The sequence below is a fragment of the Rutilus rutilus genome (assembly GCF_951802725.1).
Source record: "Rutilus rutilus genome assembly, chromosome: 8".
NCBI lineage: Eukaryota > Metazoa > Chordata > Actinopteri > Cypriniformes > Leuciscidae > Rutilus > Rutilus rutilus.
In genome coordinates, this window is record NC_140222.1 from 12,187,595 (window position 1) to 12,238,140 (window position 50,546).

At 36.8% G+C, this 50,546-nt stretch overlaps 4 protein-coding genes across 7 annotated transcripts; 2 read left to right on the forward strand and 2 right to left on the reverse strand.

Moving 5' to 3' along the window:
• Nucleotides 1-6,853: 6,853 nt before the first annotated feature.
• Nucleotides 6,854-12,598, forward strand: LOC311295123 (SLAM family member 5-like). 4 transcript variants are annotated; one of them, XM_084416335.1, is made up of 6 exons: nt 6,854-6,961; nt 7,313-7,633; nt 7,805-8,101; nt 8,199-8,315; nt 8,709-8,782; nt 10,333-12,597. In XM_084416335.1, exons 1-6 carry the CDS (start codon nt 6,913-6,915, stop codon nt 10,378-10,380), a joined length of 906 nt encoding a protein of 301 aa, XP_084272461.1. In that variant the 5' UTR covers nt 6,854-6,912; the 3' UTR covers nt 10,381-12,597. The 4 variants fall into 4 exon arrangements, with proteins under 4 accessions (XP_084272461.1, XP_084272464.1, XP_084272463.1 ...); XM_084416336.1 differs by having other exon boundaries at nt 6,894-6,961; nt 8,199-8,311; XM_084416338.1 differs by lacking the exon at nt 8,709-8,782 and having other exon boundaries at nt 6,856-6,961.
• Nucleotides 12,599-16,208: 3,610 nt separating this feature from the next.
• On the reverse strand, nt 16,209-28,213 carry LOC311295111 (uncharacterized protein). The gene is made up of 7 exons (XM_084416316.1): nt 28,051-28,213; nt 22,563-22,889; nt 19,485-19,814; nt 18,490-18,819; nt 17,724-17,858; nt 17,556-17,587; nt 16,209-16,684 (listed from the first exon to the last, which is right to left on the reverse strand). Exons 1-7 carry the CDS (start codon nt 28,100-28,102, stop codon nt 16,547-16,549), a joined length of 1,344 nt encoding a protein of 447 aa, XP_084272442.1. The 5' UTR covers nt 28,103-28,213; the 3' UTR covers nt 16,209-16,546.
• A 2,585-nt stretch (nt 28,214-30,798) lies between these two features.
• Nucleotides 30,799-34,356, forward strand: LOC311296194 (uncharacterized protein). The gene is made up of 6 exons (XM_084417871.1): nt 30,799-30,863; nt 32,267-32,596; nt 32,783-33,082; nt 33,201-33,314; nt 33,424-33,485; nt 34,147-34,356. Exons 1-6 carry the CDS (start codon nt 30,815-30,817, stop codon nt 34,192-34,194), a joined length of 903 nt encoding a protein of 300 aa, XP_084273997.1. The 5' UTR covers nt 30,799-30,814; the 3' UTR covers nt 34,195-34,356.
• Nucleotides 34,357-39,336: 4,980 nt separating this feature from the next.
• LOC311295112 (uncharacterized protein) lies at nt 39,337-48,279 on the reverse strand. Its single transcript, XM_084416317.1, has 7 exons — nt 47,609-48,279; nt 46,192-46,506; nt 44,285-44,605; nt 43,310-43,639; nt 42,304-42,441; nt 42,139-42,170; nt 39,337-41,467 (listed from the first exon to the last, which is right to left on the reverse strand). The coding sequence occupies exons 1-7, from the start codon at nt 47,655-47,657 to the stop codon at nt 41,345-41,347; spliced, it is 1,308 nt and encodes a 435-aa protein (XP_084272443.1). The 5' UTR covers nt 47,658-48,279; the 3' UTR covers nt 39,337-41,344.
• Nucleotides 48,280-50,546: the final 2,267 nt, after the last annotated feature.

Here is a 50,546-nt window from a genome sequence, read left to right on the forward strand (position 1 = left end):
GTTGTTTCAAACCTGTATGAATTTCTTTCTTCTGCTGAATAGAAAGGAAGATATTTAGAAGAATGTCAGTAACCAGACAGTTTCTGGTCTCATTGACTTCCATAGTAGGACAAAATATACTATGGAAGTCAATGAGACCAGAAACTGCCTGGTTACTGACATTCTTCTAAATATCTTCCTTTCTGTTCAGCAGAAGAAAGAAATTCATACAGGTTTGAAACAACATGAGGGTGAGTATATGATGACAGATTTTTCATTTTAAAGTGAACTATTCCTTTAAGATGCTATTATATATAGTTTATACTCTTTATTATTTACATAAATGGACTATGGTGAACATATTTAGACAGTTTCTGAACCCTGTTTTGTTTTCAGACAGTTTATTAACTCTCAAAAAAGTCCAAGACACACGTTACTGACACTCATCAACGTCAGCTGTCACAGTTGCTAGGAGACAAGAACTAGACCATCCAATTTAACAACGGAGATATTATAAACCGGTGTTACAAAACTTTCGGTTTCTAAGATTTTCGAGAAGGGTCTTTCTGCGTCCTTAAGAACAAACCAAGCCCCTGCAAGTTACACCTACTACAACATACGCCTCCCATGAAGAAACAAACTGTGGATATCATTGTCTAAAATAATCTTTTAAAAATAAGAAAATTATTTTATGTTTTATGTATGAAATGTTTGTAAGACTAGCTTGTATTGCTTTCGAAACTCATGAAGTATGAAATAACAACTAGTTGTAAAGCATAAAATTAATTAAACTACCCAATTAATACAGACTCATGGTCCTTATCCAGACAACAACATAGTGTCGGCCCAGGTCCGGCCCACATCTGGTGCGTGTACCAGATGTGGGCCGGATCTGGGCTGCAATGTTGCAGTCTGGTTATAGCTAAAAACCTACCACCAACTCTAAACCTATCCCTTCCATACAGTTTAAATTTACTTTAGAATTTCATAATTAAAATACTTTAAAAACTGATGAAAGCAAACTGAATTAAAGCGTCTGGTGATCTATGACAGTCTCACACACATTAAGCTCTGCTGAATATTTCAGCAAATTCAGTAGAAGCATGGTGTCCGAAGCAGAAATCACATCTCAGAATAGTGTGACTTTCCGATAGAGTGCGTTATAAATAGATGCTGCTGCACTCAGAGGAACCAGAACCAATAATAAAAGCAAAATAACACACAAGCCTGATTATTTCACCTCCTGTTTGAGCAAATATACTAAGCTCAGTATTATTATTCAGGTTCTATGGTTAATTAGAATAAATATACATATTTGAACTTCTTTTAAATATATTTATATATTTAAATATAAGGATATAGCTTTTTCACAAACTAAATCTTATTAAATAATCACTTTTTTTTATCATGTTGAGTTTAATATAGTCTAATAGCTGCTGATGGTGATAGCTGTTAGAAGTCTTTGGTTTATTTATGATTCCACATCTGTCCAAGCAATGAAAACACCTGGAAAAAGAAATTAACATTTAATTATAAATTACTTTTTGAATAGTGGAACAAATATAGGCTATACACAACATGCAGGAAAGTACTGTGACATTTTTTTTTCTTCTTCTACAGATCATAAAGATAACATAGAAATATGTCTGGATTCATAATGTAATACAGCAGAACATCATTGATTTATATATTCACTCATCAGGAAAACATACATGAGTCTCATGAATGACTTTAAGTTAATGAACATGTACACACCACATCCTGATTCATATATGTGACCCTGGACCACAAAACCAGTCACATGTTGCACGGGTATATTTGTAGCAATAGCCAACAATACATTGTATGGGTCAAAATTATCGATTTTGCTTTTATGCCAAAAATCATTAGAATAGCAAGTAAAGATCATGTTCCATGAAGATATTTTGTACATTTCCTACTGTAAATATATAAAACATTTATTTTTGTGAGTGAATGCAGCAGCATCGCAAATATATATGGACAACTTTAAAGGCGATTTTTTTAAATGTTTCGATTTTTTTGCACTGTCAGATTCCAGATTTTCAAATAGTTGTATATCGGCCAAATATTGTCCTAGCAAACCATACATCAATAAAACACTTATTTATTCAGCTTTCAGGTGATGTATAAATCTTAAAAAAAAAAAAAAAAAAAAACCTATGTGACTGGTTTTGTGGTCCAGGGTCACATATTGCCCCCTCCTTTTACATAGGCTATATTACCAAATAATGATCATCATATATTTTCATACAGTAGATCCCTGATCAAATGGGTGAGAAATAATTTAATTATATTGAGTTTTCATTAAAAATGTTGCATTTATTTTAAAATTTGCAGTTTTATTCTCCTCTACATTAAGTGAAACATCAGTGACAAACACAGAACGTAGATATTTGGTTCCCGTTTGGTAATTTTTTTTGGTTTTGGGAACCAACTAACCAACGTTCATTTTAGTTTACATTTTTAACAACCATAAAATAATGTTCTAAGAACATTGCAGTGAGGTTATTTTTAAATAACCTACAAATAATATATACAGAACATTCCCTAATGCTGAAACGACTGATATACTATCGTCTTGGTCTGGAGCGAGATTTGGCCTAAGTGAGGTAACGTCACGTGAAAATAAGCGGGACAGTCTGATATCTGCCCCAATATTTCTCAATGAGACCACGCTGCAGTTCCATTTTTCACCACATATTTACATTGGAAATTTGTGGGGCGCTGTAGAGACTCATGAATAATAGAATCATGAATACATGCCTGCCGAATCCATGTGCTACATTTTAACATATCCTGCTTACATTACGACTTAAAATAGTTAAGAAAATCCCAAAAATATTTGTTGCAGAATGCTGAACAAATTTATAATTTACTATTAATTCACTGTATGTAGAGGTCTATGTTTGGATGAATATTTTGGTGGGGCTCCATCAAAGTCAGCTGCCTCTGTAATAATCTTTAGATACATGCAGCACAATCAAGTGAAAATTACTGCGCAGCATAAATGATAAATCTGTTCATCAGTTTGTAAGCGAAAGCACTTTTCTTCCGGTTTTCTTCATCGCACAGTCACATCGTAAACGGCAGAAGCGTGCTCCGGCCCAGAATATTAAAGGTTTAGTTCACCCATAAATGAAAATCCTGTCATTAATTACTCACCTTCATGTCGTTCCAAACCCGTAAGATCTTCGTTTATCTTCGGAACACAATTAAGATATTTTTGATGAAATCTGAGAGCTTTCTGAATCTGATCCCCTTAGACTGCAATGTTACCACTTTCAAGGCCCACACTGGTTGGTCACATGACAGTAACAACATGGCGGATGTAGTAGCCTATGTCCGAATTTCATTCATACTACCCATATTCATATAGAGTGTACTTTTTTAACAACTTTTTTTTGAAACGCAGATAGGTCCAGATATTAACATGCCAAATATCTCACGGACGTCGACAACACATCGTTGATTCTCTCAGATCGCGTCTTTGATCGTTCACACTGCGTGATTGTCACTCGCTAGCCTGGGTTTCCCCATACTGCCTTGCTCGCAGCGTGATTTTATTCACCATGGACCAGATTTTCCCCTGAAAAAGGGAACCAATCACAGAACGGGGAGGGAGCAGCAAGACGATGACGACACTGAAGCAGTTTGTTTATATCTATGGATCCAACATGGCATCAGACTCGACGTTACCTTCTACCCTCATGTTTATCTTGCACAAACGGTAATATTCGCTAAACGCCATCGTGTATCTTTGACCCATCATCTTTTTCCTCGTCGAATTTCTGTTACTCTACATACGTCATCTGGTATAATTGAAGCGATTGGCTATGAGCTACGTACAGGTGCATTTGATAGACATTCATAGTGCCCAATAAACGGCTCTGGGCATTCGTAAACCACGCCTCAAATACGAGAAAATGAACATGTGGTTCCCAGACCAAGTCTCAAATGAGACTTGGTCTGACGTTAGCCAGGCTAGTCACTCGCGTGAACAAGCACAAATTTGCCTCCGATTTCTGCCATTTGACGGCGATTTCGCAAAATCTGTCGGCGAGTGAAAATCTGAGCTAAAATCATCCAGTGTGAACATTTTAAATTCAAATGTACTACCTACTCAGACAGTAAATTATGTTCATTAGTTGTCCAGCGATGTATGATTATGCTGAAATATAATTAAATAATAGTTTTTAAAAACATCTATCGCGTGTGGTTATGTGTAGTGAGTTGGCTCACGTGATTCATGTTTCGCGCTTCAGAACTTCCGTTAAGGGAACATAGTGAGAATCGATGCTTCCTGGTTTTCACGGTGCATTGTGGGACTTTTTAGGGAGCGAATATTTCAGTGCACTGGAAGGATTTTGCAGTTCAGACAGCCCTTAAAATAGCAGACTCCCTGATCAGTGACTACTGAACTAGGAAGCTGATTGAGGCGCATCAATTATCAGTTGTACATTGCAGTGCATCGTGGGATTGCACTCGATAACATCCACTATGATTTCGGACACCACTACAAAGGGTTGTCCCCTCAAATAGTGCCCTATATGTTATGTCTGTAAATACGACTTGACCTTGAGCTTACTTCACTTCTTTATTGTTTCTGTTTTCTCGTTCACATCACCGAACTGTGTGCAAAAAAACATTCAAGCCTTCACGTCACTTCCGTTCCCAACCCTTAGAGGAGAACTCCGGTCAATTTTAACATTGAGCTCATTTTTTTGTACATTTGGAGTGCTGTCAGTACAGAGAACAACGACAAAAATCGGTGTTGCCTACAACGTGTTATCCTCTTTTTAAAATTTGCACCCTGTTGACTTCAATGGGGCAAGTTTTAAACCTGATTTTAGCCTCTTAACATCCTTGATGTGTCATTACAAGTGCACAGCTAATGTGAATGATTCCTTCGGAGTGAACGCGGGTGAATCTGACTGCAGTATATGTGAAAGAAATATATAAAAAATTATGTTTATTCAGCCAGCGCACATACCTGTATTTACATCCTGTTTTCGGTCGAAGTCCACAGTAGTCGATTGTCGAGTTCACGCGCGTGATCATAGGTACTAAACCTATGCGTGTGAACTCGACAATCGATTACTGTGGACTTCGTGGAATCACTCACATGACCTGTGCACTTGTAATGACACATCAAAGATGTTAAGAGCCTAAAAGCAGGTTTAAAACTTGCCCCATTGAAGTCAACAGGGTGCAAATTTTAAAAAGAGGATAACACGTTGTAGGCAACACCGATTTTTGAAGTTGTTCTCTGTACTGACAGCACTCCAAATGTACAAAAAAATGAGCTCAATGTTAAAATTGACCGGAGTTCTCCTTTAAAGTAACAAGCATTCGTTCTATCTTATTAATGTAACAAACATTTTACTTTAACTAAACATCAGATTATTATACTAACTAAGCATGCAACACTATATAAGGGAATAGGCAGCGATTTTGGACACAGCCACAGTTTCTTATCTTAAAAAAGATAGATAGATTAAAAAGACTTAAAGTTCCCCTGCACTCAATTTTATCCCCTTATCCCTCAACAGCCAATTTTTTATCATATTACACATTTAAGTTAACAATTTACACACTTCCGGTGTACACTACAGTCTCCATGCTCGCAACGGCCAAGACACGAATATTTTAACGATTTATAAAAGATGAATCACTGTAGTATTGCATCGTTGTGAGTGTATATAAGCCACCGTTTGTTGTTGAGGCAGAGCATTTGGACCTGGACATAACAAGCGGATAGGCCCATAGTGTTTCTTTACAAAGTGACAGCGCCATCTATTGGCTTGGCAGCAGAATATAGCATTTTAGCCGATTTTGTGGATTGATGTGAATGAGGATTGTTTTGACAACATTGCTGCCTGTAGGTAAAAAATGCAAAGAAAAAACTTTTCGGTGTTTAGTAGATCGTTGTCGTGTAAATGTACCCTAAAGGTCCTTGAAGATAAAACAGAAAACATCACAAAATATAACTACACCCTTTATTTATTTCAGAGTCAGAGAGCTGTCTTCTAAATATCGGCATCCTTAGAAACATATAGAAAGTCGGTGGAGAAAGGCATAGTTCATCATAGTATATATCATATACATAATTCACCCACTATATTTTTCCTTTCCCTTGTTAAAGGTATATTTGTGCTCACTGTGTTGAAAAGCCCACAGAGCAGGATAGGAGTGATAGGAAAACCCCTGACCACCCACGTTGACAGGACTGGTCACATGGTGTTGACCTATGAATTTGCACATGGTTTGTCTTGAAGCATGTTAAAAACACCACATATAAACAACACACAAAACTTGCTATTCACCACAGGGGGTCTTTCAAAAGCTGTTCATAGTAGAAGGAAGGAAGGACCCTGACCTACAAACTATACACACTTGCACCGAATGCCCACACACAAGATGTTTGTAGACCCACCAGATCAAACCACGACTCTGAAGAACACCGGCCGCAGCAGGTTTCACTTTCACTCAGAAGATGAATGTCAGTAAAACTCGTAATGTGAGACCATACATGGTTTTAACTTTTTACTTTGGTTTTTCCCTTCACTAAAATTGAGAATTGAATAAATATACACAACCATCAACCATTTTAAAATCACTAGAGATGCACTATTTCATCATGACATGTAGATTATACACAATTCACACAACATTTTTCTATTTAGCCATTTAACAAAGTCAGGCAACAATCTTACAAAAAGTTTGTTGATCGATAAAAATAAAGAATATTTTCACCCATTAAAACAGTCTTAAGGGCCAGGTAAACTATAACATATCATGTGCAAATACAACGTGTGAAACTAGGAGGGTCAAACTGTGTCGTGGGAGGATTCACACATATAGACTAAGTGTTTATAGCAGATAGTTTCATCACACACTGAACTACTGGAGAAAATGTTTCACACGTTTGTTTTATTCTGTTTGAGCTGGTGGAGTCTGACTGGTGAGTTATACAAATATGTTTATGGTTTAATTTCTTTCTGGAGTAATAAAGCTGCTGCTTACTTGACTATTTTCATCTTTGCTGTCTCAAACGAATCTTGAATATTGTGAGATCTACTCACTTTGAATTCAGGTCTCTATTCAGGATTGGTCTTGAAAAATAATGGATATGTGACTTTACGCACTAACTCTAGATCAAAGGTTCACTTATATCTCACCTTTCATGTTGTGTTTCTGCTGCTGTTGTGAATATTCTTCAGTTCACATGTAAATTATAAAAACTAAAGTTGATTTCAGGATTCAGTAAAACCATCAAAAAACATTAATCTGTGTAAATCTGTTTGTTCATCAGGTGTGTTTGGTGATTCAGTGTCAGTGATGGAGGGAGATTCTGTCACTCTAAACACTGATGTTACTGAAATACCTGAAGAGGAAGACATACTGTGGAAATATGGAGCTGAAAACTCTCTGATAGCTAAAATCAGCATTGAGACCCGAATCTCCTCCACATATGATGATGTTCCTGATGGGAGATTCAGAGACAGACTGAAGCTGGACAATCAAACTGGATCTCTGACCATCACAAACACCAGAACTGAACATACTGGAGTTTATAAACTAGAGATAAGGGGAGCGAAACGATCGTCAAAAACATTCAGTGTTTCTGTCTATGGTGAGTAGAGATCATTTGTCCTGTCCTTCAAATATTTGTTTATTTTTACATATTGAATTGGATCATTTGAAATTATGGACCGTATAAATACCCATTTAACACACTTAACTGAAAATAATATTGTTGAGTAGATTTACCCAGGTTTCTCTTTATTCTCTTAATGTTTCTCAGCTCGTCTGCCTGTTCCTGTCATCATCAGCAACTCTTCACAATGTTCTTCATCATCATCATCATCATCAAATTGTTCACTGCTGTGTTCTGTGTTGAATGTGTGTGATGCGACTCTCTCCTGGTACAAAGGAATCAGTGTATTGTCCAGCATCAGTGTGTGTGATCTCAGCATCAGTCTCTCTCTACCTCTGGAGGTGGAATATCAGGATAAAAACACCTACAGCTGTGTGCTGAACAATCCCATCATCAACCAGACCACACATCTGGACATCAACACACTCTGTCACACATGTGCAGGTACCACAGCACTGATAATATATGTGTGTGTTTACTGACCTGATCTCTGTCTTCTGTTGAAGATCAGACACATTCACTTCCATTTTGTCCATTACAGATCAAGGCCTACCCTTATTTTACATCGTCCTGATCTCTGCTGGATCTCTGGTGATTGTTGCTGCAGTCGTTGGGATCTTCTGCATCTGCAAGAAATGTAGAACAACTGATCAAGTAGGCAAGTGTTACTTACAACTAGTGAGAAATGACATGCAGGGTTTTCAGTTGAAAAATATATTATCGAAAAGTAAATTGCGGGGCAACGGTGTAAAGTTTGTGTGCATGTGTATGTTTCAGTACAGTATGTGTCAAAGAGAGAGATTTCCATAAAAGGTCATTTAGTGGGGGAAAAGATGGAAATAGTTAAAAAAAAATTTATCCTATTATGTATTGGCTTGGTCAATGTGTTGGTGGGTTTTGGCTATTTTGCTGTTAGGACCTTTAAAAATAATATTTGCCGATCAAAACCTTCCTGGAAGTACTTTAGCTGACAGCTCTAATAATGTTTCAAAGAATCAGATAGAGCTAAGTCTGTGTTTTGTGGTTTTAATGCATATTATTGTTGTTGTAGAAACAGTTCAGACTCTTAACAGAAAGATCACTTACGCTCATCCGACATTCCACAAAAGAAACGCACATATATTGGTAAGATTATGTGTTTAATTTATGTCATGAGTCTGTATCATTTAAGTATCTGTATCATTTCTGAGCTATCACTCACACAGCAGAACTATATCAGATATTTATGAATAATGTATCATTATTCAGTACCAGAAATGCACATAATATCTGCTCTGACCAAGAACGTAGTTCCAAAAAAAGCCAAAGTCATTTATTTTTGAAGTAAATAAGAAAGACTGAAAGAGTGCAGGATATGTAAACCTTACTATCAACACTATAGACTTCAACTTTCAGTCAGTGAATATGATATTTAACATAGAACATGCTGTTTGGTCATTTTTTATATATATATCAAATTATATATATATATATATATTTTTTTTTTTTACTTCATCAGAATGGTACGAAAGATTTTGGCACTTGCTATGTGATTTGTTTTATTTTTTATGAATAATAGACATGTTTTGAAAAATGTTAAATGGTCCTGAAAAAAATGTTCACACTAGTACTTTTCCTGTGTTAAAAATGAGCGCATTGGAAACTAATGGGAAGTGGATTTCATCTAGTGGGAAACTTTTGGTACTGTGCCCAAATAAAAGCTCATTGATAAAAGCTGAAAGCTCATTTTCAAGATATCAACTGCAAATTTGGAACACAACTTGTTTAGATTTAAGGCTTTGATTTTCTCACAATTTTACAGTAAAACATGTTAAAATATAAAATATATGTTTCATATAAAATTAAAAAATCTTTATTTTTTCATAACAATAAACTTTTTTTAGTTCCACTTTTTTAACTTGTTTCACTTTAGCAATATTCTGCCAAGTGACCAAACTTAAGCCTGTGCTCTAAAGAATTATGCTCAAAAAGTGATTAACAGGTAATAAATTATCATAACTATTCCATAAATATAATTTAATACCTTAAAATTCCCCCCCAAAAAAAACAAAATATTACATAAATTTAAACAATTAAGTTCTATTTTACAAATTTAAGGGGACTGTGAAGACTTTGCCTCTTCATTGCAGAAAAGACTTGTGCGGTCACGCAAAATTAGAACTTAAATGCAATTAAATATAAATTGAAATCTTGCAAAAAGGGCACTTGTTTAGTCAGAAAGCCAACATGGCACTGGAGGTATTGTTCATGTGCCTGGATTGAACATTGTCTTTGATTTGAGCAGTGGACAGAGTTTGTTTGTTTTACCAGAAACTCACAAAGTTAAACCGTCTGACAGGAAACTGAAGCATTCAGGAAATGAAAGTCATAAGAATGCATCTTTTTTGATGGTTTGCACAACAGTTAACAAGAAAATGCGCTTTTTACATCATATGATGATAGTCAAATCCGCTTTATAACACAACGGCTGCATCTTTTTTTGCAGACATCTAGATTAAATCTTGTAATAGCAAAATCAGGTTTAGTGTCCAATTTGGCATTACTTACTAATTGTATATTCATATAAAGTCATAAAAATCAGCTGCTTACAACAAGGAATCTGTCTGACTATGAGGTCTTTGGACACATTTCTTTGTTTTTCATTATTATCATCTCTTGTTTGTGTTTTTCTACAGAATGTTGAAGAGGAGGATCATGTGGAGTATGCAGCTATTGCCGTATGATCATCAATCATCATTATTTTTCCATCAGATCAGCTGCCGTGTCACCGCTTTCACTGTGAATCTCCTGCAACGACCTCAGACTCTGAGTCAGTGCTGAGTTTTGGGATTGTGAGAATCATCATGTTTCATGAGGAAATCCAACCCGGACATGCAGCAGGATCATCCTGAAGGGTTTGATAGTGCGATACGTAAAAACTAAAGATTGATCAATTAAATGCTCTCCTATAAAAGAATATGCCTTGCAATACAAATTATCTAAATCATATGGACCATTGGAGCTTTTTCATGTTTAACTCTTAAAAGCTTAAGAGACCATGTGTGTATGTGCAAAGTGTAGATGCACATATGCAACAGTTGTAAAAGGAGTGAACCTTGCCGTTATAGGTACAGAAATGTGGTTGTGTAGCCGAACATCTTGTGCATGAGCACGTATCTACTGCCGGACGCTTGTGTTTGATGTCTGTGTGTGTCTCTGAGGTGTGAATAGTGTGTCTGGGTGAACATAATGCGGTTACATTTTTCCATTGCTGCTCACATGAAACCATCTGACATCTGCTATAGACAAAAGTTTTACAACAAAATACTGAATCTGACAGATAAAAGATTCACTCAGATCAAACAGTGATATTATTGCATGATCTTACTATGTATCTGTGAAATTCTAAGATTGATGATAAAGGTCAGGGTATATGTCTCCATGACCTCATAAACTCATGCTGTGATCCTGCAGATAAGCTCTGCTAGTTTCCATACTTATTTTTAGCTCTAGTAAGAGGACTTTTTTTTTTTTTTTTTAAGAAGAACTATCCTTGATCTCTCACACCCTTTTTTATATATAAATATAAACAGGGCTCCAGAATAACATTTGAGACCAGTGGCACCAGCACCTGATTTGGCACCAAAAATAATATATTTATATTTCTTGAAAAATGCACATATGTGATGCTAGACCACAAAACCAGTCAATTGGGACATTTAAAAAAAAAAAAAAATATATATATATATATATAAATAAATAAATATATATATATATATCATATGCTGAATAAATAAGCTTTCCATTGATGTATGGTTTGTTATGATATGAAAATATTTGGCCAAGATACAACTATTTGAAAATCTGGAATCTGAGGGTGCAAAAAATTTAAACATTGAGAAAATAAATGTTTATATATTTACGTTAGGAAATTTACTAAATATCTTCATGGATCATGATCTTTACTTAATATCCTAATGATTATTGGGATACATAAAAGAAAAATCTATAATTTTGACCCATACAATGCATTGTTGGCTATTGCTACAAATATACCTGTGCGACTTATGACGGTTTTTGAGATCCAGGGTCACATATAACATTTATATGTGTGTTTCTTGGAAATGCACATTTAGTAGCAACTTGAGATGACAATAGCAGAAGCTTAAGCTTGAAATGCAGATGTAATTTTTTTTCATTAACAAACACAGAATCGGCAAGACCCAATTTTTCCCTGATAATTCATTTGCTGCGTCAAGCTTGTGACTTGTTGCAGGCAGCGTTTGTGTACACAGGCACCAAACAAAACTGATTTCGGACAGACTTCTGAGGCAGTGTAATAGTTTCATGATCGACAGCAAAATATAGAGAGCTTTGGTGAGAACTAAGCGAATATTTAATTAATACTATAGTAATTTCACGCAAGAAATGACATAAGTGGAAAACATTGGTGAAAAACGTACATTTACACACACACTGACCTCCAACCGCAACTTTGAGATGCCATCTTTAATATTTAGCTCAATGGAAAGCACAGGATTGTGGGATATCAAAGGCAGTGAAGGATATATCTATGCTGCCTTCAAAAATAAAAAGCTTTTGGACACAGCCCCTGTATAGTGAGGAAGTTAACAGTAGATAAGGCTGAAAATAGGCTTTCTATATTCATTGAAAGTTATAATTTACATAATTTAAATTACTTAAAACATGCAGGCTGATTGTAAAGCCAAGTGACGTGAAAATATCCTGAACATCCATTTCAATGATATACTGTACGCCTTCGCCCCCCATGGAATCCTCCACAGTCAGATGATAATTCATAAAACAACATTAACTACCAAACATCACTGTCACTGTGTTCATGAGTATGTGCATTTATGTTTAGTTGAATGAGGACATCCCATTTTGGTACTGATTTGATCGATAATGTATGTTAAGTGCTAAAAAAATTAAACAAAATAATATTTGCTGGTTTAAGCCTCTTCTGTGTTATTTTTCAGGTGTCAAATTTGTAAAATTCTTTTAAAAACAAAAATTCTTATTGACTTTTTGAACTGAGTCTATTTTAGTAGAAATATGGCCACGTTTTGAATAAAATGTAAACTTAAAAAATGCATCAAAAGCATTGATGTTGAGGTTAATATTATTGCTAGTATATATATGTGTATATATATATATATATATATATATATATATATATATATATATATATATATATATATTATTTTTATTATTATTATTATTATTATTATTATTATTATTATTAAAATGACCATGATAAGAGTTACTTGTTTTTGCTATCAACCAAACCAATAAAAAAAGTTTAGGCAATTTTAACAAAGCCCTGTTTCAGGCATGTTTCAGTTATTTCTGTGAATTGCAGCTATCCGTTTTGCTTATATTTTCTGTAGCTTTTGGCTCTCTGTAAAAAGATAGCTCAGATTACTTGTTTTTCATGTTTGCACAGTCACTCACACCACCAGAGCCAGCCCGCAACTCTTATGCATTCAGAGTGAGACTCATGCAATTGAGATTTCTCACGCCACAAGTCCATTTTCTCACACATTGAAAAAACCTGCAGAGAAGAGAGGAAACTGACGACGTGCAGACAGATAACACACATCAGACACATGCACATACAGACCCCAAGACCCCTCTCCGACCCACTTTATCACAATCACCACAGGACTCTGCAGAGCAGCAGTCACGTCTCTCGACCTGCCTTTACGGACAGCATTTAACCAAAAAACACTTGACTTCGGGACGATAGAACCGGAAGTGCTAAAATGCTAACTCGCTTCTGGGTTTTGGCCTACAAAAAATGTGTCATCCCTGCACCCCTCTATAGCCACACTGAGGCAATGCAAATGGCTGCCGAGTACACAGACTTTCCTTGAAAGGGACATTGGTTTAGGTTAGTAACTATGCTGTGTAGCCTGTGAAGAAGTTAGTTAGCATTAGCAAATTGATTTGTTTTGCTCCATTGGTTGCAGCAGTTATTTTACATAGTTTTATGATAAAAACCAGGGCTGCCAACGTATGAGTTCAGCTCGGAGTGAGATTTCACTTGCGTCTATGTGCCACAAATGTACTGCTAATGTCCTAAAGATCGTGGGAGTCCATTTCCACTGAAGCCAAGCATAAATGAGACACATTCTCTCTGCCAGCTGATTTTGTAAGATTGAGTTCATATCAGCAGCGAACTGTGCTGGATCATGAACTGATCACTTCACACGAACTGCACCTTTTTTTATGCTGACTTGGGTACGGTTCACGGGTGTGCAGCCAAGTTCGGAAAAACAGTGTTCACATCATCTAAATGAACCAATCTTGACATTAACTCTGCTAGTGTTAAAGTACCTAAATCTGTACCTAAATTTACTTTCATTCATTCTACCCAGTAGGGCCACTCCCGCCCAACTCCAGTTTTAGAGGCTGTTTACACCATTTTCGACTAAAAACGTTTTGGCCGTTCATGTACACGACAACGGCGTTTTGAGTGCCTGAAAACGCAACTTTTTCAAAAACTTGCAAAAACGGTATTTGTGTAAACAACAAAAACGTGACTCTCTGAAGACGATGACGTCATGCACATGCTTATTATGTGTACAGTCTTTAGTTTTTCATCACCATGTAATGGTCTGGCAGCAGAATACAGCGTTTTTACTATTTTTCGCAGATGCGTGTGAATGAGGATCGTTTTGACAATGGTGTCGTCTGTATGCGGAAAACTCAAAGGATAACCATATCATTGTTGTGTAAACGCACCCTTAGAGTGACTTCAGTTAGTCTACATATGAAAGACTCTAAAGTACATACAAAAATGTCATAAAAACAAATAAAACTTATCAGACATGATTGCATGACTTTTAAGAGAACAAGAACTGCAGAAACAAAGTGACTTTTTTAAAATTCTACATCTCTGGAAGTCAAGATGACAGTGTAGGCTTTAGCTTTAGCTTTAGCAACCATGCTAATGACAGTGAAGGTATGAACATTGCTAGTAAAGTACTGGAGGGAGACAGCCGCAACTATCTGATGAGGGACAGGAACAGCACGGAGTAATTTTACTAGTAGGTGAGGAAATATATCATAATTCCAAATGGCCAGCAGTAATAAAACCTGGACTTAAAGACACTGAGGGCCAGATCAAACCAAAGGCATGATTTTTCCAAAACACAGTGGGAACAGGAGATTTTCAGGGGGTCATTACAGTTGCACATTAGCTAACGGGGACAAACTGGACAGACCATGGCTTGTTTATTTAATTAGCAAGGAAGTTACAGTTACATCTCTCCAGCTTACTGAAGTAACATGAGCAGAATGGAACAGACGACACTTGTGCGATTTGTGACAGCACTGGAAGGTAGTGTGTTGATTAAGGAGCATTCCTTAGAATTTGAGCATTTAACAGATTTTATGGGTGCTGGCATTAAACTGGGCGAGCTGATTGATAAAATGTTTAAGGAGTCAAGGATACGACAACGGGTTCAATATGCGGGAGAAACGCAGTGGTGTCCAAAAGAGAGTGCAGGACATAGGGCCTACAGTAAATCCAAGGGTGTTCAATATCCTATGCAGTGAGTGCTCACTCGCTTCACTTAGTAGTGAATTATGCAGCATTGTACGTGATTCTTTACAGTTCAAGAGTATTTTTGACTGCCCAGTGCAAGTTACCCGATTAGATGGAAACAGATGTAGTCTTTCCTGCAAAGTTTGACAGCGAAAAAGAAAAAGAGATTTTTTTTTTTTTTTTTTTTATATGAAGGGGATGACATATTCATGGACACAAAACTGAACTACAGGGTGAGCTTCTTAAACCAGGTGCTCAACTGTGCCATATTCGTCCTGCTTTTCCCTGCTTGGAGTTCGTGAATACATATTTTCAGTTTGTATTGCATCTTTCAAAGAAAAAGAAAATATGATAGTTCTTCAGGAGTTCTTATGACTGGAAAAGGCCCTGAACCACCACCACACACTTCTAGTGGACAATTAGTAATGATTGACATTATTTTTGTAAAGCCTTTTGTATTTTGAGTCTACTTTATTTTGGGGTTTTGGTTACACTTAGTCTCAGTGGTCCACTTTAGACATTTTACTGTTACTTTTGCAACATGTCAACTAACTCTCAGTAGAGTAGTAGACTTCCTAATATCCGCTAATATCTGTAACACTATATATGACTGTAAGTAACTTTGCAAGTATGTCAACTTATTCTACTAATACCCTAATGAGAGTTGACATCTGGATCTTCTTCAAAGAGTAGACAGTATACTTTACAAGAGCGCCATCTAGTGTCCATTTCTGTAACAGCCTTAGATTAGTGTGTCCATATTGCTAAGGACTGAGTTAAACAGCTAGTTAGGTTAATAACCTAAAATGTTAAAGGTGAAAGTTTAATCCTTTTTAAAACAAACAATTTCACAATTCACAATCTACAAATTATTCCTTGTTAGCTCAGTTACTTCTGATTAACTCAAATTATTTCACAAAAAACACGTTTTAATAGCATTCATCACATGCACAATAACTTGTGTGCATTTAGATTGTAAGAAATTAGGGTTTATATAGATTTAAATGAATATCATTTAATATGAAATATTGTATGAACATCATTTAATATGAATATATTAAATGAATATCATTTAATCAGTAAACACACATCTATGAAATGAGTTTAAAACCATTAATTCCATTAAAAGGCTTTCATAAAAATATCTGTCCTTTTGTAGCAGCTTTATTCCAGTGTCTTTCACTGCAGTTTTTACAGGTTCAGTTCCTGAGATTCAGTGTTTGTTCAAGGATACAAACAATACAAGTATCATGACACTATTTCTCCATGTGCGTAAAATAATAAATAATGCTACTGTGAAATCCCATTAGTTTCAAGTCTCACTAGAAGACAACTCATCAACTCATCTGTGGAGTCTCAGTCTCATTAACAACATCCATCAGTGCGGTCTCATTATGGGACGTCCTATTATCATCATCCATCGGTGGAGTCTCAGTCCTCTGATTAAGGGGCACTGCTTCTATGACATCATTCTCCTGAAATAAAGAAGCACATTCACAGAAGGAAAAACAAATGTTCATGATTGATGATTCAGTCACACAAACACAGAAAGGTTTTTCTCTCTGATGTTTGTTGAATGTAAAGACCCTGTTCTTTATTCTGAAGTAAAACAGCTCAAGATCAGCGCTCTTAAACAAGTCAGTTATTATTAGTGTTTATATGTGATAAATTCTGAATAAAACCACACCACCTAAGGCCCTGATATACTCAAAGAGGGGCAAAAAAAACTTTTAAATACATGATATACTGTTAGTGAACATCCTGAAGCCTTACACACTGCTTAGAGTGACATTGAGATGAATATGAAAATACATGCAGAATATGAAAATACGTTCCTCTCAATAACATAATAAATAAAACAAAAATGACAGCAGTTACACTTGAAGATGTCCCTGTCGACAGCGGTGAGAAAACAGCAGTAAAGAAAGATCTGATCAGTGGAAATGTTTGCACCAGATCTGCACTCCAGTAAACTCACGTCATGTTTATTATATAGCACTTTATACAAAAGTATTGGTTTAAAGCAGAACTTTACGGTTGAAAAACAGTGTCAGTGTGTCTTCCGATTAGAGTTATATTTTAAAGCCGCTCATGTTGTATTTTGCAGACGTCTGACCTTGACGGACTGAACAGAAGAAATAAAAAAGGAGATTTCCACTTTAAAGAAGGCAGAGCCACACCTACATATAACGTAATCGACACGGAGAAGCTGGAAAGTTTCGAACTTCGTTTTGGCCTGATTTTGTTCAAAATCATGTCATTAAGGCCTTAACAGTTCTCTTAGATCTGAATCTGAAGTAAATTCACAATGTTTTGCAGACAGATTCAGTGTTCACAGTATCTCACCTGATCACGATCATTGCGCTGTGTCCTGTTTTCTGTTTGAACAACAACACACTCTTACTTTGGTCAATTAGAATAAAAATACATACTTTAACATTTTTTTAAAGATTCCTTTTGTACAATAAAACTTTTAAATTACATTTTGTACAATCAGCAGTATGTAATACTTGCCTTTTTGTCCTGCTTTCCTTTTCCTAGATTTCCAGAGGAGATAGTAAATCCCAGCAGCAGCTGCAGAAACCAGCAGAAGAACAGCAACACATATTCCTCCAACAGCAGCTGAAGATAAACCTGAATCTGGAACAGCTAAAGACACACAGACATTATTACTAGAGATCACCTGATAATTTCAGTAGAAAGACGTACAATATTGATTTATTCGATAAATAGCTGGCTGATTTGATAAATCTAATGGTGTTTTATAACAACAGCAGTTAAAACAGCATCAGCTCTGTCAGCTCAACAGGAAACAATGTTCACAGGAAAACTGACTGATGTTAAGCATTGTTCTTATTCTTATATAATAGACTTCAGAAATGTAAAATTCATAATGCAACATTAAACTCAATGTGGCTATTGTCAGTCTCTTTTAGAGGTCTAAGGATTGATAAGTTTTGCCGAATAATCGGCACTGATAAGCGGTTGGTGAAAAACTTGGTTATCGACTTAACTCCATACCGATAGTGTTTCCGGGTTGCATCCATTGCTGGAGCGGCTGAGAAGGACCCGCTGTCATTATACACTACTAGACCACTACTAGACCACTACTAGAAGCAAAAAAAAAAAAACAAAAAAAAAAAACTCACTGACGCCGGATTTAAAATATCGACAACCAAAAGGTATGTAAATTGTACAATACAGTGCATGTTTTCATATAATTATAAAGTAATTAATATGTTGACTAGATGCTGCATTAGTAGAGATAAATTACACTCACCAGTGACAGATACACTGAAGCTCCTAATGATGCTGAATCTGCTGTTGTTGATCTGTAGTTTATATTCTCCAGAGTCTGTGTTTCTGGTGTTTGTGATGATCAGAGATCCAGTCTGATGATCCAGCTTCAGTCTGTCTCTGAATATCTCTTTACACTGAACATCTGTACAGATCTTACTCTGATCTCCAGTGATTTCAGCGATAAGAGTGTCCTTAAAATACCATCTAATAAAATCATTTGTGTTGTTTATTACACCAGTGTATAAAGTAACAGATTCTCCCTCCTTCACTGTCTTTCTCTTCATTTTATCTCGTTCAGCAGCAGAAACAGCTGAAACACAAACCAACAGATGCTGAGAATCTTTTTTTGGTGGAAAGACACACAACATGAGAGAACTGTGGATATGAAAGCGAGAAAACATTTTCAGTCTGAAAAGCAAAGTTTATACACATTTACAATTACTATTACTTTATAATTAATTACTAGATTAAAAGTAAAAAAGTATCCAATGAAAAGACTACATGTAGCGAGATACTAATTACTTCAGATCTGATTCAGAACAAGCAAGATGATGATGATGATGATGAAGTCAGTAAAGTTTGTATTACAATAGGGATTTCTTACGATTACGTCCACACATGACAGATGGCGTGTCATCTTGCAGTACCTTTGTAAAATAACAAATTAAAATGCCATCATGACATTATTATTTAGATAGAAATAATAAAACTATATAACTGGTGTAGTACAATTTTAATTAAATTATTGTAATACATGGGATATCTTTGCAACCTGCACATAGTAATTTATATTTAAATCTTAAAACTCCACTTTAACATTAAATGTTTTTGAAGAAATCTATATTTTCAGTACTGCATGTGAATTAATATAAAGGTAAAGAGGACAACACCTCTGGATGTCAGCAAAAATATCCCCAAACACGTTGATGATGTAATTTAAATGTATAAGATTTGCTTTTAAGCATAATGACTCACCATACAAAGCAACACTGAATGTCTTTTCACTGTCGCTGCTGCCGCTGCTGATCTGTAGTGTATAAACTCCAGCATCTGTGTCTGTGATGTTCATGATGGTCAGAGATCCAGTCTGATGATCCAGCTTCAGTCTGTCTCTGAATCTCTCAGTACCTTCATTACACTGAACATCTGTACAGATCTTACTGAGATCTCTATTGATTTGAGCGATGCGAATGTCATTATAATACCATCTAATTCTGTCTTGTTGGTTTGTTAAAACATCAGTGTGTAGAGTGACTGAATCTTCCTCCATCACTGACACTCGGTCTGCATCAACACCTGACAAACCTGAAGAAGAAATTAACAATACTTCATAATAAGCCAAAAATAAAATAAATGAAATTCACAGCACTTTCCTGTTGTATTTTTTATGTTTATGGGTACATAAATACAGTGCATCCGGGAAGTATTCACAGCGCTTCACTTCTTCCACATTTTGTTATGTTACAGTCTTATTCCAAACTGTATTAAATTCATTATTTTCCTCAAAATTCTACAAACAATACCCCGTAATGACAACGTGAAAGACGTTTGTTTGAAATCTTTGCAAATTTAGTAAACATAAAATACAAAAGAAATCACATGTACATGAGTATTCACAGCCTTTGCCATGACAAGCTCAGGTGCAAACTGTTTCCACTGATCATCCTTGAGATGTTTCTACAACTTGATAGGAGTCCACCTGTGGTAAATTCAGTTGATTGGACATGATTTGGAAAGGCACACACCTGTCTATATAAGGTCCCACAGTTAAAAGTGCATGTCAGAGCACAAACCAAGTCATGAAGTCCAAAGAATTGTCTGTAGACCGCCGAGACAGGATTGTATCGAGGCACAGATCTGGGGAAGGGTGCAGAAACATTTCTGCAGCATTGAAGGTCTCAATGAGCACAGTGGCCTCCATCATCCATAAATGGAAGAGGTTTGGAACCACCAGGACTCTTCCTAGAGCTGGCCGACCGACCAAACTGAGCGATCGGGGGAGAAAGCCTTAGTCAGAGACGTGACCAAGAACCCGATGGTCACTCTGACCGAGCTCCAGCGTTTCTCTGTGGAGAGTGGAGAACCTTCTAGAACAACCATCTCTGCAGTTCTCCACCAATCAGGCCTGCATGGTAGAGGCCAGACGGAAACCACTCCTCAGTAAAAGGCACATGGCATTCGCACCTGGAGTTTGCCAAAAGGCACCTGAAGGACTCTCAGACCATGAGAAACAATTTTCTGGTCTGATAACACAAAGACTGAACTCTTTGGTCTGAATGACAAGCGTCATGTCTGGAGGAAACCAGGCATCACTCATCACCTGGCCAATACCATCCCTACAGTGAAGCATGGTGGTGGCAGGATCATGATGTGGGGATGTTTTTCAGTGGCAGGAACTGTAAGACTAGTCAGGATTGAGGGAAAGATGAATGCAGCAATGCACAGAGACATCCTTAATGAAAACCTGCTCACGAGCGCTCCGGATCCTCAGACTGGGGCGACGGTTCACCCTAAGCACTAGGTCTTTGACTTTTTCCCAAAAATCATATTCAAAGTTCGTTTGTTTATTAATATTCAAATATATTTGAATATTTATTAATAATATTTTGACCATTAAAATGCCTTCAGTAAGACCTAAATTGGTATCAAACTTAAGTTGTATATGTTCTGTCCACCAGAGGGCAGTGTATCAGTCAATGTCAATAGGCAGGCAATGATGTTTTCTTAAAAAATAATAATAATAATAATAATAAAAAAAAAAAAAAAAAAACTGTCATGATGTGATTTTTTCCGTTTCTTTGGTAAACCAAAGTAGCGCCACACGTTGCTATTCAAATTGTCAGGAGTGTAGATTTCGAGCTCCTCGTCAGGCGTGGTTGTTGTAGGCGTTGGCGCGGCCATTGTTTTGGTATACAAAATAGGCGCTAACGTCACCTACAAGAGCCCAGATGACCAATAATAATAGCCTTGCTAATGAGCTCGCGATTCACAACCTCACCAGGCGTGAAAAAGCCTCGGAATCTGAATTGAAAACGTTTACAACCAAACACATGTACAAAAAATAATGCCCATAACAGGTTAGAATATTAAAGGATGCCTAATATTCATTCGAATATCTTTTTTTTTAAATATTCTAATTATATTCCAATAACGAAGTTCGGAGTCAAAGCCCCTACTAAACACACAGCCAAGATAACAAAGGAGTGACTACGGGACAGCTCTGTGAATGAACCCGATTGAACATCTCTGGAGAGATCTGAAAATGGCTGTGCACCGACGCTCCCCATCCAACCTGATGGAGCTTGAGAGGTTCTGCAAAGAAGAATGGGAGAAACTGCCCAAAAATAGGTGTGCCAAGCTTGTAGCATCATATTTGAAAAGACTTGAGGCTGTAATTGGTGCCAAAGGTGCTTCAACAAAGATTGAGCAAAGGCTGTGAATACTTATGTACATGGGATTTTTTTTTTTTTTTTTATACATTTGCAAAGATTTCAAAAAAACTTATTTCACATTGTCATTATGGGGTATTGTTTGTAGAATTTTGAGGAAAATTAATTTAATACATTTTGGGATAAGACTTAAATAACAAAATGTGGAAAAAATGAGGAGTTGTGAATATTTTCCAGATGTATGTCTTGATTCATAATGTAACATGTATACAAACAGCAAAAGAACATCATTGATGTCTTATTGACGATCATATGCAACTGCTGTTTGTTTATGATGTTTGATGTTTGTTTTTGGCTCCTGGTGACTAACTGTCTACAACTCTGCATAGCTTCACAGAATGCGCTGATGACGTCTGTGCGAGCAGGTGCGCGGAGGTATACATATGTTGACAGAAAGGTCGGACCAAATCCAATGACTGGAAGAACATTTTTTGGTCCTGAGACTTCCACATATGTAAATGTTTTAATATCCAGACCACTTCTATTATTGACTGGTATCAGGATGTGAAGAGTTTCAACCAGTATAACAAAAAATGTTGATGAAAAAAATTGCCTACCCTATTTTTTAAATGTACAAAACTTCCTTTTAAACCGAATGACTCACCATGAACCGTAACAATGAAGGTCTTTTTAAGGATGCTGCTGCTGCTGATGATCTCAAGTTGATAAACTCCAGAGTCTGTGTTGCTGGTGTTTGTGATGGTCAGAGATCCAGTCTGATGATCCAACTTCAGTCTGTCTCTGAATCTCTCATCAGCATCTTCATAATGATCATCTGTACTGTGATCTCTGCTGCTTTGAGCGATGCAAATGTCATTAAAATACCATTGTATATCTTCTTCTTGTTTTATTTCAACACCAGTGTTTAGAGCGACTGAATCTCCCTCCAGCACTGACACCGACACTCCATTTGAAACAACACAGAGAAAATCTGAAAAAAAAAAATTAACAGTTCATTATACACAAAACAAAAACTTTTACATATAGTCCACAACAAGTAGAAATAACTTGAATAACAGAACCAGTTCAAAGGTTTGAATACCCAACGTGTCGTTACCTGGATGATCAACGATAAACTAATTTTCTTGCATATTTAAAACCTTTCCAGCAGTGACTGTATAATTTTGAGATCCAGATTTTCACACTGAGGACGATTGTAGGAATAATGCACAACTATTACAAAAACTGGAACCATTCATTGACACTAAAGAAAGAAACAATGCATAAAGAGCCCTTTTGAAATGGGTGATTGGGGAAAATTGTACTTGTTTCGTCTTCTGAGAAACATGCAAATACACGTAGCTTATGAAGGGCAGTACTGAATAAAAAAGATCTTTACACATTATAAAATGTTCACACCCCCCGCTCTTAATGCATTGTGTTTCCTTCTTGAGCATCACTGAATTTGTTCACCTTTTTAATAGTTTGAGTCCTTCAGTTGTCCTCAGTGTGTGTTCCATGCCGGTTCATGTAGAAACAAAGGTATATTTAGTATAATAAACAAAATCATAATCTAAAGATAATTAAGGGGGTTTCCTGCTGGACTAACAGAGACTTTACTGGTCACTGCACTTACGTAGTGTTGCTTTAACTGCTTCTATTTTTCTCCAGGCTTTGAACATAAGCTTCTGTTATTTACGGAAGCCCTAAGAGGCCATGTATTATTATGATTTTTCATGTTGTTTTCTCGTGATGATGGCTAATTTTTCTCGTGATCTCAAAATAGCAAAACCGTTTTCTCACGACGTAACCTATCGGGAGAAAATTAAAAAAAATAAATAACTTAGATGAACATTAGCCATAAAATATTTCTACTTTGAACTTTACTAAAATTGTGCTACTTTAGGGCCCTATGAAATCCGTTTTATTTTTTCTCAAATTCCGTTTTTTTTTTTTTTTTTAATAATTTTTAGCCCTTTCGGATTTTTCTTGTTTTCTTTTCACTTCTAAGCAGTATTGACCTTTAAAAATGTACTTACACAAACTCACAATTCAGCTTTTTTATTTAAACTGTTAATATATTCAGCAAGCACATTCAAAATTCTTCAAAATTCAGCCAAACCTTCAACAAATCTAATAGAATATATATATATAAAAAAAAAAAACAGTTACAAGGTAGGATTGATGAGTATTAAAGGTGCATTGCGCAACATTTCATGTTAAAAATACCCGTTTTTCTAACCGATACATGCTTAAACAATTTCCTGATGGGCTGAATGAGCCCTTCTCTGATCACTGCGATTGCCTCTATAATCCTGTACAGTAAAATAAATGAGAGGGATTCGGGATGGAATTTGAGACTGGGCGTGACGTCATGCGCGTTCACGCTCACCTGGTAGGTTTGTGTATTCGCCGCCATTCTCCGTATCAGCGAAGACCACTCGAGCGACAAAACTTAAAGGTATAGCGGAGGATTTTCTTTTTCCGGGTGGGTAGTGTAAACTATTGGTCCACCTAAGTGTCAATCATTCTGGTGATATGTTTACGTAAGGCCGTCGTACGTGCTCGTCCCTTAGTTTTCGCTTTCTGCGCATGCGCACTTTCAGGTGTTTATGTGTGGTGGTGAGCTAGAGCTACGGTTTAGGCCATTCATTGAAGCTCGCCGTTTCACCGGGTCCTTTGAAAATGTCTGAGGGTCGCAAGAGAAAAAGTTTGTACGAACTGTATCTGAAGAAGAGAAAGGCCTCAGAAGAGAGAAACAAGATCAGAGTGTTTTTGGGAGATTGTTTCACACGATGGCGTGCTCTGAAAACACAGGTTGGGCTTCCCACTGATGCCTCAGTTTCGAAGTTTCTACTCGACAGGTAAAGTTTGGCATGCTATTTGGAGAAAAAGTGCAAATCTTCTTTTGGAAAGTAATCTTGTATGAGTGATGCCGACAGCAACTTGTAAACAGAGCGTGCACGAGGAGAACCTCACACACGTTTAATAGGCGTTCCCTCTCGGGAGCAGGTAGAGTGTTGCGCATGTGCATTTTTTCAAAAAGTGGAGAGGGCGGTTCTTATCTAAAATTCGGAAAGATCCTCTGCTATACCTTTAAGTCAACTTTCGACAAAAGTAGAAGATGGATTCAAAGAGACCGGCTTGTAGTTCATTCCAACCCCCAACGCAAACTCCACGTAAGACAAAGAAAAGAAAACTTTTGTCTAGTGCCACAGGCGTAGGAATAAGACGAGAGTCAACATCGGGAAGGCTTTCAACAAATGGAGAGATCTCCGGTCTGCACACACTAGGAAGCGCCCGCGCCCGCGCCCTCAGATCACTTGTACGTGGCTGTGTACAAAAGGTAAAAACTATATAAATACTGTTCGTTGGAATCTCCGGTCTGCTCTAGGGCTCAAACGGGATCCTCAGTTGGCTTTTTTCTTGATAAAACGGTAAGATATAGCCCAGTCTCTAATGTCTGACACGGCAAATCTATGACAACAAATGATGTAATAATCTATGAATATTACCTTGAGACATTTGAGTGTACTTTGTTGACCAACTGTGTATGGTATGATTATTATTTTGAGCTTTTACAAAGTAATAAAGTAATAACTTACTTTGTTCATGAACGTGTTTCCATAATAATACAATCATAAGTGGATACAGTAAACACATAAAACAGTTCAACATGGAGATAGATGGAAACAAAAACCGAAGTTTTGCTACTACCCCCGTTTTCCCCTCACACATAAGTGTGTAATTTACTCAAATGCCTTTCCTTTCACATATTTAAAATGACTTGCAGATTTATAACTGTATTACCTCTGAAGACATTATGACTGTAAACAAAAGATTTGTGCGGCTGATGCTCCTTTGGTTATGAACAGCTCGTGCTCGTGCTAGTGTGCGTGTGGTCCATGAGCGTGCACACCTCTGGTTGCAGTTTCGCTTGTCGCCAGAGGGGGCATAGTTCTGCAAAAACTCAGAGACTTGCACAATGCACCTTTAAATTAAAGATTAAATTAGCTTTTAAATATTTTTTCACAAAGAATGTTTTATAAAAAGATAAACCTTGCATACTTAAGCCTTTAACCTCCTGAGTCCCTGTGTCCTCATATGAGGACATTACATTTTTGCCTCTTGACACAATGATAGTCAAATTTGTAAATCTTAGACATGTTGGCCACATTTAGGGACACTGCCCACACCATCTTGTGGTGATATAACAACATTACACCAATGTCAGTCAGAAAAAAATGGGTGGAAAATCAGCCAAATATCAGCAAAACACTTCCCGAAAGAAAAATGACCCAGGTAAAAAATCTATTCAAATTATATGAATGAAACAAATGTATTTATGTACAATACTGTCTCCATCATCATATGGGGATTAAAATTTGACATATTTTAGTAATAGTAGCACTCCAGGACATCAGTAAATGTGAAGCACTCGTTTGAGGACATTGGGACTATATTACGTTATTTATTCTACCATGTGGTTAGCTAAACTTGGGAATTTTTAGACGGATCGCAATAGCATTGAAAAAACAACATTTGTCTGTGTGTGTATGTGTGTGTGTGTGTGTGTGTGTGTGTGTGTGTGTGTGTGTGCGTGTGTGTGTGTGTGTGTGTAAGCATGAATTATTGAGTTAACATGGAAAAACTGGTTTGCTTTAGTGCAGAAAACTGGTAAAAATCAAGAATTTCAAAATGAAAGTGAGCCAATAAGTGGCCTTCTACTGCTCCCTGCTGGCCATTACCAGTACTATTATAAAAATCAGATTTTGTCAAGTGTTTATCACTTCATTTGTACTGACACTTCACATAATTGCTAGTAAAATGGTAAATTATAGACCCACTGTCCTCGCATGAGGACATCATATGGTAAAACATAGACCCACTGTCCTCGCATGAGGACATCATTTTCTGCAAAAACTACTTCCAGTACAAAAACAAATTTTAGTTATTATACTTATTAGGTCCAACTTATCCCAAATAGCAAGAACAATTATAAAATGCACACCAGGCAAGCTCTCTAAATCACTTTTACAAAAAGAATGTGTCAAAAAAGATAAACATTACAATGATACTGACATGTACAAATGCATATTAGCTTATCTTTTGTTATTAATAGTAAAATTCGGTCCGATTTTCCCGTGGCGTCTGATGTTGCCATGCAACCATGCACTGCGCTCTCCACAACGACAAAGAAGTTTTAGAAGCTAATAGATTTCCACCGCCGAAAAACGCTTGCTGTAGCTCTGCCACAAGATTTATTTACGGAGAAGAGATAAACACCCGTAGTGTTTGTGGTGTACCCCCATCCTTTATGTTGACTGAGCTTTCAATGTTGTTACGGAAAGGGTTAAGTTGATATGTTGGTCCTTGTCTCGTGAACTGCGGTGAGCTTGCGGCATTCTGAAAAGTTAAGGTGTTTTCATCTCGCTGCGCCTAGAAAAAATGAGCGCTTACCGCGCGCGCCTGCCTACATTTGAAATAACGAACTTGAGCGCGCAAAAGGTTCATTCTTGCACTCATACTGAAAAGCGCGCTGTTTGCATCCCTAACTGTATTGACAGATGTCTCGCTATATGGCTCTGGGTTTAGGTAGAGACCTTTCTACGTTTGTTGTTTTAAACTGAAAAAAATGAGAAGGAAGTAAAAAAAATTGTTTATTTAATATGTCAACAAAACATATGCAAATTCCGTGCGTATAAGAGAACTCCGTTTTCATGTATAAATTCCGTGATTCCGTCCGCGTTTTCCGCATCACGGAAATCATAGGGCCCACGTACCACATTAAGATAAAAGGGGTTAATATTTAATATTTTTCGACACGACTTTTTCTTTCTTTCTCTTTCTTTCTTTCTCTTTCTTTTTGTCTTTAGTTCACGCTTCACCAAACTATCTGGGCCTTTATTTCAAACAGCAAACCTCACATATTCGTACTTCGTTGTGTTTTTTTTTTATTTTTATTTTTTTTTATCGCTGACATTAAGTGAGATTTTAACAAAAACATGTCTTGCCAAGGTCGAGCAAAAAAGACGGACAGCGAAATACAAACAATACAGGCTTTTCTGTATAATATAAAGTGATTAGAGTTCATATAAAAATCACTTTCGGTTTCTTCGTTGGCCGGTAGATAATAAGCCTAAATGTCTTACCATGGTCGAGTAAACACCAGAGCAATAAGAGCCATCTAAAGAGAAGCTTCATCTTCGCCGCCGCGTTTCCTTAAAACAAAACAAACGGGCTTCTTCTTCTTCTTCTTCTTCTTCCCGTTTCATGGCCGTTCACTCATTAGGATTACCGCCACCTACTGTAGCCTATAGGCATAGGCTACCTTGTGCACATGTAATGGATCTGAATTGCAGAAAAAAAAAGAAAAAAAAAAGAGTAATGGGCTGTTTGACGACAACGTTTTTAATGTTTAACGGCGGTTGGCATCCTTCAATGATGCATCATTTATTTTTATTTTTTTTCCAGATCTATAATTATATCCTATCTGTCAGACCTGTGTCCTTTAGGAAGCTAAATAAATGTGTTCTAATGTCATTGATGTTTTTCCCAGTAGTTCCTTAAGTGAATTCCTTTGAACCCCTAATCTTCTTATGCCTTCTTTCATCTTAATCCGTTCCCTCTCATATTTCTGACATTCAAACACCAAGTTCAACAGATTCAATACCAGTGCAAAATCCACATCTTCCCTGCATGTATCAGAACATGTGAACTTTACCCTCATCCCCATCTGACAAATCCGTGTGTGACATTCTAGTACCTCATATATTATGTCGTGCCTTGATTGTGTTTTGAATGATTGCAAACTCTTTAGAACTGCACTAGAGTTAAATTACAACTTAATCTGGTCTAACATCTTCCATACCCACCAGCTCCACTGTAAATATGGATAAATGATAAGACAGTCTCTTCTGTACCTTGATCCCCATCTTTGGTACTCCGAATGCAGCCCCAGTTTGTCCAGATTGATTATCCTTAGCCCCATCTGTATAAATATCCAGTCCTTATACTCCTCATGCATCCGATTAAAAAATACTTCACATAAATCCACCTCCTTTCAACTCTTTAAGTGCCTATTTAATATATGCAGGTCCACATTTGGCTGCACAAGAATCCAAGGTGGTCTGACTGGTGGTCTTTCTACAAAATAGCTACCGGATATTTCTTCCCCAATTCTCACCCATAGAGCGCCCATATAGGAAAACCCTCAAACAGTTAAAGGCTATAGTATCTAAATAGCTATAGTATAACTTAGCATTTTATTATTTTGGTTATGGACATCTGGATGAATTTAAACATCAAGCTGTCACAGACACAAACGAGTATAAGATCATTGCATAACTCCATTAGTTAGTAATATTGACGGTCAAAGTTAGATATTCACCATAACATGTGTAATTCATTAAACCATGTTGTCCAGGAAGAAGCGAGAAAGAGGAGCATCTCAAAGTGCAACAGTCTCTTTAATCTTTATCCTGCTAGCACTTGCTGGTAGATGTTGTAACTACATGCTCTGAGCAATCTTCTATCATTGAAATCGGGGCTTTAGAAATATTATTCTGGGGGAAAATACTTGCATTTTTGTGTAAAAAACAAACAAAACAAAACCCAATTTCAAAACAAAACTTACATACAATACCAGTCATATACAAGCCAGGAAAAGGTTTAGTGTATCGACAGCTAAACCCAAGCACAAAAACATCACAGAAACTCTTCTAAATCGCCAACATAATATTAAACACTAAAAGTCTTTAACTTTACTGAAAAGTGCGTAAAATAACAACTGATTTTAACATTTACTCTCCTAATGAATCTAGTTCAGCAAGCTTTGCTTGATACTGCACTGTCCTGTTATGCCAATGAAAACGATTCCTGTAGTCACATCTTACAAATTTAAGAGGATGAACATGAAATGAATCTGTGACAAAATGTTCTCATTTAGTGTAATGTAATTGATCAAGCAGCAAAAAATCCTTAGTTAGCTGTTAATCTTTAGTTTAAAAATGCATGATGGGTAATAATTCAAATTGGACGGATGAAGAATGCCGAACTGTTTCTCTTCTTTCCCTGCTTTTAGTTTTGATGCATTGATTCAGTACTTTATTACTCTGTGAAGCAGGTTTATCAAGAGGAAGTCAGACTGTGAGGTTCAGCAGGACAGGAACAAGCTCTTACAAACTGAACACAGATGAAACAAATGGCCTCTGTCGTGCAAAAGCTTTTTGTCCATCCAACAGATCAAACCAAGTTTCTGAAGAAAACCGACCGCAGCAGTTTCAGTTTGACTCGATAGATGAGCTGCAAGAGTCACACCTCAAAGAGACTGGCAATGAGAGATGGTCAAACGGTTATAACTGTTTTTTTTTTTCATATACACAATAATTGATTATTCAACTGAACTATAAAACCTATTTGACGTTCCTAATCCAAGGAGATTCACACAACGTTCTCCTTTTATGTAGTCTACTTAAAAAATTCAACTACATTATCAATGTTAAATGAGAAAAAAGAGATTTTTCCACTGTTAAAACAGTTAGGCCTGGTTTCACAGACAGGGTTTAGATAAGCCAGGATTAGCCCTTAGTTCAATTAAAGCTTTTAGCTTTTATAAGTGTGCCTTATAAAAAAAACATTAGTGTGCGTCTTGAGACAAAACAATATTTTAAGATATGTCAGTGCAAGGTGCTTTCAGTTAAAACAGTTCAAACATGTATTTTAGTCTGGGACTAGACTTAAGCCTTGTCTGTGAAACCAGATTTTAAAACTGTAATAAGAGCTAGAAAAAAACTTTTTAATGTAACTAGAGGCTGTACTGGACTAGGAGGGTCAGACTCGTTGTGGGAGGATTCACACAGATGAGTGTTTTCATCTGAAAGTTTTATTAGATCAGACACTGAACGGGTGAAGAAAATGTTTCACATGTTTGTTTTGTTCTGCTTTTGCTGGTGCCGTCTGACTGGTAAGTTATAAAAGCATTTTTATGACTTAATATTTCAGAACAGCATTATAACATTCACTGTTGTCTTTGTTTGACAGAGATTTTTTAAATTGTGATTTACAGGCCTTAAAAATACATTAAACTGTTAAAAGTTAGGCAAAATAATGGACATTTCTATACTGAATAAATTTAGTGGGGCTCAGAAAGCACTTTTCAAAACTCAGGGCTTTTTTTGTTTTCAAAAAAAATTCCTGAACATACATATCCACCTCTATAAAATATATAAAAAAACTTTAGTATAGTAATAATGAACAACAACAGAAGTAAAATATATTAGGCATATTGGTCAAAAGGCAGTTAAATTAATCCTTTCAAACATCAGGAGCCGTGTCACCAGTTGGACATGTAAGATCTACGCCGCCTCAGCTTCATCCAGCCTTTCAATAAAATAATAAAAACCATCTAAAACTACGACCATGTGCAACTACAGCCAGCACAGATGATTCACAATGGTTAAAAACTTTGCTATTAATAAAGAACTTCATTGTTCATGTCATCATTTCAAGTGAAGACACTGCACCATCTGATTTCAATAAACGTTACAGAACGAGGTTTTTATTTCTGAACTCTTTGTAGATTCTTACAACACAAACGTCCGAAGAATGTAAATGGTTGTTTATTTAAATTTGGGAATTGTCCCTGTTTATTAAAAGTAAAAGAGCTACATATAAGCCTTCTGCAAATGTCAAAGTGGTCTTTCTCAAAGGTATATGCGCATACAGCTTAATTCACTTTGAAGCCTAAGGATTATGTAATTAATAATTATGTTATGTGTCAGATAATGTTGCTTTTTTTACAGTTATTTTAAATTAATCACAGGCTAAATATCGTTTGCAGTGAATGGACTTAAAGACGTGAAAAATTATTTCTAATCAAACTGTCCATCCGAGCTAGATGATGCATGATATGCAATTTCTGCTAATAATCCCAGATAAATTAATATTTATTATTTCCTACATTATTAAACATTAAACATTACATTACATTACATACAAACATTACACTACATTAAAAATGTTTTCTGTATTATAAATGTTTTTAGGTCAGCAGTGTGTATTCGGCACACACATCTCACTTATCCTGTGCAAATTAACCTTAAACATTACAGTTGACGTCTGCAGTAACAATTAATTCACTGACAGAAAAGTATCTTGTCTGAACAAGTCATGAATTTTAACTTTACACCTTTGACTGTAAGATTTACTCTCAGATGTGTGATACTCCTAGATGGTGCAACAGGTATTAGTTCTATACAGGACTTTATGTGTATTTTATGTCCAGACTAGTCTTATATCGGGTGTACCGTTAGCTGGTTTGTAAACCATCAGAAGAAGCATTAATCTGATCCTGTTCATGTTCTCCAGGTGTGTTTGCTGCTGAAACTAATGAAATACAGTCAGTGTCAGTGATGGAGGGAGATTCTGTTACTCTAAACACTGAACTTACTGAAATGATGGATGATGATCTGATTCTGTGGAGGTTTGGAGATGAAAACACTTTAATAGCTGAAATCAGTGTACTGGACGACAGCATCACTGTATATGATGATGATCTTGATGGGAGATTCAGAGACAGACTGAAGCTGGACGATCAAACTGGATCTCTGACCATCACAAACACCACAACTGAACATGCTGGAGATTATCAACTACAGATGAGCAGTGTGATCAAGAGTTTCAGTCTCTCAGTCTATGGTGAGCCAAATCATTTTTATACACTTATTTTTGACTTTCCTTTTCAGCCTATTGAATACTTTCATTTTGAGCAGTCTATTGTTTATGAATGACATCACAGACTCTCTCTCTCAGCACATTAAAACATTGTAAAAAAGTATGATTTGTTCTGTATGATTTATTCTGATTTATTCTAATCTTTCTCAGCTCATCTGCCTGTTCCTGTCATCATCAGTAACTCTTCACACTGTTCATCTTCTTCATCATCATCATCAAATTGTTCATTGGTGTGTTCATCAGTGTTGAATGTGAGTGATGCGACTCTCTCCTGGTACGCAGGAATCAGTGTATTGTCCAGCATCAGTGTGTGTGATCTCAGCATCAGTCTCTCTCTACCTCTGGAGGTGGAATATCAGGATAAAAACACCTACAGCTGTGTGCTGAACAATCCCATCAGCAACCAGACCACACATCTGGACATCAACACACTCTGTCACACATGTGCAGGTATGATGATATTAATGTTGATTTACTCTCAGTTATATAGTACTGATGTTTCATAGTGTTAGCTGTAGATCAGACGGACAGATTCACTCACACTAATGGCTCATTGTGTCCATTACAGATCAAGGCCTACCTTTATTGTACATAGTGTTGATCTCTTCTGCTGTTGCTGGATCTCTGATGATTGTTGTTATAGTCGTGATCTTCTGCATCTGTAAGAAATGTAGAAAAACAGGTCAGAAGAGCAACAATTTTTTTTGTGCACATCTTTATCTTTTTAAGACAGAAATTTCAATATAATAATAACAACTGTCCTAACATGTCTGTCATAACTGTAAATGCAGTTCAGACCCAGGAGGAGGACAGAACTGATTCAACATCGAGTAAACCAACAACACGACAAAAGGTAAGAAGTTGTTGCAGTCAGTTAGTGTGATTGAAGTTTGATGATTGAAGTTTGCATCATCAGACGGTTATGTTTGTGGTTTAACTCATTACCTTAAAAAAAAAAAAAAAAACTTTCGTTTTTTCAAAACATTTTTTGAAAACGATTTCTATTTCTATTTTTGCTCATTATGTGATCTGTGGCCTAAATGATCTTTTGCTTAAAATCATATGTAGCTAATGTGGTTTGCAATTTTTAAATAGCCTAACCCATACAAAATCAGCATTTATACCATTCAGATTGTCTTTGGACAGAAAGTAGGACACAGAGTTATTAACTGTCCTCGATCTGCAGCGTCTCTGCGGTTCATCATTATCTGAGGTTAGATGCAGCTTTAGCAGCCATTGGTTTCTTTGTAGACGTTCAGTGCTGTTGTGTGAAAGTCATTCTCAGCACAGGCTGTCGTGGCAATCCTGCAGAACTTAACCTGTTTGATGATTTAACGGTTTGAAAAGTCATGATTGATGTCATTTCCTCTTGCTGCTCCATGTTAGCATCTGTTCTGTACAGTTTTTCAAAACAAAACAAAACATTAAGCTTTGCACAGTGAAACCTCACTTGGTCTTCATTAAATATCTATTGTATCAGCAATGTTCCTGATTGAGTATATTTTCCCTTGCAGAAATCAAAGACGGATGCTGTGTATGAAAATATTCCCAAAAAACGATGATCAAATACACATATGCACATGGCTTGTTGTTGTATTGTTTAAAATGTTGTTGCTCGGTATTAATTTAATATAGTGGTGCTCTAATAGCATCCAGAGAATGTTCTGTTTTTATCTCACCATGGAAATTTACCTTACGTTCATTATTAAACATTGATCCCCACTCTTCACTGTTTGTTTTGTAAATTGTAAGACAAACAGAAGCTCAGATACTCTGATCTCCTGAGATATGGACACCACAAACACACACTGCCGTTTGTCTCCACACCCCAGAGTGAAGCTTCTTTCCCTTATGTCCTTCCTTAACATTTGTTCCTTATCCCCCACATAATTCTCTTCACTTAGAAATATTAAATTATAATGTTCTATGTCAATACAAGTGAATTAACAGTCATGTTTGGTATCATTTGAAATGTCTCAGTGCGACTGGTACAGTGGTCTCATCTCCAAGTAAACCAAATGGTAATAAGGGTTTAGAGATACTTTGCTTACTGGGTGTGCACTTTTTCCCAGGGTTCTTCATCCAAGCTACCTCCTGTTCCTCGAGGTGTGAACCCGCCATGTCTATAACTCTAGTCATTGCAAATTCCTATAGTAAGTTCATTCCCTACATTGGGGGATGTGTTGTCTTGGTCTGAGTATATAAAGAAATGTCTCCAGAGGCTCGGGGCGATTTGTAATGAGAACAGCCCGTGATAGCCACTGTAGCCTATACATCTTTTACTCTTTATCCCTGAGCATTTGATGTTGTTGTATTGATTATCTTTGAATTGATTATGTAATTGGCATGATACATTTATCTGGCTAATAATAAATTGTTACATTTGGATTTATTCTGACTTACTCTGAAATGAATGATTCTAGTAGATTACGTTAAGTCCATAACACCATAAGTCTACGCTCAGGTTAATAACAGACTAACGCTAAGTTTTGTGGAGCATTGGCGCACGCCAACTGAAGTTTTAGAGCTCCGCCTAACACATTGCCATTTATCAATGTATACTTAGACTGAAGAGGCTAATAATGGGCTTTGTGTTTAGAGCAACAGTGTGATGTTAGACCAGTCTAAATAGGGTGAGCCTCAACCTCTGATTACTGTAATATTATTCTAACTAAGTGTACGTGGGAAACCACGGCATGATTATACAAAGTTACCATTAGAAGTAGTTAAGTTGGTCAGCTTGTTTGTTGTCTTGACCTTTGGTTAAATATAATCTAACCTTAATTAAGTGTGTTCAGATCTATGGGGTGTAAATAATATAATCTAGAATGAGCAAAGTGGAGTACGGCCATCTAGAATAGTCAATTGGCTCTGTCTAATGACCAAGACTGATGAGCTTATGTTTAAGAGATCGTATACCCGGCCGGTGCAAGACTCAAAACGTTTTAGGAATCCGGATGAACGAATGCAATTTCAATAAAGAGTTAAATAGAATAATCAAACATTCACCTAAATTTAATGATTAATGAACATCAATTAAACCTTTTTCATTTTTGGGGTCAGATGAAACAATGAGTTAATTAAATTACTTTGCCACGCTGAAAAGACAGTGTTGCGCAGAAACCAGTTTATCGGAAACTAACGTTGGACAAAATCAAGCCTTACAAAATCAATGATTTTTTTATTTAAATTTTTTTATTATTATTACACAGATGTACATGCTGGATATTTTGCGCTCCCGTTGCCCTGTTTGAACAATAACAAACTCAATTAACCATAGATTACATGAAATTATATCAGCTCTGTCTTAGCACGTAATGCCAGCTATTCCATCATGATAATAAACCACACCAGCAGCACAAAACCAGCTCAAATTCCTGCTATAGGTTTCAATGTTATAGTTTAATGATCAAAACATCCCAGTGGACATACAGCAGGGTCATTATGGGAACGTTCACTTGTGATATTCAGAGATGGACTGATGAAATTGTCCCTGAACTTCAAAAGTTGCTTTGTTACAGTTTTATCAATTACATGTATATTTCTAGTGCAAAACATAGCTGCAAATTACTCATCTATATGTCTCTCTCTCTCTTTAAGGTTAAAGATTGTGAGTGTTATATGTACAAAATGATCACTCAACATTTTATGTTAGTTTAGCTCAGTTTCTTCTGATGACAAGCTCTAAAATCATGACAACTTCAGTTTTCAGCAGTTATGAGTTATGATCAGATATGGTTTAATGGCATCTATCACAAGGAAAAAGACCTTTCAGATGTATTTACATTGTTTGAAAATGTGTTTGCAGGCTCATTTTTAGGGACTTTTTTTTTTTTTTTTTGGCTAATGTAGTTTCAGAAAAAGAAAAGAAAAAAAAATACATGATTACATGACCTGGGACACAGGTCTTCATCTTTCTCATAAACACAGGAACTTCACTGTAAAAAACTAATCAGCAATACTTTCAAAAGGCAGAATTATACAAGAAAAACTCACTTTTACACATTTCAACTTCTATGAAATCTATAATAACAATATTGTTTTAACATGAACACTACTCAGGTACTTAACACAATTAAAATGCTTGTGCAGCAGCCAGTAACAGTTGTGATTAATATACAGGTGCTGGTCATAAAATTTGAATATCATCAAAAAGTTGATTTATTTCAAGAATTCAACTTAACAGGTGAAACTAATATATTATAGACTCATTACATGCAAAGTGAGATATTTCAAGCCTTTATTTGTTATAATTTCGATGATTATGGCTTACAGCTTATGAAACCCACAAAATCAAAATCCCAGAAAATTTGAATATTACATGAAATCACACAGTAATTACACAGTGATACCATGGTCATTGAACCAGGCTTTGGTTATTTTGGCAGTGTGGGCAGGTGCAAATCCTGCTGGAAAATGAAGTCAGCATCTCCAGAAAGCTTGTCTGCTGAAGGAAGCATGAAGCGCTCTGAAAATGTCCTGGTAGACGGCTGCGTTGAGTGGACAGCACAGTGGACCAACACCAGCCGATGACCAACACAGACTGTGGAAACTTCACACTGGACTTCAAGCATCTTGGATTGTGTGCCTCTCCATTCTTCCTCCAGACTCTGGGACCTTGGTTTCCAAATGAGATGCAAAATTTGCTCTCATCAGAAAAGAGGACTTTGGTCCACTGTGCTTTATTAAATCCAGAGTCAACGCAGCCGTCTACCAGGACATGTTCAGAGCACTTCATGCTTCCTTCATTTTCCAGCAGGATTTGCACCTGCCCACACTGCCAAAATAACCAAAACCTGGTTCAATGACCATGGTATCACTGTGTAATTACTGTGATTTCATGTAATATTGAAATTTTCTGGGATTTTGATTTTGTGGGTTTCATAAGCTGTAAGCCATAATCATCAAAATTATAACAAATAAAGGCTTGAACATATCTCACTTTGCATGTAATGAGTCTATAATATATTAGTTTCACCTGTTAAGTTGAATTCTTGAAATAAATCAACTTTTTGATGATATTCTAATTTTATGACCAGCACCTGTATAATACAATACAATAATCACGGGTTGTGAGTGCAGGCAGACAAGACGAAAAGGCAGAAGGCTCCAATATAAGAGTTTAATCACAGATATACTTCCTAAGGTACAGACAGTCAGGGTATACACTCACAAATATTCAATGACAACTACAGACAACTGAACTGAAGGGAACTAAATACTAACACTGATGAACAGAAACAGGTGAGACAGATGATGATAATTAACAGGACACAGGTGATTTAACTGAACTGATAACGACAGGCGGGAAAACTTAACTAGACAGACATGTGACTAATGTGAAAGTGAAAGTGAAAGTGAAAGTGACACGTGACGGCCAAGTATGGTAACCCATACTTGGAATTTGACCTCTGCATTTAACCCATCCAAGTTAATGCACACACATTAGGAGCAGAGTAGTGAGTAGTTAACACACACACACTGCAAACATGGATACACACACCCAGAGCAGCGGGCAGCCTTTGTGTGGCGCCCGGGGAGCGATTAGGGGTTAGGTGCCTTGCTCAAGGGCACCTCAGTCATTTCCCACCGGTTCTGGAATCGAACCAGCAACCTTTGGGTTACCAGTCCAACTCCCTAACCACTAGTCCTTGACTGCCCCCCTTCTTGATGTCTGTGTGCAAGTAGAGCTTTCAGTAGTCCAACATGTGTAAAATGACGACAAAATAATGACAACAGAGGAACAACACATAACAAGCCGTTATGCCAAGCCTATAGGCAAGGCTATAACAAGCCAACGACACATAAGTCGTTGTTAAAAACCCATTTATTAGATGTAGTATGGGGGGCAGTCTGAAGTGGCTTGGCCCTTTGTGTGAAAGTGATATAGTGTGTAGCTGTCTCCTGTCTTATGTTTACATTCTATTGCTTGTTTGTATGTAATTTTTAATTAAGTGTTTTATTCTACTGTCTGAAGCACCTTGGGCAACGACTGTTGTATTATGTGTGCTATATAAATAATAATAATAAAAAAAAAAAAACATAAAAAAAACAAACAAGCGTGACAACATTTGCCACACAATGTCTTTCAGTGCAGTTTTTTACAGGTTAACTTCCTGAGATTCAGAATCAAGGACACAATGGTGATAGTTCATGGATCAACTCTTGCTGGATTTGAACTGCCTTTTTTAACCAGAAAACTTTGTTAACCAGACATTCAAGCATCAGTGTGGAGTGTAAAATGTATTTTTCCCGGTAAAAACACCAGTTTAGAGTTAACAAATCTGATAGAACAAGGGAGGTTTGTTGGTTAAATGAGCTGCTCAGCATCAAAACAAGGGATATGGGTAAATCCCAAAATAAGGGAACCATTAGTTCTCGGGGAACCACCATAGTGGCAAGTTCGTATTACTACCTAGTGTAGCGAAGATGCCATTGCTAAAATTGTAAACATGTAACATAATCAGGCATTCAACAGTGTCAATAGTACACACTGAATTGTCTTAAAATGTTGCACATATAGTGTGTGAAGAGCACTCACATCTTGCAATATGACATTTTTAGGCCAAAATGCCTAATGTCTTGAACACATTCATTTTCCTAACCAGTTATAAATTAATAAAAACAAAACAGATGATATGTCAAGATTAATGCTCCGATATCAACAACTAATACCAGGCAGCATGTGTACAATTTTAGAGAGAGAGAGAGAGAGAGAGAGAGAGAGAGAGAGAGAGAGAGAGAGAGAGAGAGAGAGAGAGAGAGAGAGAGAGAGAGATGCATTGCTCTTGATTGCTGATTGTTCACTCCCACAACACTGTTTACACGACACCGTTTTCAACAAAAACGTAAACCTTTTTATGCATTTTGGCAGTTTATTTACACGACACCGGCATTCTGGGTGCCTGGAAATGCAATCTTTTATAAACGGGTTTCAAAGTGCACGTTTTTGAAACCAGTCTCCGTGTAAACAACAAAAAGTATGACTGCACATGCGTTTTACATAATCAGCTACAGTCTTGCATCGCCATCTAATGGCCTGGCAGCAGAATACAGCGTTTTCAGTAGTTTTCACAGATCCATGTGAATGATTTATGTATAACGAGTGGTCCCCTACATTATTACAGCATGTTATCATGTCAAGAAGTTTCACAAACGCAAATATCTGAAGCACACGCTCCCCGAAAACCCACATCTCAGACAGCAAGCGAATACTGAATTGATTTCTCTTTCACATCTCACGCTTGAACGGACAAATTCACACAAAATAATGTATAATGTCCATCTTGGCGAAGATCCTGGTAAACAGAGTGGGTTATATCTTAATGAACGGAAACAAAGAAAACATTTGTACAGTAGGGCAGGCCATATTGGATCCATGCATTCGGTCTTAAAGCAGGGCTCAGTAGTTTCGGGATTTCTTCGCTGTATTGTCGCTTTTTGCTCGCAGGTTTCTCTCTAGAGCTCCCCCCACAGCTTCGGAATAGATATTTGACACTGTTGTAAAAACTCGTTGGCGATTCTCAGACACCAGAGGCTAGTAGATCAACGACATCAAAGCAGATGGGACATTCTTTAAAACGTCTTCTTCATTCAGGTTCGGACAGCGTGAGGGAGCGCAATAATGACAGCATTTTAGCAGATTTCTTTTGGCCGTAAAGCAGTTGTTTACATCGCGAGACCTGATATCACGCGAGACTTCCTGACGCGGCGGCCGGCGTCCCGTCGGCTCAAAGTTGCAAGTGCGTATTTTCCGCTCACGGGCAGCAGGGGGGTGCGAAACGACCACCATTCAACCCGAAATAAGTAATATAACCATTCCAATGACTCCGAAGCTGTTCAGTTAAGGTAAAAAAGTTACTTAGTTCACCTTTAAAGGGACAGCAGCCTAACAAACCTGCTGCTTTTTAATCAAAATACAAAAGACAAAGTAAGCCCTCACTGCTATCGAATGAATTACTTTTGTAACTTTAGAAAGATTCATCTATATTTAATTTCTACAGTATTTCTACTGCACAGAATCAGGTCCCAAATCAGGACAAATTAAGACTTTGGCGGCTTCACTTTTCACCAATGGGAGAGTGAAGGGGCGTCATCCATCTTTTTACAGTCTATGGATGAAACTCAATATTTAGTAAATTTCTTTTTTAGGTTTGACATCAAGGCGAACATGTCAATTATGTAAGGGTTAATGCCCGACGAGGTGTCCATTGTCAGGTATTAATGGACGACGGTAAGGTGTGAACTGTCCCGACGCGCAGCGGAGGTTGCCTCCGCCAAAGTCCATTAATACCTGACAATGGACACCTCGTCGGGCATTAACCCGCATATACCATGGTCACTTGCCAAATAACACTTTTTTAAAAAAGTAGTTTATATTTTAATTAGTTTTACAATCGAAGTTTATTTAGGTGTCCTCTATCACTTTTTAATGGACACCTTGCAGCCAATCAGAATCGAGTATTCACATGGTATAAACTTGAGGTAGCTTCGGTGATTGTTATGGCGGCTTTCTCCTGTTCTGAATGCACATGTAAAAGTTTTGTTCTTAACACAATATAAGGACCCTTTTTACAAATCCACGAAAGTAAACTAATACGGTATCATGACATTATTTTGCTGAAAGTCAGATAATCTTCTTCCATTTACTTTTTCTTAACTTTCTCATTTCTGTTAATGTTCCTTTTTAGTGACACTGTTAAAATCATAATGTTACTGTGGAATCTCATTATCAGCTCCAGTCAGTGACCCATCAGTCTGAGCAGTGGACGTCCCGTTAGCAGCACCCTCCTGTAGATTGTCATTCGGTTGAAGGGACACTGTGACATCATCCTCCTGAAAGACAGAAACAGATTCACAGAAGGAAAAGCAAATGTTCAGTATTGATGATTCAGTCACACAAACACAAAACAGTGATTTTTCTCTCTGATGTTTGTGAATGTAAAGAGCCCTGTTCTTCATTCTGAAGCTAAACAGCACAAGATCAGCGCTCTCTTAAAGTGACACTTCTCCAATTTTCAACCTGCTTTGTATTGTTATAATGATGGTAGTATATGTAAATGAACAAAGTTTACCCATTCTCCACGTCGACACTATTATGACTACAAGTTTGCTAAGAAGTATTTCCCACTAAAGCAAGGCAGTATTTGACTCCGGTAAGCGTAGCCATAACAGACTGGTGAGATTGGCTTTGGACGGCAACTTGCCCAGTGCATTATGGGTCTTGAAGACAACAGCCGTTTTTTTCTTCTGTTTTCTTTAGTCACGTGGCACCCATTTCAAAAATTTTTTTTTGCCTTTCTACTGTATAGGCGTGAAGGTTTTATTGAAAGCCCATTTCTCCAGCAGTGAATAAATCAATCATTATTAGTGTTTCTATGTAATGATTTCTGAATGAGACCACACATGGTTTCAGACATAAAACTTCAAACACACACACCACTTACAGATCTCTATCTGTTATAAAAAAAAATTTGCAGACAGTTTCAGAGCTCAGAGTATCTCACCTGATGATGATCATCGCGTGGTGTCCAGTTTTCTGTTTAAACAACAACAAACTCTTACTTTGGTCAATTAAAATAAAAATATGTACTTTTACATATTTTTAAAGAAGCTTGATACACAAGAAATATTATATTTATATTTTGGAAGATAAGCTGCATACTACTTGCCTTTTTTTTGTGATCTGTAGAGACAGTAAATCACAGCAGCAGCAGCCACAAGCAGAACAGCAGCAGCACATATTCCTGTTTTAACAGCAGCACTTATTCCTCCTACAGCAGCTGAAAATAAACCTGCATCTGGAACAGCTGAAGACAGACACACATTATTACTAGAGATCACCTGATAATCAGCTCTACCAATACACCTTATTTTTCAACGCAGAAGTAATGTGTTTTCTGTGAATGTGTAAGACTTCTGATTTATTACCCACTATAGGAAATAAAGAGAAGAATATCAAAGTGCAGTAAACTGTAAAACTGTTTGCTCTACAAACCAGCGCCTTTATACCTAAAACAGTACATTAAAATAAAATGGTTAGAAACACCAGTTTTCAATATCAAGTGGCATAATAAGCTGTGATGACACCGGAAGCCAGACTCATTCTCACCTGAAGAATAAGGTGAATACTTTTAACTAGCATTTATGGCCCTTTTCCATTACCAGTACCAGCTCAACCTGACTCGACTCGACTCGTCTCGGCTCGCTTTTCGCTCCATTTTCCATTGCAGATAGTACCTCCACAATAGTACCTGGTCGTCATAGCAACGCCGCAAGAAATGATGACGCAGTGAATAGTGACGATTCTCTCTGACCAATCAGCAGTCTGCCATGTTTTCATGTCACATTTTAGGATCGCCTCAGCTTGCTCAGAACCTCGCCAGAGGTGATACGAAAAAAAGTACCTGGAAGCAGGTACAGGTACAACTTTTACACAATGGAAAACCAAACAAAGGCGAGTTGAGGCGAGTCGAGGCGAGCTGGTACTGTGTAGTGGAAAAGCGCCATTACACTTATACATATGGATACACTACTTATACACTTGTACATATGGAGTCCAAACTCACTTTTTAAACAGGCCACAATGAAAACATTTACTGTTTCAATTTAAATATAGTAAACTGTATTTTAAAACTGCTCAAGTGAAAATGCACTGAATGATTAAATGAGACTCACCAGTGACAGAAACATTGAAGCTCCTAATGATGCTGAATCTGCTGCTGTTGATCAGTAGTGTATATTCTCCAGAGTCTGTGTTTCTGGTATTTGTGATGATCAGAGATCCAGTCTGATGATCCAGCTTCAGTCTGTCTCTGAATCTCTCTCTACACTGAACATCTGTACAGATCTTACTCTGATCTCCAGTGATTTCAGCGATGAGAGTGTCGTTAAAATGCCATGTTATTGAATCATTCAGTTTTCTTATTACACCAGTGTATAAAATAGCAGATTCTCCCTCTTTCACTGTCTTTCTTTTAATTTTATCTCGTTCAAAAACAGAAACACCTGAAACACAAACCAAAAGATGATTAGAGGATCTTTTTCAGGGGAAAAACATGCTCTCTTGACTGAAAAGTTTGAAAAGCAACATGTATCCACATTTTGTGCCAAAATCTGTACTCAAGTAAAAGTTCTAATAGAAGTAATTACTCAAGTAGAAGTAATAATAAATAATAATAAAAAGTATCCAATGAAAAGATATTAATTACGTCAGATCTAATTCAGAACATGCAAAGATGATGATGATGATGATGAAGTCAGTGAAGCTTGTATTACAATAGGTTTCTTTCTATTACGTCCACACATGACAGATCGCGTGTCATCTTGCAGTATCTTTATAAAATAACAAATTAAATTGTAATCATGACATTATTATTTAGATAGAAATAATACTATATAATATTGATCTATTCTATTACTATTTTAATTAAATACATTTAATGACATACATGCACATAGTAATTTATATTTAAAATCAACAAATTCCACTTTAACAGTAAATGTGTTTTTGTAGAAATTATCTTTATACTATATCTAAATTAATATACAGGTAAAGAGAAAAAACACCTCTGAATGTCAGCAAAAAATCCCTAACACATTAATGATGTGCTGCAAATGTACAAGATTTGCATTTTAGACATAATGACTCACCATATAAAATAACATTGAAGGTCTTTTCAGTGTCGCTGCTGCCGCTGCTGATCTGCAGTGTATAAACTCCAGCATCTGTGTATCTGGTGTTTGTGATGATCAGAGATCCAGTCTGATGATCCAGCTTCAGTCTGTCTCTGAATCTCTCAGTATCATTATTACACTGAACATCTGTACAGATCTTACTCTGATCTCTATTGATTAAAGCGATGCGAATGTAATAATAAGACCATCTAATTGTGTCTTGTTGGTTTGTTTGAACACCAGAGTTTAGAGTGAGTGAATCTCCCACCATCATCGACACTCTGTCTTCATCAGCACCTGAAGAAGAAATCAACAGTTAATTATAAGCCAAACAAAATAACAATGAAAGCTGAATATATATTATGTAAGGGATAATGTGTAGCGAGGCGGTTGTTATAGCGAATAACAACCCCGACAGGCTGAACGGGACTCTTGAATCAGCCTGAAGGGGTTGTTATTCGCTATAACAACCGCCTCGCTATACATTATCCCGCTTATTACATGGCTACCTACAAAATAAATAAATAATTTGACACAAAATATTTATTGATTTAAAAATGATTACATTGCTTCCGCTAAAGAAAATAGTCTGTTCCGCATCCATAGCAACGCTCTGTTTTTCATGGCAATGGTGTGTTATACTTCGCAGCGGTCTGTTATCAAGAAACAGACCGCATTCTACATGTTCCACCAAGAATTCAACCAAGCCATGTAATAAATATATATATATATATATATTTATTTTTTTTACAGTTTGTGGGTAGTTTTTATTTTTCCAGGTAAAAAGAAAAGACATCTGAATCTCACTGGGAAAATATCAGTAAAACAACAATGATGTGATTTAAAGGTAAACTAGGCAGTTTCAGAGAGTTTAGCAATAGCGATCTAGCTTTGAAAACATGAGATCCCACTAGAGGGCTGGATTTTCTTTTCATCCAAAATCTGACAAATTACGTGAAATTCCGTGTTATAGCCTAAATTCCGTTTTTATGCCTGGATTCTGCGATAGTGTTCGTGTTTTCCGCATCGCAGGAATGAAATCATTATGGCCCTACGGTTGCTAACCGCTGTAAAATACAAAGAATCTCACCGTCACTTACTGATCCAGGATCAGTGATACTTAGCAGATGTATTTTCGATTTGAACTTGAGCTTTAGAATTGCTTGGGATAATGTAGCTTGTGTGGACACTACCGCACAACTTGATCAAAAAAGGAGCTTCGCTATTGAAAAGCTATTTGATTTAGAAAACAGCGACGCTACCACGCTACTGAGAAATGTAGTTCAACTAGTAACTACTTGTAGCGACGCAACTGTCCAACACTGTTAATTGCTATGAGGATGTGAAAAATGTTTCAATAAGTATAACAAAAATGTGCCTACCCTACCTTTAAATGTACAAGACTTGCTTTTAAACATGAGCCAAACATCGGGTTTGATTAGTCTTTTGTGATATTTCTTCTTTCCTTCTATACTGTTGTGTATGTGCACGTGCGGTGTGATGTCATTTGTAACTATGGCACCGTGAGGGGGTGTGGTGTGTATATTAGCGTGTGTGTTCACCTGTGGGACATGGCGGGTTGTTTGGAGCATGGCTGCAGGGTGAGCATGGGGAAAAACTTTATTTTGACCGTCACTACTGTCAATGACGTTACTACCATCACTATCTGTTTCTATACGCTGTTTGATGTATCTTCGACTGAATGCATTTACCAAAGTAAGTGACTGGTGTTTGTTCTTTCTGCTGGTGAAACGGAGTAATAAAAATAACATCAGATGTAATACTTCAGCGTGAAGCGTATTTAGTATAATCTCCTCGTGTCTTAGCCTGCTGCAGCTTTTGGATTGTTTTTAAAGTGTACGCCGCTACACATAATGACTCACCATGAACAGACACAATGAAGATCTTTTCATGGATGCTGATGATCTCTAATAGATATATTCCAGAGTCTGCGTTGCTGGTGTTTGTGATGGTCAGAGATCCAGTCTGAGGATCCAGCTTCAGTCTGTCTCTGAATCTCATATCACCATCTTCACACTGAACATCTGTACAGATCTTACTCTGATCTCCGCTGATTTGAGCAATGCAAATGTCATTAAAATACCATTTAATATCTTGTTTTACTTCAAAACCAGTGTTTAAAGTGACTGAATCCCCCTCCATCACTGACACTTCATCTGAAACAATCCAGGGAAAACCTGAAGGAGAAATGAACAGTACTATTAACATTTAAATTAACATTAGAAAATTAGAAATTAACATAATCTTGCATATTCTGCAAAGGGTGAGCTTATGTATTGACAGTTTGCCACCACCCTTTCCCTATCGGTGCATTTCACGCAACTAAGAATTTTCATATTCCCATAACTTATCTCATAATGAATGTTACTGTAATGAATGAATATGAAATACTCATAACTGAACCCGAGCAGGTGAGTCTGAGCCATCTTCAAGAAACGGCCCAAGATGCATCTTTTTCATCAACACTTGACCCAAACTAAGGTCACTGTGATGTTTCCAAGTAAGGCATCACATTTTGTTGATCCTGGAACAACATTCCTGTCTGAAAATGTTGTCCTAAGCCTAAACGTAAACCTTAACATAACTTCCCTAAAACAATGATGGTGAATAACTTATATATATAAAAAAACTTACTACGCAGACTAACTTTTTTTTAACAATATCAATTTACAAACTCAAGTATAACATGAATTATGTACTTAAATCTGTAGTCATATCTATCATTCTTCTGTGTATGCTGAAACAGGTTTGTGTGTATAAAAGACACAAAAGCATATTCAGTACAAAAAAAAAATAGACTAATAAGGACTTTGCACAGTAGCCTACTCTGTTACTCTCTGGTTTGGTCTAGCCTAACTGTTTCTATTGTTCACGCCACGCTTCAGGAGAGGGAAGTAGCCTACGATATCTCCACGTGAAGGCAGCATTGCACGCTATGAAGCCAGGTTACTTTTATGTAGACATACCAAATCACACGATTTCATCATTTACACTGACTTTTCAATATTTTTGCCATGATTTGATTAGTCACGTGACATCTAACGCTTGGATCTTGGTTTCAAGTTTCTTTTATTATCTTTTTTTATTTTTTTATCGCTGGCAGTAAGTGAGATTTTCTCAAAGAGTAAATTGCCATGGTTGAACAAAAACACAGAACGCGAAATTCCAACGATGAATTCCTGTCGAATATAACGCGATTGGAGTTTATACATAACAGAACATACTTTCGGTTTCATCGTTGTTCGGAAGAGAGATAATATATAAGCCTAAATATCTTACCTTGGTCGAATAAACACCAGAGCAGTAGCAAACTATAAAGAAGCTTCATTTTCACCACTTTTCCTGAAACATATCAATGGACTAGTTGCAGGGGTTGGCGGTAGTAGTGATAGCGGCAGGTAGTGATGTGACATTTGAACCGAGGCGTCGGAGCTTGTGTCGAAAAAAATAGGAGTGCCAGATGAAGCCGCGATTTGAGGCTTGTGTTGTTAACGTGAAAATCACGTGACTAATGACAAACGAGGGCTCGGTTTGGTTCGGTTCGGTCTGAGTGTCGCTTCCGGAAAAAGCAATAGGGTCTGGCCAGAGAATGTCTAATAAGGTGAGAAGTTTCACTCTCAGTACACTTTCGGCTTCTGAATTAGTTTTGTGATATAGTGATTTTTAGGTTTATTAATTTCTTCAAATGCATTATATAATTGTTCAATGTTATTTTCTTGATATTGCTAATATTGTTTGAATGTTTATTTGTGCTTTAGGTAAACGAAATAAGTAAGAGCGTTATGTGCATTAATCCATGTAATTATTTTCATTTGGCATACCAGCGTGATGACGTCATCGCACACTTCAGTATGTGGCGCGCGCCCGTGATACACTGAGAAGCAATCACTTTTTTATGCTTTATTCAGTAATAGAACATACAACAATTTAATACAAAAATAATAGTAATACAAAACAATAATAACAGCAAGAAAACCAATATATATATATATATATATATATATATATATATATATATATATATATAATGTATAATATATAAATACCAATATTAATAATAATAAAAAAAGTAAATAAAAATAAAAAAAGAATAAAAAAAGTAAGCAATATAACACAAATATGAACAACTAATCCATGTATCTAATTACAAAATAATACAAAGGTCCTTAAAAAGGATAACATTTCAAGGCATTACAACAGTCTATAGTCTTTTTTGCTTTGGTGTTCCTCACACCCTCCAATGGTTCAAGATACTGACAAAGCTCGGATTTAAATTGTATAAAACTAGGTGCATTTTTTTGCCCATCGACATTTATGAATGTGATATTTCCCCCAAATAATAAACAAATTAAGAACAAAACAAATTTTCTTTTCTAAAGGCTTATCGTAAAAAAAAAAAAATATATATTCTTATCCTCCAGAGTAATGTCAATTCCAGAAATCTCCTTAAAAAAAGATCTTAAAATCACACCAAAACAATTTAGTACAAATACAATAATAATAATAAAAAAAAAAACATTTCAAATCAATATCTTTCTTAAATCTTTTTATGACCTGATTAACTGGATAAATACAATGAATAATTTTAAGGCCACATTTACACATAGCCGGGTATTTAGAGAAACGAATATTTCTCCCCCTCCGTTTTCAAAAATAACATCGTGCACACAACATCGTTTTCAAAAAAGTTGTCGTTTACATCAACCCGCATAAATACGCCATCGAGCAACATCATAATTATGCCAAACCTGTTGGCGGCAGTGTAGGGAGAAGGATAAAGCCATGCAAGCCAATCAGAATCCTCAAAATCGACAACAACGAATAGCACGAGCAACTTCCAGTGCTGCGTTCCAGTCCAAAACTGTCATGCCCTTCACTCGCAAACTTCCCTCCGTCTCGTTCACTCGGATGTACGTCATTGCGAGTGCCCACAACTGGCGGAAACTGCAATGGGCTGAACTGGAACGTCCTAAGCCCTTGATCACTTGGAATCAGCTGTGGAGTTGATTAATTATTTACAATTTTTTTTCCTTTAAGAATTTATTTAATGCAGCATCCAAATGTTTATGTGTGTTTGGGTTGTTTTAAACAAAAAAAATATATAATTAATATATCATAGAGTTGTCTGTTGTGGTGGTGATTAGATGAGATATGTGGTGACGTCACAATCGTACTGCATTGTGGGACATATAGGTGCCTGAAGTGTACATTTGAAGCAGACTCGCTCCCTCGGTCAAAATCGAGGGAACGAGGGTCTGTCCATATAAACTTCCCTCGTCCACTTCACGAAGTGGAACGCACTTCAAAATGGCGGCAGGGATTCCCCCAAGGGGAAGTGCTTAGGGAAGTTCGCAAGTGCGTGTCTAAAAGTGGACTGGAACGCAGCACAGTTCCTTTCAAAACAACAGACATGGCGCGAGATTCGTTTGTGTGGACAGACAGCGAAGCAAATGCAAACAGGCCAAAAACATTTGCACAAAAGTAAAAATGAGTACCACCTTAAAGGAGAACTCCGGTCAATTTTAACATTGAGCTCATTTTTTTGTACATTTGGAGTGCTGTCAATACAGAGAACAACGACAAAAATCGGTGTTGCCTACACCGAGTTATTCTATTTTTAAAATTTGCACCCTATTGACTTCAATGGGGCAAGTAGTAAGCCTGCTTTTTAGCCTCTTAACATCCTTTAAGTGTCATTACAAGTGCACAGAAAATGTGAGTGATTCCTTCCGAGTGAACACGGGTGGATCTGACTGCAGTAGATGTTAGAGATATTAATAAAAATGAAGTTAATTCAGCCAGCGCTCATACCTTTGTTTACATCCTGTTTTCGGTGGAAGGCCATAGTAATCGATTGTCGAGTGATCATAGGTAACTAAGCAACAGTGGAGACTCAGACTGTCAGCCCAGCCGATGACGGTGCTGTGTGGTGTTCTGAGAATATCAGATCTGATGGATAGTTCATCCGAATCAGATGTTGAACACACAGAGGATTTTTTTGAACTCGACAATCGATTACTATGGCCTTCCACCGAAAACAGGATGTAAACAAAGGTATGAGCGCTGGCTGAATTAACTTCATTTTTATTAATATCTCTAACATCTACTGCAGTCAGATCCACTCGTGTTCACTCGGGAGGAATCACTCACATTTTCTGTGCACTTGTAATGACACTTAAAGGATGTTAAGAGGCTAAAAAGCAGGCTTACTACTTGC

What these genes read in the sequence shown, in the direction of transcription:
- LOC311295123 (XM_084416335.1), top strand. Translation starts at nt 6,913, where the DNA reads ATGTTTCACACGTTTGTTTTATTCTGTTTGAGCTGGTGGAGTCTGACT. An exon ending in ATTCAGTGTTTCTGTCTATG is followed by an intron (nt 7,634 to 7,804) that starts GTGAGTAGAGAT and finishes AATGTTTCTCAG; the next exon opens with CTCGTCTGCCTGTTCCTGTC. An exon ending in ACTCTGTCACACATGTGCAG is followed by an intron (nt 8,102 to 8,198) that starts GTACCACAGCAC and finishes TGTCCATTACAG; the next exon opens with ATCAAGGCCTACCCTTATTT.
- LOC311295111 (XM_084416316.1), bottom strand. Translation starts at nt 28,102, where the DNA reads ATGAAGCTTCTCTTTAGATGGCTCTTATTGCTCTGGTGTTTACTCGAC. An exon ending in CTTCATTGTTACGGTTCATG is followed by an intron (nt 19,815 to 22,562) that starts GTGAGTCATTCG and finishes TTTCTTCTTCAG; the next exon opens with GTTTGTCAGGTGTTGATGCA. An exon ending in CTTCAGTGTATCTGTCACTG is followed by an intron (nt 17,859 to 18,489) that starts GTGAGTGTAATT and finishes GTGTGTCTTTAG; the next exon opens with CTGTTCCAGATTCAGGTTTA.
- LOC311296194 (XM_084417871.1), top strand. Translation starts at nt 30,815, where the DNA reads ATGTTTCACATGTTTGTTTTGTTCTGCTTTTGCTGGTGCCGTCTGACT. An exon ending in ACTCTGTCACACATGTGCAG is followed by an intron (nt 33,083 to 33,200) that starts GTATGATGATAT and finishes TGTCCATTACAG; the next exon opens with ATCAAGGCCTACCTTTATTG. An exon ending in AACCAACAACACGACAAAAG is followed by an intron (nt 33,486 to 34,146) that starts GTAAGAAGTTGT and finishes TTTCCCTTGCAG; the next exon opens with AAATCAAAGACGGATGCTGT.
- LOC311295112 (XM_084416317.1), bottom strand. Translation starts at nt 47,657, where the DNA reads ATGAAGCTTCTTTATAGTTTGCTACTGCTCTGGTGTTTATTCGACCAA. An exon ending in CTTCATTGTGTCTGTTCATG is followed by an intron (nt 44,606 to 46,191) that starts GTGAGTCATTAT and finishes TTTCTTCTTCAG; the next exon opens with GTGCTGATGAAGACAGAGTG. An exon ending in CACGCGATGATCATCATCAG is followed by an intron (nt 41,468 to 42,138) that starts GTGAGATACTCT and finishes TCTGTCTTTCAG; the next exon opens with GAGGATGATGTCACAGTGTC.